The sequence below is a fragment of the Xenopus laevis genome, chromosome 7S (genome assembly GCF_017654675.1).
Source record: "Xenopus laevis strain J_2021 chromosome 7S, Xenopus_laevis_v10.1, whole genome shotgun sequence".
In the NCBI taxonomy this organism is placed as follows: domain Eukaryota; kingdom Metazoa; phylum Chordata; class Amphibia; order Anura; family Pipidae; genus Xenopus; species Xenopus laevis.
In genome coordinates, this window is record NC_054384.1 from 91,334,355 (window position 1) to 91,406,443 (window position 72,089).

A 72,089-nucleotide genomic window follows, 5' to 3' on the forward strand; every position below is an offset into this window, starting at 1 on the left:
CCTGTCAATGCAAACATCTTTATGGCGGTTTCAGCTCACAGAAGTGGTTGCATGAGCAATAACTCATAAAAACCATCAGTTGTTTGCTTTCATTGTTCATTGTTGTTGGATGAAAAATAGTCACTGATTTGTTGCTAGGAGCCACTGCCCAAGTGCAAATTTGCTGTGTGTTTAGTAATGCCATAGGCATTGTGTTCTTAAATACAATTCCATTTTTTTCATTTTATTGATTTTTTTCCCGCAGAGGACATTTTTGGAAAAATGTATTGATAAATAAGGGTAAATTTTTTTAAAAAAATGCGGATTTGGTCAGACTATTTACCAAAAATTAGGGATGCACCAAATCCACTATTTTGTATTCGGCTGAACCCCCGAATCCTTTGCCTGAATACCGTATTGAATCCTAAATTGAATATACAAATTAGGGGTGGGAAGGGGCAAACATTTTTTACTTCCTTGTTTTGTGGCAAAAAGTCACACAATTTCCCTCCTTCCTGCCCAGAATTTGCATATGGAAATTAGGATTCGGTTCAGCCGGGCCGAAACCTGCTAAAAAAGGCCAAATTCCGAACCGAATCCTGGATTCGGTGCATTCCTAATGAAAATGATCAGAAATTTTCGGAATTTGCTAAATAATCCCCTCCGTCTGAGCTGCACAAAATCAGGTCTGCTAAGTAGGCCCTCCTTTCTTTTGCCACAAGACATTACGAGAGATAAGTCTGAAATGGATTGTGTGCGCTATGTACTAACACTATGTACCATATTACTATATATGGCTGAAATGACAATAAAAATCCACTTGTGTGTTCTCATTAAATGCTAATATACATTTTTATGATTTCTAAAGGTTATAATTAACAGACATTTTGTTGGTTACCTTTTCTGCAAAGTTGGTGGTAAAACTTGAAGACACCACACTTGACAGCATATTTATTTAAATGTGTGTTATGTTAGTAGTTTTTCCTACTTTGAATAAATGCAAATTTAATTTGAATGTTTGCATATTTATTAAAAATTCTTTGAAATACATTGTGAAAATTTTTTTGAATACCTAAAATTTTTACTTTGTATATAATTTTCGATGTATCGAAAAATGTGAAAAAACTCACAAACAAAAAAACAGCTTTAAATTTGCTACGGACTTCTTCCATTGACTTCTACATAAATTCAGCAGCTTTTAGATGCTGAAGTTTTACATTCGAGCTTTACAAATTTTTGGCACTTAAAAAATATTGTTTATATAATGAATGATATCTTAGGATGAATTACTAAATACTGTCTATTTATTATAGTGAAAAAGGAAATTGAATTATTTTATTAAAATGGAGTCTTTGGCCGATGGCCATCACGTAATTCTGAGCTTTCTGGATAACAAGTTTCCGGAAAAAGGTGTATATATTATCAGCATGTATCTAGGTACTTGTTTTAAATCCTTACTTGCCTGCAGCTCAACCTCTCTGCCTTTCCACTGCTCCCTCTCAATTTCTTGTTCTATTACTGTAGTAGAAACCAGTGGATTCTTTTGTCAAGAGGAAAGGGAGTCCGCTATCAAAATGGGCTTTAATGAAGCTTAGCACTATTTAGGAAGGGGCCCCCCTTTCAGCCTGGCTAGCTGCAGAATCACAGATTGTGAGGGAGCAGATACAAAGAGCAGCTTGATATCCATGTCTCTCGAGAGGTTCTGTGAATATACAATGAGAATTCCCAGGTTCTGCTGGTTGAGATTGCTGCTGTTGCCCTCTGCATCATTTCCCTGCCGGAGCATTGTGGTACCGAGGCTGATCCGGCAGCTTCCTTAGTTAAAGGGCAATGCACCCTGCAAAGATGTGCCTGCTGTAGAGCTGCCTGTCAGATGATGGTTCCCTGAGCCCACATGGAGGAGTTACACGGAACATAACTTCCCATCCGGTGCTGAATTGCTGAAGGAGACACAGAACAAAATGAGTGGGGGGGGGAGAAGCCATTTTAATTGCATTATCTCATCTGATCGCTGGGCTTAGTTTCCCACTTCCTAGGCTTCTGCTCTGATCTTATATGGAAATACACTGGATTCATCGACAACATCACTGGCTCCTTGGGTGAGTTCCTGTGTGGCAGCAGAGAAATAACTGTCAGCCTAATAGTAATGCCATTACTACGGCCTCGTTGGATGATTTTAGGCTGCTTCAGAAATAAATGCCATCCCAGAGATAAAGCACCTCACCATATGCAGTTTATTATTATAAAATGTCCCGGTCTTCCCCTTATACGAAGAAGTGGCATGAAATAATTGTTCATCAGCATTATTTTTGTCCTCTTAAACTCCTGCTAACTTTATGAAATGCAGTTATTGGTGGCAGACAGCTGTCTCTTAGGGGGATTATAATAGGGGCATTTGTATGGGGCCACATTAATTTTGGGACCAGTTTTGGGCAGAGCTGAAGATACTCCTTTCCCCATAACTTCAGCCAAGGGTGTAACATTACAGAAAGCAGGCCCAGAGGTGTAGAGAGCCTGATGGGAATTCTGACTGATACTCCCATTTCAATATTGTATTTGTGTGTGAAACAGATGTTAGTATTGGCCATGAGGATTGCTCATTATTAAATAATAGAAAGGACATGTCTAATAAAAGCACTACTTGTTGTTCATGTGCTTCTTTTGTATTTATAAGCACTGATTCTGATTCCAATCGTCTCTACATTTCTTTATTTACCTTAACTGATTTTACTTGCTCCAAAATCAGCACAATGTTGAATTAATGCGTCTTGCTGCTACAGAATGATCACAGTATCTTGGTATCTAAAGCTGCTTATTCTATGCTTTTTATTCCTTGTAGTTTTTATCTGTTCCAAGGAAAATCACAGGTGAATCTCTGCTGATACACTGATACCAAGAATTTACCCAATGGCAGTTAACAATCATCAGAGACGAAGTAAGTAATGCCAGAAAATGCAAAGATCAAGAGTTCCAGTCTAAGAACCGAATGGCAGTCACTGGGGCTAATTTACCATTTTACCAATTAGCCCTCAAAAAACAAAAACAGACTACTACTGCAGATAGAATAATATCTCTCTCTCTCTCTCTATATATATGGTAACTGTATAGTAAATCCATCCAGTGTCAGTGAATGTGCCTCACTGTGTATTTAGCATGCTCAGGAAATCTCTGTTACACCATACCCATATGAAACCATTTGTATGAATAGGGTTACAGGCGGCTGCATTTCTCATAGATTACTGACTTTCATTACAGGCAAAAATGGAGATGACTCTTATGATATCTCAATCCCTTTTGAAGAGAGTCTGCGCAGAGAATGTCATTCCTTATACAGTCTCAGGTCCCAGCAGAATAACTCAGAAGGTAAGCACCATCTAGCCGTGTCCTACTGTCTGTGCCATGTACAGAGCTGCTGTAATATCCAAAATGGCTCATGATAGCAACCTTGTCAGTATTATGGAGGTCCCTATAATTTCCTCAGGTAAAGGTGGCCAGACAGACCGAGTCGGCAGCTTATTGGCAACAATGCCAAACGAGCGGATCTCTCCGTGTATTGCCACCTTAAAGGAGAAGGAAAGGTTAAACTTAAGTTAAACAGAAGCCAAGGCTTCTGAATTTGTTTTTATGGTACAGCCTGTGTCAGGTTCATCACAAACCTTCTCTGGGGGAATTGCTTGAGGCTATGAGCAATGTCTGATTTGTTGAAAGAGCTAATCAATCTGCAGCTTTTCCATTAAACACCAAAAAATTAACGTTTCAGGGCGGGGGGAACACCCTCCCTTCAGAAGAGAGGGTGTTCCCCCTGCCCAGAAACGTTGATTTTTTGGTGGTATAATAAAAGGGGTTCATTCCCCCAGACTGCATAATCTGGAGTGTGTGTGGATCAGTTTCTAAACGTATGTGTTGAGTTTTGGTCATTTTAAAGGAAAGTCTTCTTCCACTTGGGGGTGCCAAATGTTAGGCACCCCCAAGTGATTGTATATACTTAACTGAAACCCAGGGCCGGTGCTCCTATCAGGAGAAAACTGCACCGGCCCGGGGTTCTTCCAGCAAGCACCACGGAGCGATCCTCTTCCGGCTTCTTCTTCAGAATCCTGGTCGAATCCCGAACCAAATCCTGGATTCGGTGCATCCCTAATGAATGCTAACAACTTGTCAAGCCTTCTTCTGGCCTTTTCATTTTGCACCATAAGGGATGCCTGCGTTGCTCCCCAATTTTTCTTTCAATTTAACGTGGCTCATGGGTAAAAAAGGTTGGGGACCCCTGGCATAGAAAGTCCTTGTTATAAATCAGTGGGAACATGTAACACAAATTTATGAGTTAAGAAGTCATTTCCTGCAGATTAATAGGTATCACTTGTTGAACTCTTTTTAACCTTGAGTAGGCCATCAGCATTTTGGCTGATTTTGGCTTCTGTTTTCATTCTGGTATTATGGGGGTCTAAAATATTGGCATCCCCAGTATATTGCCCTTTCCTTGTCCCTTTCCACATCAAACAAGAATATTTTACACTGAACATTTAAATACTTTGATTTGGCCTTGAGATATCCTTATGCTAGAAGAAACAAGATGATTTAATGTTGTCATAGAAACAACTTACAGCAATCTGACCTCAAATGCCCCGGCTCTGCCGATGCTGTGTATGTACGTGATGTATAACCACAAAAACAAAAAGAACATTTTTAAAGGTCAGCTTCTTGAATTACAGTTTTGAGCATTTATATTTGATATGATATGAGGTTATTTCCACACAATTTTTGTGACATAAAGGTGTACAACTCAGATGCCAAGCACGCTGCAATGGAATACAAGCAAGGGGGGGGGGGAATGAAAGTTTCTAATACAGGTAAGGGTAAGGGAAACCTCTAAATTATATGATGGTCAAGTTTAAGATAATAATTTTGATTTTTAAAAATGATTTCTCTGTAATAATAGGTAATTAAGATGCATGAATCCATATTGGTAACAAAACATTCCTATTGGGTTCATTTGGAGCCTTATTTATCAAAGAGTATTTTAATCAAAAAAGTCCAACCAAACTAGAATCCACGATTGGACCTTATTTATTATTAAAAAAAAAATCACAATTTCATCGGGGACAAATACGAAAAATTAAGCAAAAAGATTTTTTTTCCCAAATCATCTGAATTTTTCAGATTTTTGCAGGAAAAGTCCAAAATAGTCGGATTTTCAGGCTAATTCCAGCGTAGACCACAGAAATTGACCTATGTACAACTTCAGTAGGTCTAAGATGCCGGATTTTCAGATTCAGACTTTTTCAATCCTCAGGGTATAACAAATCTTGAAAAATTCTAGATTTTTTTCCCACAAAAAATTTGGATTCTATATTAAAAAAAAACAAACAAAATTTTTTCAGATTTTGGCATGCAGACTTTAATAAATAATCCCCTCAATTTTTAAATTATTTTTAGCAGACTTATCCCAAAAAAACACAGGTCCCACTCTTTCAAAGGTACAGATATTGTAATCAGTTAAAATTACTTTCACATGACTGGAGGCAGCTGGGAAACTGACAATATGTCTAGCCCCATGTCCGATTTCAAAATTAAATATAAAAAAAAATCTGTTTGCTCTTTTGAAAAACAGATTTCAGTGCAGAATTCTGCTGGAGCAGCACTATTAACTGATGTGTTTTGAAAAAAATCATTCTCCTACTCAATTTCACTGAATGTGTCTCAGTGGGACCTGGATTTTACTATTGAGAGCTCTTTCCTCCTAGCATTTGAATTTATCATTTTCATGATAGTCCGTTATTCACCAAATGGTGGCCCTTAGCAAGTTTATAAATGATAAGCTGAAAATACCCAATTATCCTGGCAAATTTGATCTTGTAAATATTGGTCACTAGTGCTTCACAACAGATTTTGATTTACAACAAAAGTGAAAACTTTTTTTAAACTATAAATAAAAATGTGTAGTTTATAATATAATTTTAAAAAATGAAAGAAATAAAGTGAATAATTTTTTGCTCAGTTGAATTAAATTTGCTATAATCAGCATGGAGAATTTACAAGGGTCTGTTTTCAAAGGTGTATGGTGGCGAGATGAGAAACGCTCCTCAGGTGGCGGCAGCCCGCAAGCTACCAGAGCCGGTAAAAAAGAAACTCCTTGTAACTTTAGGAGCTGAAATTTCAGATTTTTAAATCAGAATTTCAGCTTGGCTAGTGCTAGTACACCTGCTCCGGTGCTCAAAATGGTATACAAGAGGGGGCGGCATCAGAAAGGCCACCTCAGGGTGGCAAGGAGCCTCAGAACATCCCTGCCTGACCTTGTGGTAAGAGGAAGGAGTATAGCACTTTTAATGCACCTAGCACTGTAGCACCTCCAAATAATATTGACATGGTCATTGTTCTGATTACAGAGATATCAGAGCCGCCCAACCCCTCTATTATACTAATGAACAGCATGAACACTCAGCTTCACATGGCTCTGGAGAGGAATTCGTGGCTGCAGAAAAGAATTGAAGACCTAGAGGAAGAGAGAGACTTTCTCCGATGTCAGCTGAACAAGTTTATTTCCTTTGCCAAATTAGATTCTGGTAATAAGCCTACCCAGTACTACAAAACTGGGTGCATTTTTTTCCCCTTACATTTCACTGCTGTTTTTCTCGGACCTATACATATAACACTGCCCCTACAGCTTGCAATCTAAAGGCTCTGGTCAGTCAGAGTATCTGTAATTCCTTTTGATTTTAGCAGCTTCTTCCTTTGAATATGTAGCACCATATGGAGAACTGCCAGATGAGAGAAATAGTTGCTTCCCATGTAAGATTACTTTAGGAATGTTCTCTTGATTTATGTATACACTGATATGTTTTTTTAGTAGTATAAATCATATAGACACACATGCCTTTCTTCATTTTCCATCTCTTCTAGATAGAACTGCTTACATTATTAGCTTATACTTTCTCATTTATACTGGCCACAGTGCTCTTGAGCCAGAAATTGTTTATTGGAAATTGCTCCCTTAAGCTGTTGCTGTGTTTCCCAACAGGATCATTTAGTATATTGCTGGCATATCTTGACTGCCATCAACTGAGATTGTTGAGTAATATGACAGGAGATAGGATCCATTCATGCAACAAGACATTGAAGCTATTGAAATGCAAGAAAATATATTAAAGTCTCTTCTGTTAATTATTTGATGGAACTGCAGCCTTTCATGATTTTTTACAGAGGACCAATCCAGAGCAAAACAAACCAATTGGAGATCTGATGGTAAAGAGTGTTGTATTGAGGATCTAACTGATAATGAAAGTATGTTGTCTGTAAGTACCTATTCTGAAGAAGTTGACACTTTGGCAAACACCAAGAGGCGAAAGCAAAAGGGAAATTGTAATCAGAAGGGGTTCTGCAAGCCAAAAGTCAGGGAGAGACAGAGAGGTGAGTTGTATAATCATTTAAACATCGTAGTGCTTAACCCACTGTTGTTTATGAGTCCCTGCAATATTAACTGCATGTCAGCCAAAAAGGCACCATTCTAGGCATTTTCCTTAAAGGAAAACTATACCCCCAAAATGAACACTTAAGCAACAGATAGTTTACATCATATTAAGTGGCATATTAAAGAATCTTACCAAACTGGTCTATATATTTAAGTAAATCTTGCCCCTTTACATCTCTTGCCTTGAGCCACCATTTTGTGATGGTCTGTGTGCTGCCTCAGAGATCACCTGACCAGAAATACTGCAGCTCTAACTGTAACAGGAAGAAGTGTGGAAGCAAAAGACAGAACTCTGTCTGTTAATTGGCTCAGGTGACCTAACAAGTCTGGTTTGTTGGTATGTTTGTGTGCACAGTGAATCGTACGATTCCAGGGGGCGGCCCTTATTTTTAAAAATGGCAGTTTTCTATTTATGATTACCCGATGGCATATACTACTAGAAAACTATATTATTATGAAAATGGTTTATTTACATGAAGCAGGGTTTTACATATGCATACATATACAGCTGTTTTATGCAATATCTTTTTATAGAGACCTACAGTGTTTGGGGGGTATAGTTTTCCTTTAATATAACTTTAAATCCGGGACCCCAGCACTGCAAGGCAGCAATGCTATCCCCCAGCGTTCAATGGCTGGCAGTGGGTCAAACCAATAATGCACTGCATGTCAACCAGGGGTATGAAAAACTATGTTTATATTTCCTTGTAAACAACCAGCAAGATCAGTTTGTATAATTCAAGACCTCTTATAAAATCATCATTAAAGCTTAGGTCAGACACAGTGTTTCTGACTTTTACCGCCATGAGAGGAGTACAGCCAAGGGCCCATAGCAGAGGCTGACCCAGAATAATGCAAAAGGGTAGATACACGGGAATGGGTGGGGTTTAAGTGGATTATAAACAAGGTTTTGTTGTAATTGGGCTTGGCCATGTGAATATTCTTGCGCTGGGGATTTTTTTGTTGTGGCTCCTAGTGTGACCAAAGAACTTTTATTTGGGGGCCCAAAGGAAAGGGCCTGTCTAATTAGTAGTATGGGGACCCTATGATTACTGCTGGCAGCCCTGTCTGTCTATGGAAAGGGATTTTAAAGGAAAACTATACCCCCCAAACAATGTAGGTCTCTATTAAAAGATACTGCATAAAACAGCTCATATGTAAAACCCTGCTTCATGTAAATGAACCATTATCATAATAATATACTTTTTTAGTAGTATGTGCCATTGGGTAATCATAAATAGAAAATTGCCATTTTAAAAAATAAGGGCCGCCCCCTGAGATCGTAAGATTCACTGTGTACACATACAAACCACATGTAAGGTCACATGAGCCAATTAACAGACAGAGTTCTGCCTTTTGCTTCCTCACTTCTTCCTGTTACAGTTAGAGTTGAAGTATTTCTGGTCAGGTGATCTCTGAGGCAGCACAGAGAGAGTCACGAAATGGTGGTTCAAGGCAAGAGATGTAAAAGGGCAATATTTATATAAATATATATTCCAGTTTGGCAAGATTCTTTAATATGTCCTTCAATTTGATATAAACTATCTGTTGCTTAAGTATTCATTTTGGGGGTATAGTTTTCCTTTAAAGGGATACTGTCACGGCAAAACATGTTTTTTTTTCAAAATGTATCAGTTAATAGTACTGCTCCAGTAGAATTCTCGCTGAAATCCGTTTCAGACTAATTTTTTATATTTAATTTTGAAATTTGCCATGGGGCAAATAATGTCCATTTCCCAGGTGGCTTCAGTCATGTGACTTGTGCTCTGATAAACTTATTCTGATAAAATTATTTGCAATGTAAACAGTGTAATTTAGAAATAAAAAGTAAACCATAAAAATCATGACAGAATCCTGCCATAAAATGTGATTTCTCAGTAATGAATGTTTATGCATATAAACTTCAAGTTTAATATAATAGCCATTTCACTGACATTTGGTGAAAGGACATATAAAGAAAATACAGATCCAGTCACTTGCTATTCTTTAAAGCAGCAAATATATTCCTTTCAAATGTCCGAGGTTTTCAAAGCCATAATTGTGTATTCCAAATAAAATGATTTACCCTACTTACTGTATTTAACCCTCTTCTATCTCACCACAGTGAAAGATGCTGATGGTGTCCTTTGCCGATACAAGAAAATCCTTTCCACTTTTCAAAAGTTAAAGAGCATGAGCAGGGCCTTTGAGCACCATTGCGTAGATCGCAACACTGTAGCCCTCACTACTCCTATAGCCGAGCTCTTGATTGTTGCGCCAGAGAAAATAGCTGAGGTTGGAGAATTTGACCCATCCAAAGAGAGACTGTTGGAATATTCTAGACGCTGCTTCTTGGCCTTGGATGAGGAGACCCTTGAGAAGGTCCAAGCACTCAAGAAAAATAAACTTCTTTTGCCCATCACCTATCGTTTCAAGCAATGATATCCAAGCGTTGACACCACATTACAAATGAAAGACTTAATTTTTCATGTCCTGATCATAGCTTTTATTAGCTTAATGCTCGATTATCTTAATGCTCGACAACTAACTGATTAAAAGTATATTAATGTGAGAATATTGCTATAAAATGAATGTGATAAATAATCAGATCGTTGTGGAGATGCACAACTATACATGTTTCTATCACTAACAGGACAGGTAGTACCACCTTTCATGTATATATATGTTTTTAAACAGGGTGGTTATGGTTCTTCATGGAATGGAACAACGTTATGTTGGATTTTTTTTTTATCAAAGACTTAATCTATTGCTTTAGGACCATGGCATTTGGACATTATTGGTTCACTGTGGGAAAACTGGACTTTTTGCACATTTAGCAATTACCTATTCTATTGTGATTGGACTAACGAGATAATTGGTGGGAGATGGAGCACTGTGTGGTACTAAGGATATGAATTGTGTTTTGACCATTTGAGTTTTACACTTGACAAAGGGTCCGTATGATCTGAAACATGTCGTTTGTACAATAAAACACTAAGCAGCACCGTTCTGCAGTTTGTGGCTTCCTTCATCCGTTACATTTGACCCAACTGTAGATGTATAGGTGTATGGGGGAGACTTGCAAGATATGTGCTGGTGTCTGCCCCAATATTGTTGTAACAGAGATGTCAGAGATGTTTGTTTGTTGTGGTCTCTACAAAAACACATCTTTGCCCAGTTTGGGCCAGGTGTTTGATAACATTTGATAAAATTGTTGGGCCAATATTCAGATCAGAGTAGGGCCTAGGCATACTCCCCAGGGCATGATTTCTATTCTAGGGCAGCCAGTGTTTGCTTGTATATGGCTAGCTTTACCTTACTAAACATTAAGGCTAATTATTCAGGGATATGTATAAGACACTAAAAAAATATTTTTTTGGAAAAATAAAAAAGACGGCGCTTGTCAACCCTGCTGCGCAACTCTTCGTTTTAAATTCTCCTTTAAAAGAAATACTTTTGTTTCTTTTGTCTCAAATGTATCTATTGCGTTTTCTTTCAGTTGACAGGTTGTGTTAAATTTTGACCACAAGATGGCATTGTACTTGTGAATACATTTTTATTAAGGATGAACAGAATCCAGGAATTGGCCATGTCCCAGCACTTTTGCAGAATTGGAAAATAAATGGTTTGGGGTTCAGCTTTAGGGCTGTTTAGGTCAGGATTTGGGGTGAACTATTATTTGCTGTCTTGTTTTTGTCTTATATTATCCTATATTCCTGGGAGACAAACCTTGATTTCTAATGTGATAAAGCTAGCTGTATGCAGACAAACACTCGTTGCCTCTCTAGAACTCTAGGATTGACTATCCTGTTTGGTGAGCCTGCCTAGGCCCTACTCTGATCTGATTATCAGTCTGATTCTAGCCTATATTTATATAGGCTAGACATTCCAGTAACCATAGCAGTATGAGTGACATGGCAATGTTTTCATATGTAAACTGTTAAAGGAGAATTCAACCCTAAACTTCAAAAAACCCTACCCTACATACACCCCCCTACCTCCTCCCCCAGCCTCAGTCTTACTCCGGGCAAATGCCCCTAACGTTTTACTTACCCCTCGGTGCAGATGCAGGCATTGGAGTTCACGGGCGCCATCTGCTTCTCTTTGAAATGAGACCGGCATGTCGGCGCATACGCAGTTGGAGCAATTTTCTGCTTTACGATAACTGCGCAATGTGCTGAAACTCACGAAAAAGCCCGAAGCGCTGGTCTCATTTCGAAGATTACCTAATCGGCTGAAGATGTCACTTGTGAACTCCGATGCCTGAAACTGCACTGAGGGGTAGATTTGCCCGGGGTAACACTTAGGCTGGGGGAGGAGGGTATATGTAGGGGAGTTTTTTTAAGTTTAGGGTTGAATTCTCCTTTAAGTGGGCCCTGATCAAAATTGAAGTGATGATATGGAAGATAACGATGGTGACCACAAGCTATGTAGAAAGATAAGCATTTCAATCTGAAATATAAAAAGTAAGCACCAATTATATAGTGAAAAATGTAGACCCTATTGTAAAATAGGGGTTGCATATAAAAGCAAGAGGCCGAAAGGCCAAGCACAGTGGTGTAACAAAGTCTTGGTGCGCCCCATCCAGTTGCCTCCCATGTGGTTGATTGTGTCTGAAAAGGTGAGTGACAGAAATTGCATCACTAAGCACTGATTATAACTGACTACATCACTAAGCACTGTATACTGTATATATATATAGTGATTTTAGCCTCACAGGTTCTTTGACAGGTATGGTGGATAAAAAGCCTGCGAGCTTGAACACTGCTTGTGTACCCAGATGCTTTAAAAAAGGCTAATCGCTTTAACTAATAGCTGTCCTTTTGGAAGACATTGTAGAAACCCCTTGACAGCTCTGCCAAAGCCACAAACATGTCTGCTATCAGCAATCATGGGGCCATGTAAAATCAACCCCAGACATGTGAGTGGAAAGAACTGTGAATGCCACAACTGAAAGTACAAACCAAAGACTGCCACTTACCATACATATCCACTAAAAAAAGAAAGAGAGACAGAGAGCGAAACAAACCACAAAAAAACCTCAGAAACAAAAGTAGTTAATAAATTCAACTTTTCTAAAAAAAAAAAAAACATGGAATTTAGGGGTTTTTTTTCATCCACATGCTAAACAATTCTCATGAAATAAAACAATATAGTATTTTCCCATTTCTGGTAGGTGATTTAATGAATTGCTACAGTTTCAGTATCATCATTATTTTTCAGAAGCATACAGTTTAATCTCAGATATGAAATCTAGGAGGATGACTGAGAAGCCTCCATGAGAAGTGAGGCAGATATATTCTGGTCCTATGCTGCCCCTAGGCCCTGGACCACTTTGTGCCCATTGGCCCAATGACGGTGGAAGTGACATCACTACAAATTAGGGATGCACCAAATCCACTATTTTGGATTTGTCTGAACCCCCGAATCCTTTGCGAAAGATTCTGCTGAATACCGAACCGAATCCTAATTTGCATATGCAAATTAAGTGTGGGAAGGGGAAAAAAATGTTTGACCTTGTTTTGTGACAGTCATGCGATTTTCCCTCCCCGCCCCTAATTTGCATGTGCAGAAGGATTCGGACGAATCCTGCTAGAAAAGGCCGAATCCCGAACCGAATCCTGGATTCGGTGCATCCCTACTACAAATGCTTGCAACATTACTTTTTCTGGGCCCTGGAAAAGATACCTCCCTACCCCCCAACCACCAGATATATTCTGGAGAACCAATTGCTGATTAGTGATTCATTTATTCAAAACCAGTGCACGACATGTTTCGGGCCCAGTGGCGCTTCCTCAGGTGCTTGGTGGAAGGGCCACTGGGCCCGAAACATGTCGTGCACTGGTTTTGAATAAATGAATCACTAATCAGCAATTGGTTCTCCAGAGTCTATTCTTTATATTGTGAAAGTCACTAGGTCTGGCGGTGCCTAACTCTGAAGTTGAACCAAACTAAACAACGAAAGGACTACATCATCCAATAATTCACACCAGATATATTCCCATGAAATTGTATTTACCATATAGGCATCTGGGGGCTGTCCCCTTAAATCTGTTAACCTAGGCACAGGCCCTTGAGTGCCTATATGCTAAATATGGCACTGCCTGTAATACTTAGAACAGCCCTCCCACCCAGGGTCCCCAAATTATTATATTATTATGCTTGATGCCAAAGTTATAGGTAATAGGTAAAAAAAATAATACAATAGGAAGACTTTTTTTTTTATATATCACTTGTGAAAATATTCATTGGGGGTTTTAAAATTTTATTTTATTTATCTATATATATATCCTGGGTTTATTGTCATTATTTTTAAATGCTCGGGACTTGGGGTTTTCCGGAGCTTTCCATAATTTGGGTCTTCATGCCTTAAGTATACTAGAAATTAATTTAAACATTAAATAAACCCAATAGGCTGGTTTTGCTTCCAATAAGGATTAATTATAGCTTAGTTGGGATCAAGTATAAGCTACTGTTTTATTATTACAGAGAAAAAGGAAATCATTTTTAAAAATGTGGATTATTTGGATAAAATGGAGCCTATGGGAGACAGCCATTCCGTAATTCGGAGCTTTCTGGATATCAGGTTTCCGGATAAGGGATCCTATACCTATATATATATATATATATATATTTATATATATATATATATATATATATATATATATATATATATATATATATATATAGAAGGGCTGTGGCACACACTTACTGAAGCAACGACCCAGGTGCTAGTCAGAAAAAATAAAAATAAATATATATATATATATCAAATGGAGTCCGCACTCTCAGGACTTAAAATAAACTTTTTTTTTATTTAATAAAAGCTACAAGCTGACGTTTTGAAAACGAAATTTTGAGATTGTAGCTTTTATTAAATAAAAAAAACTTCATTTTAACTCCTGAGAGTGCGGACTCCATTTGATGTGTATATATATATATATATATATATATATATATAGTGAATAAAGTACCCCCTCTTGTAAAATATAAGGATATTTTAAGTTACTGAGGAGTTTCATGACCATATAAAAACTCGAGGCCGAGTGTTTTTATACAGGTCATGGAACTCCGAGGTAACTTCTAATATCCTCATATTTTACAACTGGGGTACTTTATTTATTATAATACACAAATTTCAGTGAGTCATGTGACAGAAATTACATCAGAACTCATCGTTTATAACTGATGACATCAGAACTCACCGTTTATAAGGGTATAATTTACAGGATATTCATGGCTTTTGTGTATTATATATATAGATAGATAGATATATATCTATATATAGATATATATCTATATATAGATATATATCTATATATAGATATATATCTATATATAGATATATATATATATATATATATATATCACTGCCCAAATACCAACCTCTAATTACAAGTGCCTATAACGATGTTCTACTATGCAGATAGCTCCCACACATTCCCAGTAATAATATTTATTTAAATAAGGGACATTTTGGGCTGATCAGACTCACCTAGCAGTACAAAGTACTATATATACTACACACAGGGAACTCCCTAAAGGACTTGCAGGTTTTCTTCTCGCCAAATGCCGCCTGACCCCGTTCTTCTAGTAGAAAAACCCAACAAACAAACCCGCACCCCAAATCTAGCGGCATGCCCTGCTTTCCCTTTGATAGGCTCACGCTCCGATCTATCAGAAAATCCCCGCCCCCCGGTGGCCGCGCCCCTGAGACAATTTACCAATCAGATAATTCACTTTATTTATTTGCAACAAAAGAAGAAGAAAAAAAAACCCGGGTGGGCGAGCCTAGTTGCCATGGTGCCGCCAGGCGCCGGGAGATGGCGTGTGGGCCGCGTGAAGCCGTAGCAAGATGGCTGCGCTGGAGGTGGCGGAGAGGTCAGAGGGTGTATCTATAAGTGTCAGCTCTTTTGGTTTCTTGAATAACTTTCTTTGCTATACTTCATTTTCACTTATAGGTTTCTTAATTGGCAGCTGTGGCAAGTCTAACGTTGTTTGACTGTGAAATCCGGCTTGGGTTGTAGATAAGAGATTCAGTGTCATGTCCTGACGTGTATATATCCCTAGATATCAGCTGTCTGGATCTGAACTCATTGTGTTTGTGTGTGAGCCAGTTGGCAAAGCTGTATATTATTTTATTCCTCTATGGGGCACGTAGTGTTACTTTCCTATTAAACTTGCCTAGTCCAGATCCCTATATACTTTTTTGTACCTTATTGGTATTTTGTTTTTTTCTTTTAATGTTATTTGAGTGTGTTTCTTTATTCAGTTATCCTCACACCCCCTCCCTGTCCCTGCTTTAAGTTGTCCTTGAGAGCTCCCACCCAGGGTCATTCATTCTGTGACATTCACAGGAGAATTAGGAATAACTTGAATACATTTGTGCCTTCCTTCATTTTGACTAGCAATGTTTTTATAGAATGTCAATAAATACCAAGTCTATAATGGGCTGTCTTTTTAATTGTGATGAGGAACGGGAGCAAAATCGATTTGTAGTGGGCCCATTGTTTGCACAAAGTTTTTCTAATATAGTGTGGCTCTTATAAGTTGTGTTGTAGTACTGCAGTTGTACTAAAAGCAATAACTTAAAGGACAAGGAAAGTTAAATTAAGAAGTAGCTAGAAATGTTGTACATTATGTTTTGTGCTTCTGTACCAGCCCAAGGCAACCACGCCACTTTAGCAGTAAAGATCTGTGTCTCCAAAGATGCCCCAGTAGCTCCCCATCTTCCTTTCTGCTGATTCACTGCACATGCTCTGTGCTGCGGTCACTTACTGAGCTTAGGGACCCACTCACAATATACAGTACTACATGGCAGCACAGAAACCAGCACAATTAGCATCAGAATTTAATAATCAGCCCTGTAGCATCAGCTTATATTGCAGACAAACCTCATTTTCTGCTTGATAATTAGTGACGACCCCTAAGCTCAGCTTCTCAATAGCTGCTCAGAGCCCACTGAGCATGTGAGAGTCACAGACACTTTCCAAGATGGTGACCCCCTGTGACAAGTTTGAAGTCCTGGATCATTGCTGCTATTGACAAGCTGAAACTTTAGGCTGGTGCAATAAGTTCTATATGTAAAATATGGCATTTGTAGCTCTATTTATTTTTAGGGTTTAGTTCTCCTTTAAGGGCAGCCGGTTTTGCACTCTATAAATAGTTTTATTGACACTGGCTCACTGTACTGTTTCTTACTTTTGATCTGAGGTCAGTTTGCTCCTATTTGGACCCCAATGAATATAATGTACGTGTACACCCCCAATCAGCCATTACTTCCAGTATCCTTTGAGGAGTGAAGGTTGCCTGGAAATGCTTGTAGTTGATTGGAGGCAGATGAAGAGCTGCAGGGTAACTGTTTTAATTTAAAGGGGAACTATTGCGAAAATTTAAACTTAATATAAGGTTCAGTATAATGAAATAAGAAACTTTCTAAATACAATCAATTAAAAATTCTGTACTGTTTCTGAAATAATCAAGTTCATTGTCACTGGTCCTCTCTCAGCATCTGTTTTTCTTCATTCTTTTTTCATGCAGCAGTTGGGTGTCATAATCATTGACAGTTACAGTATATATATATATATATATATATATATATATATATATATATATATATATATATATATATACACATACATCATAATAGGGTGGCTCCTTTTGCCTAGGAGATGTATTAGAGCTATTACAATCACCAGAAATCTGTCTCTCTACATGCAGAATTTGTGTCAAAGGCAGTTATTTTATTTGTACTGTAATCAGTTATTTGAGTGGGCTCTAATACATCACTAATACATCTGCTAGGAAAGGAAGCCCCCCATAAGATATATTGGATCTTATTGTCAATGAATATTTGACACCCAACTCCTGCATGAAGACAGAATGAAGAGAAACAGATGCTAAAAGAGCGACAGTGAACATAAACTTAATTATTTAAGAAACAATGCAGAAAATTTAATTGATTGTATTTAGAAAGTTTCTTATGTCGGTATTCTGAAGCTTATATTAAATTTTTATTTTCGCGATAGTTCCCCTTTAAATAAAGCCAAACATGGTATTACCTGATCTTTTCTGTCTATAGCATGGATTACTATACCTATTGGGCTGGGGGGAAGCTCTCCTAGAGTATATATTTTAAAATACTGTATATACAAGTGCTGCCAACTTTTTCATTGTATTTTAATGTTACTACATCTAAAAAAAAGGTTTGTTCACCTTTACGCTTACTTGTACGTACGATGTAGGGAGTGATATTCGGATCTGATTTGCAGATGGTCGTGTTTCTTATTTGTGTTTTTTTTCATTACTTAGCTTTTTGCTCAGCAGCTCTCCAGTTTGGAATTGTAGCAGCTGTCTGGTTGCCTGTGCCCAAATTATTTTAGCAGCCAGGCAGAGGTTTGAATGAGAAACTGGAATGTGAATAGGAATGGGACTAAATAGAAAGATCAGTAAGATCAGTAACAATAAAGTTGTAGCTCATAGAGCAGTTCTTGTTTTTGGCTGCTGGAGTTTGTGACCCCCATTTGATAGCTGTAGAAAAGGAAAACACATAATTAAAAATCTATAAAAAATGAAGACAAATCAAAACGTTGCTAAGAATTGCCCATTACTATAACATACTAAAAGTTAACTTAAAGGTGAACCACCCCTTTTTAAATTGAATGCACTATGTTTAGTGCTTCTAGCTGGATTTTCCAAGAACTTTCTCATGTTATCAGATAAGATTATTGTAATGGACTGATTATCTCATCCACAACATGTTTTGGACTGGTTCATATTAAAATGATGATGTCATAAGCAAAGTATTTGAAGTTCATGGGCATGCAAATCTATTGTGGGCTTCTGATTCTATAAACCAGTGCCAGATCAAGTTTATTTTGCTGGAGGCCGTAATGGTTACGAGAGAAGTATGTTGTCTGAAATAAATTATATAAATGTAATTTTAGTTAAATGGTTAAATTAGAAGCTCTTGTGAGCAGGAACCTGTGATAACATTTTTGTTTTGTAACCTGTGTCAGATTATATTAAGACCCCTGTTTGTTTTAAATGAGCATAAAGTGTTGTGTAACTAGCTGGCACTATATAAAATGATAATTATGATGATTAAGTGCATAGCTTTCTGTGTGGGACACGAGGCAGCGATTGAATGATAGTTTCCTGTGTACGACCCATGGAAAGTTCTATCTGCTTTATGTAAGTAGCTCACATATTTTACAATAAAACTGAAACTTGTATTATCTTCGTAAAGGACCAGTAACGGCAAAAAAAAAATTCTAAATAAAATTCGTTAGTATGCTACGAAAAAGAGACGCCAACACATATTAAACTTTAAAATTAAGTCTTTATTAAAAAATAACTTACCGAAACTCTGCTTGCGCTCCTCTTCAGAAAAGGCGATCGGCCATCCATCGTGCTGCGCTCCATTTCTCCTCCCTGCCTTCCTTACAGGAAATAGCCAGGGAGGAGAAATCAAGTGCTGCACAATGGATCGTCACCATTTCTGAAGAGGTGCGCAAGCGGAGTTGCTGTAAATTATTTCTTAATAAAGACTTCGCGATTTTAACGTTTAATATGTGTTGGTGAATTTTTATTAGAAATTTTTTTTGCTGGTCCTTTAAAGTGTCAGAAGTTGGTGAGGCGAAGAAGCTTACTTCTAGACCAGCACTTGCAATCCATACAACCTGCTAAATAACCTGCATTTTTAAGGGTAAGGTCACACTGGGCAATTTGGGGAGATTTAGTTGCTTGGCGACTAATCACCTCATCTTTGCGGGGACCAATCTCCCAAAATGCCTTGCCTCTGTTTTGCGCCGGTTAAAATGAAAAATCGCCCGCAGCATGGCACAAGCGTCTCTTTGTATTCCAAAGTCACCCGAAGTTTCCTCGCGAGACACGAATCGACGCATGTGCCATTGCTCAGTCGATTTTTCATTTTAGCCGGCGCAAGACAGAGGTAAGGCATTTGGGGAGATTGGTCGCCACAAAGAGTTGGTGATTAGTCGCCAGGCGACTGAATCTCCCCAAATCGCCCATGTGACATTACCCTAACCTGAAGCAGTGCTATCTAATGTTTTTATACAGTTAGCCAAATATGTACCATATTGGAAGTTAAAGAAGCAGTTACTTAAAAGTGATAGTCATATCAGAAACTTGGTGGGTTCTTTGTCCATATGTGAACTAAATTTTTCAAATAAATATTTCTATGATAAAAAAAAAAAAAAAAAAAAAAAAAAGCTGCTGCTCTGCCAGGTTATAAGGGAATGATGGGAAACTGAGTAGTATGGGATGGTAACAGGCTGATAATTGCATGAACAGCAGTATAAGGTCGCTCAGCAGTGTTTCACTTGACTTTAAACTGAGGTGCTGAAACGGCGAATCCACAAAAGGAAAGCTCTTCAACTGTTCAGTAGCAGATTGACTTCATTGTTCCAATACATTCCATAGTTCCTGACCCACTTTAGGATCAACTCAAAGCCAAGGCTTGACCCCTTCCAGCATTTTCTGACAAAGCAATATTTATTGTTACATCATGGTTCCTGATGTAGCAAAGCAACCCCGAGATACACACATCAGCACAATCCATGTTGTTGTTGCCTGTGAAATTGATGGCAGTTTAGTTCTCCTCATCAGGAATGTTTGTGCTGTGGAAACATCAGAGTGACCTATCCTTGTATTAGTTACTCTCTGACATCAATAAGTGACAAATATGAGGATGTAGTTCACTAAATCTTTAAAGCTTTTATGTCTGTGTGTGTGTGTGTGTGTATATATTTTTGTGTGTGTGTGTATATATATATATATATATATATATATATATATATATATATATATATATATATATATATATATATATATACTGTATATAATTGTTTTTTTTTATTATTATTTATTTATTTTATTTTTTTGGCTCAAAAGAAGCTAGCACACAGAAAAAAACTTAACGTTTCGGCTAGGTCCCTAGCCTTTCTCAAAGTGAATGAACAACCATTTTAAAGCATCAAAGGCTGGAAAATGGTATGGGTGACATCATAGATTGTCATGGATGTGGGTGGGGCAATACACAAACGTAAAAAGAACAATAAAGTGCGTGAAATATACAAAAAACAGTTTGCAAAGACAAAAGGTGACAGAAAACAACATCGCATGTACAGAAACTGAGGAGTAGTCAGTAAAGCTGCAATAATGCACAATGTTGCCAAAACAATCATGGTGACATGTAACTGACTACTTCTCAGTTTCTGTACATGCGATGTTGTTTTCTGTCACCTTTTGTCTTTGCAAACTGTTTTTTGTATATTTCACGCACTTTATTGTTCTTTTTACGTTTGTGTATTGCCCCACCCACATGCTTTAAAATGGTTGTGTGGTTTGTTTCATTCACTTTGAGAAAGGCTAGGGACCTAGCCGAAACGTTAGTTTTTTTTTTTCTGTTAAAATAAAAACCTTTTTTTCTCCATAAGTCCTGTGTGTGCTAGCTTCTTTTGAGCCATTGTAAATGCGTAGCTCTGCACCCAGGCACCTTATACCAGTATAATGTGCCGGCATTTCTACCGTTGGCGTCCGCACTCGCTATACTTCAGTGTTCCACTTCCGGGTGCTGTGTCAATGTTGTATCATAGAAGAAAAGCTGTTGCGGCACGCACTCCGGTTCAATAAAATTTAACTTTAATTTATCTTGAGTGATACATAATAAAAGTATCAACGTTTCGGTCCATGGTCTGGGACCTTTGTCAAGATGCATTAACTCATTTAAAAACAGATAATGAAAATGTCAATTATAAAGGTTTAACAAATCCCGCCTTGTTGCTGACATCACACACAATTATGTTGTGGGGGCTAATTAAACAAAACCAAAAAAGGCAAAGTTAAACTAAGAAGCAAAAATGATGAGAAAAGTATAAAAAGTAACTACAAATGATTAAAAGCATATTATCTTTTAGCCAAAAAGCAGCTATATGTGCAGTACTCATTCAGACCTTTAGGAGAGAGGGTATCTAGTGTTTTTATCCAAAAGGTTTCGCGTTGAAGGAGAAGACGAGATCTGTCTCCACCCCTTCTGGGCATAGGTATATGGTCAATCGCAATAAATTTCAGTGTTGGGACTCTATGGCCCACCTCTAAAAAATGTTTGGCCACCGGTTTAGTGGTTTTTTTATCTCTAAAGGCTGTTTTGATTGCTGATCTGTGAGCATCAATACGAAGTCGCAACATTAAATCTGTTTTGCCCACATATGAAAGCCCGCAAGGGCAAGTGATAAGGTAAATCACATGCGTTGTAGTGCATGTTATGTGATGGCGAATCTTATATCTATGGCCAGTTAAGGGGTGTACAAAACTCGTACCTGGTGTCATAGATCTGCATGACAAACAGGATGGGCACTTAAAACACCCTGGTTTATTGGAGGATAGCCAAGTAGTTGCTGTTTGGCTCTCACTATAACAGTGAACCGGGTCACTGGATACTAAGAGGTCACGGAGACTTAGTCCACGTCGAAAACCCATCATAGGTGGATCAGGGCCAATTTGTCATCTGCTTTAATGATATGCCAATTGGTTCTAAAAGCTTGATTGAGAGAGGAGGACATGTTAGTAAAGCATGTTGACATTATAAGCGGACTTATTTTTGGAATATAGTCATCTGATTTTTGTTCAGAAATTTTAAGTCTCGCTTTCTGTAGTGCCTCATCTAGTAATTTAGTGTCATATATATATATATATTTGGCCACTACCTAAATGGTTCCTTTACATTTTTAAAGTTGGTTTCTATTTTCTAATTATTTTCTGTGTGAGGCTAAATCTCTTTTTTTTTTATTTTTGAAGATTCTATATTAATTTCAATACAAATATCAGGGATTTAGAATTATGAATAATTCTAGCATTCAGGGTAGAACTTTTTGTATTTTATTCATTCATTTATGTAGCAGCACAAATGGATGCAGTGCTTTGCAAGGCAGAAATCCAAACAGGGATGCAGTTATTATAAAATACAGTGAGAATAAATACTACAATGCTAGGAGTTCAATACACAGTTGCAATGCTCCAAAGAGCTTAGTCTATTAAGAAGAGTGTACGGTCCTGGGGAGGGGAACAAGTGCACAGGTCAAAGGCGTGTGGCTGGAGAGGAAACAGAGTGATTTTTAAGGAGCTTTAAAGGAGAACCAAACCCCAACTAATGAAATCCCCTACCTTCTATAGTCCCCCTTCGGCAATTTCTGTGGCTTTGGCTCATGTTCAGTTGTTGGGGACCGGACCACTGCTACAACTGCACATGTGCCAATACGGCACTTACTGAAGATTCCTGAAGCGGTGAAGATGGCCCCCATGAGCTCCACTGCTCTGACTCTACTTTGAGGGGTAATTAAAGACTTAGGGGCATTTACAGTTATTAACACCAGTGCTGAGGGGGGACTATGGAGGGTAGGGGTTTTCATTATTTGGGGGGTTTGGTTCCCCTTTAAGAATAGAGTTAGAGGCACATTTTCGAATTCATGTGAGTTTTTAAAAACTCCCATAAACTCCAGCAGCCTCCATTAATAATATACAAAGTGCTTCACAGTCACACATTTGGCTTCTTTGCTCTTTAAATTAACAAAGTTCTAGTTCTTTTGGCACATAAACTTCACAACCTGTTTGGTTAATTTTTTCCCGTTTCTTTTTGTTCCCACTTTTCAGGCTTCATTTACCTCAAATGGACTGCTATGTAATTCATGAGGTTTACGACGGTGACTTTTCCCAAGAACAATTTGAAGCAGAGCTGGATGCGGCCCTGGAGCACCAGTATCGTTATATTGTCATTGAGCCTGCAAGGCTGGGAGATGAAACTGCCCGGTGGATTTCAGTGGGTAACTTCCTGCACCGAACATCCATCGTAACAGGAGCTGTCTGTCTATTGTCACCTCTTGGTCTACCTCCTAACTCTGCTTATTACTTAGGGCTGCCAGCTGGAGCAATAAGTGTGGCATGTGCTGCTCTTTATGGTGTCTCTTGGCAATCTGACCCATGCTGCCATTATCAGGTGGATTACAGCGGGCGTGAGCTTGCACTTTTGCCACCTGGGACCTTGAGGACTTCTTCTCCAGTTGTTCTGGTTCGGACGGAGAATACTCAGCGGAAGCGACTGCATAATGTTATTGCACTGACTGCCCTTGCATATTGTGTCCAGAAGCTTTATGAGTTGTGCACAGACTGAATCTTCTAAAAGTCCTTACAATTAGCTTATTTGCCAAAAAAAAAACATCTAACACTGCTCAAAGTATAAAGCATTGTTGCAATGTTCATAATTTCTTTGCTGCACTGGGAGAAAACAAGGTTACAGTCTGGAAAAGAAACACCTTTGCAGGATACAAATGCACGATGCTTGTTGGAAGACCTAAGGATTGAAGTTATAAAGTTACTTGTGTATATGATAACCTTAGGGATTATTTTAATAATACGTCATTCTGCCATGTTACAGTTTGTCCTTGATCTTCCACCTGCTCAAAGATTGTGGGAGTTGTAGTTTAACAACTGTGAGTACTGGAGTTAAAAACCCATGGTTTAGATCTGCAGCAAGACTTCAGTTGCCAATGGAAAGACTTCTGAAGTCACAAGATGAGGTGAGGCTAGCAGATAGCAATTAGTGTCCATATAAAACAGTTGTTTAAAGGGAAAGTAAAGCATAGTGTAAATATATGTTTGCTCTACTGACATAAGGCTACATTGATGCTTTCCATATCCTACAGTCCCGTGCCTTCCCCGCTGGATTTCAATAACATGATTCTCCTTTTGTGTATGTGACACTTGGTGCAGATCTGGACTGGGAGTCAAAATAGGCCCTGGCATTCCAAGTACACAGAGGCCCAAATAGTCCTCCACCAGCCAACTTAATAGTGATTGTGTATGAGACCTTACAGCAGCCCCTCTGGCATTTGCCAGAACCCACAGATTGCCAGTCCGGGCCTGCACTTGTGCACCAATACCCTGTACCTCAGGGTAGTTCCCCTGTGTTTGTGTTTTGCCCCTGGTGATTATGTTAATCAGGGACAATAGTAAGTGCCATATGGTTGCAAATCATTGAAAGGATGGGGGGAGGCATTGTTGCAAGGCTATATTTACTGATATTTAATATCAGATTTACTTGTCCTGTAAAGTGAATGCCAGAAATGGCGTTAATACTGCCTGTGCCTCACGGCATTAACTTTAGGGGCATTTACTATAGTCCACCTGCTCCTGTGCATATAGGGAGGATTTTGGCCAAAAACACTTGTGTGCTTTGCAGGCCTATATCTGTCCTGTGTGCACAGGGATAGGCCGTTGTTAGTGAAGTCAATGGCAAAAAACAACAGCGGGAAAAAAACATGTCTGGCATTACCCTAACGGTGGTGGCATGCGGGGAGATTAGTCGCCAAGTGACAAATCTTCTCTACTGCGGGCAACTAATCTCCCTGGCAAGAATGCGAATCGCTGGCGGGATGGCATACGTGTCGCTTTGTTTCCTGAAGGCAACTTTGGAAAACTGAAGCGATACATATGCCATCCCGCCAATGATTCGCATTCTTGTCGGGGAGATTAGTCACCTGCAGTAGATTTGGCGACTAATCTTCAGGTGTGCCACCACACATTAGTCAAACATTAGGCTCTTTTTTTTTTTTTTCCATTACTTCTAGCCTTTTAGGGCAATGGCACACTGGTAGATAAGTGCGTGCAATAAATCTTCACTAATGTAGTTCATAGTGATGCACCGAAACCACTATTTTGGATTTGGCCAAACCCCTGAATCCTTCACGAAAGATTCGGCCGAATACCGAACCGAACCTGCATATGAAAATTAGGGGTGGGAAGGGGAAAACTTTTTTTTCTTCCTTGTTTTGTGACAAAGCGTCACGCAATTTCCCTCCCTGCCCCAAATTTGTATATGCAAATTTGGATTCAGTTTGGCTAGGCAGAAGGATTCGGCGAATCCGAATCCTGCTGAAAAAGGCAGAATCCTGAACCGAATCCTGAATTCGGTACATCCCTAATAGTTCATGCCCTCATTTGCTTTTCCTGCTGTAGCTCAGTAATAGGTTGGAGTGAGCAGTTTGAAAGTATTTAATAAAATTATCAGGTGCACATATGCTTTTTTTTTTATACTGCTACAGAACAGAAGACAGTGTGTATTGCACATAGTTCTTTTCAGTATCTAGAACATTTAGGGGCAGATTTATTAATGGACGAATAGTAAATTCGAATTTTCAAATAGTTTTATGGTGTAAACATTTACACATTAGAATTTTAATCCCCCAATTCGAATGTAAATTCGAATGTGAGATTTATCACACCACCACCATATAAAAACGGTATTCGCCAACTAACATCTGCCCAGTTCATTTACAAGTCAATGCCTGAGGTCCATTGAACAATTTGAATATGTTAATTGCAATCAAGTTTTTTTCGGAGGGAAGACTTGATTCAAATGCGATTCGAATTTTTGGGTTGGGACTATTCGAGCGAATATTAGACATTTTACCCCCCGTTCGAGTTGAGTATATTTGAATTTATTAGAGAAAAAAAAAACGAAAATTCTAAATTCAAACTTTGATCTGCCCATAAATATATGGTCTTGGTGTCAACATGATCATTTGAATTAGGTGGTTTCTTGTATGCAATGAGCTAGAATTCTATATAGAAGTGCCATAAGGTGCCAGTATACAAAAAAAAAAAAATTCTACCCTCTTAAAGTAACACTACTATTCTTACCTCTTGTTACAAGACTCCTACAATCCTATGTTTAAAGGGATATTCTGGGGCTGGGTTATTAGTTCCACATTTGCTGTTTTAGAGCTACTTTTTACTGTGAAAAAAACTGCTCTCATCCTGAAGGTGTTGCAATAAGCAAACATAGGGGCAAATTCACTAAGAATCGAAGTTGCGCCAGGCACAACTTCGCCGCACTTCGCCAGGCGAATTTTCGCCAGCGCCCCGCAAATTCACTAAAATGCGAAGTTGCGCACAGGGGGTAGCGAAAGGTTGCGGAGTTGCGCTAGCGTTGTTTCGCTATATAAAGCGAAGTTGTGCTAGCGAAGGCTAATTTGCATACGGCGCGAAATTCAAATTTCAATGGAGGAACACGTATCTGCACTACAAATGCCTAGAAAACCTTCAAATCTGCAAATAAAATTTTTATTTTGCCCTACACATGTGCCCACTGTCTAGGTAAGTTGCCATGAGTCAGGAAAAGTAGGGGGGAGGAAGGGGAGCCCCAAAAAAATTTCGATCTTTTTCAGCCTATCAGCCATCATGTAGAAAACACGCCAGCGTTTTTTGGAAACAATCCCTATCTACTCTATTGCGCTTCGCCAGGTCTGAGGTGGCGAAGGAAGTCTAGCGTAAAAGGTAGCGTTCGCTATACTGCGCAAGTTAGTGAATTTGCGTAGTTTCGTCGCTAGCGAAGATTCGCCTGGCGTAAGGTTGCGAAGTAACACTAGCGAAACTACGCCAGCATTCGTTAGTGAATTTGCGCAGTAGCGAAAATGCCAAACGCTAGCGAATGAACGCTAGCGTTCGGCGCTTCGCGCCTTAGTGAATTTGCCCCATAGACAGAGAGTGCATTTTGTATCCAGAAAGCTAAGCTAATCTTTAAATGTTATTTATTCTAATTTACATTTTTTTTTCTCTTCTTGTTGAAGGGGAATACCACTTTAGTATTCTCATACATTTGGATGTGGTTTTTAATTTTAGCGCTTTACTGGATTTTGTAGTGTAGTTAGCAGGTAGTAGCTGCCAGAATGTAATGTAGAAAAGGATCTGAATTGTAAAATAAACAAAAAAATTTTTTTAAGAAATTCCCATTATAATCATTAGTTTTGTGTTGCCAGGGATGATACCAACAACTAAATATTATAAGGGATATTATCATATATGCAAAAGTATATATGTGCTTTCCTTACTTGGGAGGGGATTCTAAGTAGCAGGAAAAAAACACTAACAGGCCCAGAACTGCACTCCTTTGTGACCCTGCATAGAGTGCCTGCTCCGGAGGCTGTTGTCTATGCAGCTTGCACTCCAGATTTAAAGAAAAATAGGCAGGAGTTAACTACAAGACTCTACTCAATCTTGCAGCCCTTGGCACCCCCTAACATGCATGTCAATCACTTGTAGGTTAAGGAACGTCCCAGGGCATGAATCTGAATACAGTGCTATTGAATGCAGACAGCAGTATATTCAAAGCACAGCTGTGTGTACTCTGTTCTAGGAGAGCAAAGAGCTGCACCTTTGAGGGACAGTGCAGAAAAAAAAATTAAATACTACATACAAATAAAAGGTTATATCCATCAATGACTGAAGACGTCTATCCCCTAACCCTGCTGTGGTTAATGGCACTGCAATTTTAAGGGGTGATTTATCAATGTTTGAATTTGAATTTTTGCACAAAAATGCACAAATTCAAAATTAAATTTTCAAAAAGTTCAATGTTTGGTATTTTTAAGCACAAAAAAACTTGATTTTCAAGGCTTTTTGTAAGCTCAGAAATTCAAATTTTTCTAGTTTTTTTTTTTTCACGATTGTATTCAATCGAAGTTTTTATATTCGGCTTTTTTTATAAACAAGTAGGGCGTCATTTATCAACACTAGGCAAATTTGCCAATGGCAGCCAATCAGATAGTTGCATTCATTGTTCTACTTGCAGCTGGCTTTAAAAAGCTAATCACTTATTGGTTGCTATGGATAATTGCCCATGGGCAAATGCCCAGTGTTGATAAATGAGCCCCAAAGTTTTTTTTTAAAATTGTAAGTTTATTCGGAGTAGAAAAAGAAGATAGCCTTCTTGCTTTTAGTGTTATCCAGCATTTTTTGGATGTCGGCATTTATTAATAGGGATGGGCGAATTTTTTGCCTTGTTTCTCCGCAGAAATGACGCTCATAGACTTGTATGGCGTCGTGCGTCAAAAAAAAATTAGCTGCACAACAAATTTTTTTTTGACGCCCATAGACTTTAATGGGCGTCGGCGACATTTCGCCAGCGGCAATTTTTTTAACGAAACGGGTCAAATTTTTCTTGGTATCAAAATTCACACATCCAAATTAATCCCCCTATTCGAATGTGAGATTTATCAAACCTCCACCATGGAAACAGTCCTAATTCGAATATTCACCTAAAACCTGCCGAGTTCATGTACAAGTCATTGGCAGAGGTCAATGTTGTTAATAGCCTTCCTGACATTCAAGTTTTTTTCTGGGGGAAAACGTGAATCAAATACATAATTAAATTGCCTGATCATTCCTATTTGATCGAATATTAGACTTCAAATTTTTTCTTAATCTCCCATTCGAGTTGTGAGTATATTTGAATTTATTAGAGTAAAAAAAAAAATTCACATGAATTCGAAATTCGACCTTTGATAAATCTGCCCATAAGATTTTGTAAACTGCATAATTCCCTATACACTATTATTCTAAATTGAATGCAGCAGTACAGTGATTGATTTTTGGTTGCATATTTATAATCACATTTGCAGTTGCAAAAGCCAGTTCTATACAATATATAACAGGTGTAATGAATTTTTTTTTTTTTTTTTTTTTTTTTAAAGCTAGTACAATGTCTATAAAAGGGGTGGTTCACCATTGTTAACTGTAAGTATGTTATAGAATGGCTCATTTTAAGCAACTTTTCAATTGGTCTTTTATAGTTTCATAGTTTTTTTTAATAGTTTTTTAAAACTATTTTCTGCCTTTTCCCAACTTTCAAAAGGTGGTCACTGATCCGATCTAAAAAAACAAATGCTCTGTAAGGCTGCAAATTTGTTATTTCTACTTCTTAATACAAATTTTTATATCAAAGTCCTCTCCTATTCATATTCCAGTCTTTTATTCAGATCTGTGCATAGTTTCTACGGTAAGTTGGATCCTAGCAACCAGATTGCTGAAATTGCAAACTAGTGAACTGCTGAATAAAAAGCTAAATAACTCAAAAAACATAAATAATAAAAAAATGAAAACAAATTACAAATTGTCTTTAGAATATTACGCTCTACATCATACTAACAGTTAACTCAAAGGTGAACAATCCCTTTAAAGATGAGTAATGACAAAAAATAAATGTTTTATGCTTTTTATAATAATTGTTTGTGTTTGCTACAGTCTATATGAATTACATATTGTAGCCATGGTGGCAGGCATTCAAATTGAAATTGGGCTAAAGGGCACATGATTGCATTTGGGATGCACCGAATCCAGGATTCGGTTCGGGATTCTGCCTTTTTTAGTAGGATTCGGATTTGCCCGAATCCTTCTGCCTGGCCTAACCGAATCCAAATCGTAATTAGCATATGCAAATTAGGGACGGGAAGGGAAATTGTGTGACCTTTTGTCACAAAATAAGGAAGTAAAAAAGGTTTTCCCTTTCCCACCCCTGATTTGGCTCGGTATTCAGCCGAATCTTTCGCGAAGGATTCGGGGGTTCGGCCGAATCCAAAATAGTGTAGAATGGATAAGCTGTGTAATAATAAATGGGCTTAGGTCAAATGCCATTCATGAAATTCTCTCATTAAATATACCACTTGCTGCCAAGTAATCGTTTATTTGTAAGTGCTGCTTGAATTTGTTAATCCTTTAAATGAAAAGCTAGGTCCAAGTGGTGGTACCTTGATTTATATTCTTATACAGTTTTGTGCCTTTTAAAATTTCTACAGTGCCAAATCTAAGGACAATGTAATTTAATGCTGTCCTGTATCAATCAGCAGAGTGAGTTTGCAACCACTGAAGACATTGCTGTTTTAAGGCCTCATGTACATGGGAGTTTTACTTGATGTTTCATAAGCTGCAGAAAACTGAAAGGCTTCTATAGATTTTTTTTTTTTCCAGCCAACTTGAAAACAAGCATCAACAAAGGACCAGTAATTGCTGTGAAACATTTCCCATCTATCGCCAGAAACAGAGCTTTTAAAACAGTATGGTAAAATTCTCTCTCAAAAAAGGTGGAAATGTTCAAGCATGACATTGTGACTGCAAAGTTGCTGTCTCTTTTCTTTGCATTTTTATTCGCTTTCAGCGAAAGTATTGATTTAGAATGTATTATGCACCTTGTTATTATTGCGTATTGTAGCAGAACACTTCACTGTATTAAAGATGGTCCATAAAAAGCACAGGGACCCAATTTTGTTAAAGGGATACACTGTCATGGGAAAAAAACATTTTTTCAAAATGAATCAGTTAATAGTGCTGCTCCAGCAGAATTCTGCACTGAAATCCATTCATCAAAAGAGCAAACAGATTTTTTTTATATTCAATTTTGAAATCTGACATGGGGCTAGACATATTGTCAATTTCCCAGCTGCCCCAAGTCATGTGACTTGTGCTCTGATAAACTTCAGTCACGCTTTACTGCTGTACTGCAAGTTGGAGTGATATCACCCCCTTCCCTTTCCTCCCCCCCAGCAGCCAAACAAAATAACAATGGGAAGGTAACCAGATAGCAGCTCCCTAACACAAGATAACAGCTGCCTGGTAGATCTAAAAACAACACTCAATAGTAAAAACCCATGTCCTACTGAGACTCATTCAGTTACATTGAGAAGGAAAAACAGCAGCCTGCCAGAAAGCATTTCTCTCCTAAAGTGCAGGCACAAGTCACATGACTAGGGGCAGCTGGGAAATTGACAATGTCTAGCCCCGTGTCAGATTTCAAATAAAAAAATCTGTTTGCTCTTTTGAGAAATGGATTTCAGTGCCGAATTCTGCTGGAGTAGCACTATTAACTGATGCGTTTTGAAAAAAACATGTTTTCCGATGACAGGATCCCTTTACAGGTAAAGGGGTTGTTCACCTTCAAACATTTTTTTTTTAGTTCACTTGGCTTCAGCTATAAAGGTAGACACACATAATATCGTACAAAATGAATTTTCGTACTATATTCGGTGCATGTATGGTGGGAAAAGAGCCGGCCAATATCGACTTGAATATCGGTCGGTTCGTTGATCGGGCTGGATGGAAAATTTTTATTGGGTGCCTTTGAACGCACCCAAACATCGGCCATTGTTAGTGCTGAATCGTCAGATACAGGTAGAATTCTATTGTTTCTTCCCGTATATCTACCTGCATATCTGACGATTCAGCTCTATATGTGTGTATTGTATTCATAATTGTTACATCTATGGCCACCTTAAGCGATAAAAACTTTTTCCAATTACTTTCTGTTTTGTATCTGTGACAGTTTTGCTAATATTGAAGTGTAAACTTTGATTTTTAACCTTTAAAAGAAACTCTGGGGAGCCGTAGACTTTGTAACTGTAGTTAATAATTGCTAATATTCCACAGATACTGCTGAGAAATGAATTGACTGACTGTATCAACTAAATATAGCAAATTGTAACCATTCAGAATGCTCCTGGATCACTGAGCTGCCAGACTGAAACACTAGAGACAGGAACTTTAGATTTACATTTTGGGAAAAAAAAGAGGAGATGGAAGGCAATTTAAAAGTTTTTATTTCTGGTGAACAATCTGAATAAAAGTATTTGGAAGTTGAATAACCCCTTAAAGTATCACTGCTCTTTAGAATCTCACATTCAATTGGCACATGTGATTATCTGTTAGTCACCTGTACTGTCACTTACTTAACCTCTGTAGCAAATACCTTGAAGTAAGTAGTGACAAACCAAATGCTGCACATTCAAAACTCTATGAATGTGCAACATCATACTTACCCTCAAAGAAGTGCCGACAATGAGGCTGAAGATAATAGGCAATCTAAGGCAAATCATTATCACCAGCCATTCTTGTTAGCAAAGAATTTGTCCATTTATAAAGAATTTAGATCGGATTTTAACTTTTATTGCGGCTGAAAATGTAAGTGGTATTTTTCCCCATTATCACTTGTAGAGCTTCTACGTGGCGTATTTATTTTGGTTTGCATAGACTACTGGATGGTTATGGTATTAACATGCACATGTTTGATGTCTACATAACTGTACTCTTGTTTTTATGCAGTGCACATTTTACCTCTGATGTCTATGGAGCTGCTTTATTTCTCTGTTTCAGGAAAAAAATCTTCATTGAGTTGTGCATTCCATTCAACTCAACTGGTGTTATGAAGATATTAGGAAAAAAAACTAAGACAAAGCAATAAATTATACATTTTACTGCATTGCCTATTTGCATAAATGTGATGGCACTATATAAAAGATAATTATTTAATATTATCACACGCCTTTGATGTCTAGCTATACACTTTGTCATTAAATGATGTTTGCCAATAATAAGAGATTAGTGTCTAGTACCCTCGTGCATACTGTGTGCAGTTGCTCAAACTTCAGACAGAAGGGTGGATTGGCTCTGTATTCGAAACAGCAGTGTATGTTTGATTGTGCACATTGAGTCTTCAGCCCACATCCCAAGCTGTGTGCACAGCATAATGTGATTGCTTTTTTATCTTATATAGTTAAACAAGCTTAGGGTGGTGGCAAATGGGGGCCTGTGCTCCTCTCAGGGAGAACTGCAGTAACGGTAGAACTACACAAGCGCTTTTATAGGATGGTGTCAGATCGACAAAATGCATCCTACAAGTCTGATGTTGTCATGTGGGTTAAAATACAATAGGACCGATACAAAAATCGGATGCGTAAACTACATGTAAAATCTTCCATCCAACATGACACGACTGTTGGATGTGAATGCTGCGTCTTCATCCAACAAGATAAAAACGGATGGTGTCTGAAAGACTTTTTTCCTCATTGAAATATACTGACTGTCTGGTGTAAACGCATGAACTAAAGACTCCATCCGACTTCTCTGATCCGACTTTACATTCTAGCCTAGGGGCATCAGATTTTGTAGCATCCTACAAAAGCTTGTGCTGTTGAGTAGCATAGCGTGCTGTTGCATGGAAGATCAGTTAAAATCTGACCCGCAAAATCGGATAAAAAAATGCTTGTGTAGTTCTAACCTTAGGGTAGGACTCCACAGACGATTTCCGTGCGATCCGACGTGCTGCAAAAAAATGCAGGCGCCATGTCGGATGAGACAGAAATAAGGTAGCTAATCGCATTGTCGGATGTTGTTGCAGCGTTGATCCGCTGTGTCTGTATCCGACAGTCATGACGGATCAATGCTGCGACTTGAGCCGACATTTCCAGCTCTTACCTTATTTCTGTTGCATCCGACATGACGCCTGTGTTTTTACGCAGCGCGTCGGATCACGCGGAAATCGTCTGTGGAGTCCTACCCTTACACGTTTGCTTTGCCAACAGCTGCTTCCCATTCATTAAACGATTTTTAAGTCTGCTGTAGCAGCTTCTTTCCATTTCAAATATATAGTTGCAAAGATGTTGGGATCATTTTATCTCAGCCAAGAGTAATCAAAATCCTGGCCAATACATACTTCATAGAAGTAAATCACAGGGTCCCATATGACAAAAATTTCTGGTCCCTCTGAACCCAGCCCACCACCACATCACAGTAAAAAAGCCACACAAACCTGGGTGCTAAAAACCCATTGGTGGCCAAGGTCCCCCGTACGAATTAAAAAAAAAATATTGGTGGTCAGGGGGCCCCCCATAAAAGTTAAAAACTTCAATGGTGGCCAGCCCCCCTATAAGTTAAAAACCGATTTTTTAATTTTACAAATTAAAAAAAAACAAAACATTGGTGATCAGGGGTCCCATAGAAAATAAAAAAAAAACCATTGGTGGCCATGCCCCCACCCCCCCTTACAAGTCAAAAGAAACATTGGTGGTCAGGTGCCCCATAGAATATTTAAAAGAAAATTGGTGGCCAGGAGTCTATAGGGAATTAAAAGAATACATTGGTGGCAAGGGATTTAATAAATTTAAAAAAAAACATTGGTGTTTGGTGGAACTTACCTTAGGTGGTTGTTCTTCCTTGTCTGCGGCGATTGCAGCGTCTCCAGTTTTCTTCAGCTCCTTTTGTGGCTTTGGGTCTTCTGCACCTCGGGACTTTGGGTTCAGCTTGCATGCTGATGGAAAGCAAATTAAAAAAGTCTTTGTTTATGGTGAACAATCTGAAAATAACTGAACTGAAAAAAGTGTTCAGAAGGTGACAAAAGTACTCTTTTGCAAACTGTAATCTGGCCATGGTTTTAAGGCTAATTAGTGGTTTGCATCTTGCAGTGTAGACTCTAGTGATGTAGGATTCAAGAACACAAAAGCAACATTAGAAAGTTTAAAAAAGACAAACAAACTGATAGTTTCTAGACATTTTATTGAATCCAAACACAAGTCTATGCAAATACGATGGTGTGTCCTTGATGAAGCTGCCCCAGATAGTCGTGGTGATAACAGACTCAAAAGATTCCTACAAATAGAAGATAAATAATTTAAGAAATTAGATACACTAAATCCAGATGGCCTAAACCAGGGCGGTCCAACCTTTTGGCTTCCCTGGGCCACAGAAAAATTGTCTGGGGCCACACATGAAATACACAAACACTTTTGATTTGTAAAAGTAAAGAAAATACACAGAAAAGAACTACAATACCAGTTGAATAACCAGATGGAGCTATACACTGTAATATGGGACAACTGGATATTAAATAGACTTATTATTATATTATTATGCTGTTTCCTTGGGAACTGAGCGTTTCAAGCTGGGCCACATGCAGCCCTCGAACCGCAGGTTGGACACCCCTGGCCTAAACGATGCTTGGAGTTTGAAACCGTATCTGTAATATTAACTATTTACATTTATTCTATTCTACTTTGCAGATATTGAAGTTGTATTTATGAATATATTGAAGCTACAATTTGCAAATATTTGAAGGAGAACTCTACCCCCCTACCCTACATAGACCCCCTTCCTCCCTCCCCCCAGCCTAGCTGCTACCCCAGGCAAATGCCCCTAACTCGTTACTTACCCCTCGGTGCAGATTCTGTCCAGCGGAGTTCCCTGCAGCCATCTTCTTCTCTTTAGTAATCAAGTGCTGTATCAGCGCATGGAGCATTTTCCTAGTTCGCGAAACCTGCGAATGCACTGAAAGTGCAAAAAATTGCTGAAACGCCGTTCTCATTCCAAAGATTACCAAAGAGCCGGAAGATGGCTGCCATGATCTCCGCTGGACAGAATCTGCACCGAGGGGTATTTTTATGCAGTACCATTATATCCTGAGCAGTTTTTATACATTTGTTTTAAATAAGTATGGACTTGATTTGCACCTAGAGGCACTTTTTGCACTTTGGTATTCACTTAGGGCTTTTACATGGGTGGTTTTACCTGCGCTCCCCTACGTTGCACTTTCTTCCGTTCAGCCGCAGGAGTAGACAAACTCAATTATTGTCAAGGGGGCTGTACTCACACAGACGCATGTAAGCACCAAACGCAGGTTGGGACGCAGCATGTTGCATTTCACCTGTTTGGTGCTTACATGCGTCTGTATGAGTACAGCCCCCTTCACAATAATTGACTGTGTCTACTCCTGTGCTCCCCTGCGGCTGAACGGAAGTGCAACACAGGGGAGCGCAGGTAAAAATGGCCGTGTGTAAGAGCCCTAAGATGGACACTGGGAATCAAATTTTACTACACCTACGACACCTGAGGCTATTCAGCCTTGACAATTTACATATCACATATCACTTACATATAAAGGAGAAACAAACCCTTAATAATAAAAAAAAACCCTACCCCTACATAGACACCAGGCCCGGACTGGCAATCTGTGAGTTCTGGCAAATGCCAGAGGGGCTGCTATAAGGTGCCATAGAAAGTCAGTATTTAATGGGCTGGTGGGGGCTGTTTGGACCTCTGTGTACCTGAAATGCCAGGGCCTATTTTAATTCTCAGTCATGACCTGATAGACACCCCCCCCGGACAAATGCCCCTAATTCTTTAGTTACCCCTCCGTGCAGATTCTGCCCAGCGGAGTTCACGGGCGCCATCTTCAGTAATCTTTAGAATGAGACCTGCAATTTTTGGCGCATGCGCAGTTGCCGTAAAACAGAAAATTGCCCCAACTGCGCATGCGTCGCTACGCTGGTCTCATTCTGAAGAAGATGGCTGCCGTGAACTCCACTGGACAGAATCTGCACGGAGGGGTAAGTAAAGAGTGAGGGGCATTTGCCTGGTTTATGTAGGGTTTTTTTTATTACTAAGGGTTTGTTTCTCCTTTAAGAGGTGGAGCGGTGTATGTTAAAATGGTATCTTGGATCTGTTTTTTAACACTTAAGAAAGGGCACTAAAGGCCCGGAAATGTGTGGTGTTCGTCAGTTGGCAATAAACACTAAATCTGCATTGGAGAGCTCTAGTCTTTTCTGGTTAAAATGCTACGGACGGGTCCAAATGACCCAAGAAACCAGGCTGAATAAGAGACTGGAAAATGAACAGAAAGAAGAGTAGCAATAACAATACATTTGTATCCTTGCAGAGTATTTGTTGTTTAGATGAGGTCATTAACCCCCTCCCCCTATTCAGAACTGGAAGTGACCTTGTAGTTTTCATTGGAACTAAGTTGTTGATTGCGGAGTATTCCACACCGCATTACCCTCTTGCCTAACCTACAAATTCAACATTACGTTCTGATTCTCTACATCTCGCCCAGGCAGCTTCTAGTTATAATAGACCGCATGCTCAGCTGGCGCCATAATTACTGCTGTACTCGTTTTGTTTCCAGGTCAAAGGTTGCCCCCCCCTCAGTTACGAAAATTGTCGAAGCGTCCGGAAGTCTCCCGATTTTAGTCGGAAAAAGAAATAGCCCTATTACAATCATTCTTCGGAGGAAGCCGACGCATTGTAAACTCCGCCCAATCCTTCCCGGAAGCAGCCGAACGCTTAAGAAAGCCCTGCCCCTCTACTTCCGGAAGGCGCCAAGCTAGTTGTTAAGCGTGGTGCGGCTGCGTTGTCTTCTTCTTTCTCCGCCTCCTTCCTCTTAGAACAAGAGCGCGAGAAGAGACGGCTGGCTGGCGCTTGAACACGGCCTGCCGCCGCCATCACACTAAAGCGCAACCATGATGTCCGAATTCGACGAGTTCGAGCGGCAACTGAATGAAAATAAGCAAGGTAAGGTGTAACCGTGGAACCGCTGGTGTATTGTCCGGCGTGGTGGGAGATGAGGGAAATGTGCGCGGTTGAGGCCTAGATGGGGCGGAGTTTTTCTTTACGTAGTTCCTTGGGATAGGCCTGAAGCGGGTGCTGCGCTCGCTGCGTGTTTGCTCTTTATGCTGTGAGGTGGGATGTCGCTTCCATAACTCTTTCCTCATATATATATTTTATTTCATCTGGGCCTCAACATGGCCTCCTCTTTTATACCGCAATCAAGCGGCGCCCATTAGGGAGAATCTGTTCGGCCCAGAGACCTTTGCTTGATTTTATTTCTGCCGTCTCTCCGTGAAAACCGAAATATCCCCCAAAATACAACACCCCGGCTCCCATGAAACACTGGCTGGGATATAGACTTGGCCATAACAAAGGATTCGCGTAATTCATAGATTTTTTTTTTTGTCTTTCACTTCAAGCCGCTTTTAAAGGGGAAGGTTCAACTTTAAGTTAACATTTAGTATGTTATAAATGGGCCGATTCTAAGCAACATTTCAATTGGTCTTTTCATTATTTGTTTTAAGTTAATTTTTTTGCCTTATTCTTCTGACTCTTTCCAGCTTTCAAATGGTCACTGGCCCCCATCTAAAAAGTAAATGCTCTTTAACACTACAAATGTATTAATTAGCTCATTTTTAGGGATGCGCTGAATCCACTATTTGGGATTCGGCCGAATCCCGAAATCCTAGGTAAAAGATTCACCTGAATACCGAATCCTAATTTGCATATGCAAATTAGATACAGGTAAGGGAACAAGTGGAAAAAATGCTTCTTTTGTGACTAAGTCACGTGATTTCCCCTCCGCCTCTGATTTGCTTATGCAAATGAGAACTCTGTTTGGCCAGGCACAAGGATTGGGCCAAATCCCACTGAAAAAGGCTGAATTCGGTGCATCCCTACTAATTTTTGTTACTTTTTTTTCTATTCAGATCCTCTCCTATTCATATTCTAGATTCTTATTCAATTGTGTGTGGTTAATAGGGTGATTTGGACCCTAGCAACCAGATTGCTAAATTACAAACTGAAGAGCTGCTGAATAAAAAGCTGAATTACTCAAAACCCACAAATAAAAAAATGAAAACCAATTGCAATTTCTCTTAGAATATCCCTCTACATCATACTAACAGTTAATTTAAAGGTGACCAACCCCTTTAAGGGGTTCAAGACCAAGTTTAGCCACAAAGGATTATATTGAGGTATCAGGCATTCGGACACTGGGTCTATACAGATTATTTAGTACAGTAAATAAATACTTGTCCTTAAACCTCAACTATTGACCCAAAGGGTTGAATATATAATTCTCTTGTCTAGAAAGTAGGTATTCTCCCAAAATCTCGCCATAATTGCCTTCAGTTTGTGCATCCAGCCTTTGCACAAGATCCCAGTGTGTAATCAAGCCCACAGTTGACTATTTTATTAGTGAGGGTTGCCAGGTCTATTTTTCAAAAGCAGCCCAAGACTACCCAAGAGGCACCTCAAAAGCAGCCCAAAAATAGCACAATATGTGCAGTGAAAAAGTCTAAAAATGAAATGTATATATGTAAATTTCATTTTCACTGTTCAGCAAAATGAGACATTCACCCGTCACCAGGGGAATAATTACAAAGGTGGGGGGGGGTTATTGGGGCCCCATAAGACCCTTATTCATATACAGTTTCAATAAATATTAAAACCGCTCAACCTCTAAACATTTTGGTAGGCCGCAAATTTTTGCCCTGAAATTGAGGAAAGTCGCCAGAGAATGCTTAAGAGTGATGGGAGACTCCAGTTCAGAGCCCAAAATCTGGTAACTCCCGACTAATACACAAGTCAGTCCCATTGCATGCTGGATATTGTAGTCTTGCATTAAAGTTGGCAAATTGTTAAACTACATTACCCATCATGCATTGGGAAATTCGGGCTCGGCACATTAGGGCAAGAAAAAACACAAGCTGGTTTCCAAAGTACAAACAGCCAAAGTTCCAAAAAAGTAGCCTAAATCTGTACCTTGGCTAGTTTTTACTTTCAAAATCCACCTGAACATTAAATTAGCAGCCCAATTTGGCTGGAAAACTGCAAACCTGGCAGCCCTGATTAGAGCTTGGATGTTGGGCAGCCTCGATTAGCAACAAAATGTTGTCAATTTAAGGATCGTTTCCTCTGATATCTTGTGCAAACACAATATTGAGGTACGACTTGGCCCAAAATATTTGAATAGGGTAACACTTTAGGTCTACCGAAAGGGCTGTTGCATTTATTTGTGCAGACCATGCCCAAACAGTCCGTGCTCAATATTGTTTTTGAAGCCTATAAAGTAACCTCAGTATGTATGGGCTATTAAAGGGATTATGTCCTTTTTATTTCTAAATTACACTGTTTACACTGCAAATAATTCACTACAATATAAAATATTTCTCAACCAGCAAGTTTTTTTTAGTTGTACTTGTGTTTTATTGTGTGTAGGCGCCATCTCTGGTAACTTTGCCTGGTCATGTGCTTTCAGAAAGAGCCAGCACTTTAGGATGGAACTGCTTTCTGCTAGGCTGTTTCTCCTACTCATTGTAATTTGTTGCAGTGGGACCTGGATTTTACTACTGAGTGTTCTTAGATCTACCAGGCAGCTGTTATCTTGTGCTAGGGAGCTGCTATCTGGTTACATTCCCATTGTTCTCTTGTTAGGCTGCTGGGGGGGGTGATATTGCTCCAACTTGCAGTAAACAGTGACTGAAGTTTATCAGAGCACAAGTACATGACCGTGGACAGCTGGGAAACTGGCCATATCCCCATGTCAGATTTCAAAAGTAATGTAAAAAAATCTCTTTTCTTTTAAGAAACGAATTTCAGTGCAGAATTCTGCTGGAGCAGCACTATTAACTAAAATTTTCCTATGACAGTATCCCTTTAAGCATATTGCCGGTAGTATATTCTAAAACAAGGATCCCCCTCCCACTTTTTTTTTTTTTGTAACCTGTGATGCACATTCTAATGTAATTAAAAGTTAGGGAGCATCACAACAATGCACAATTCCTGGGGGTGCCAATTGTGCCCTGTGATTGACTAACTGCAGCTCCTATCTGGAATCTGTTTGGCAGTACACCTGGTTTTATTGCAACCAAAACTTGCCTCCAAGCCAAGAATTCAAAAGTAAGCACCTGTGTATTATTGGCTGCTGGGATCAACATCCAAGGGGATGGTAAGCAGCATCTCCCTCATGAGCCACTTGTTGGACCACTCTTATCAAATGTTAGGCATGCCAGGTTCTCTGCACCCTTCATTATATTAAACTCTGCCTATTTATGACCTTTCAAGTAGAAAAGACAGGCTGACATGCAGGGATTTAAAATGAAGGGCCTTTGCTGGCTAATGCCAACTTTTAATAAAGCCTTCCAGATTTTAAGGCTAGTATTTTGCGTTTATTCAGAAGACTTCATTATTTTTCTTTGTCTTTGCTAATATACTAAAGAAAAAAAAATTCATTTATGTATATTAGCAAAGACAAAGGAAAACAATGAAGTGTTCTGAATAACAAAATACTAGTTTTTTTCCAGCATACAATCTATTTTGATATTAATGTGCATTTGTCATGGATCCATAAACAGCAGTAAAATGGTTGCACACTGCAGGTTAGCCCAGGTATAGGCTTTTGAACCAATGCCATTATGCATCTAGCATAACACATGCAAAAAGAAAGTCCCTCACATTACATACTACAGAAAAAAACACTTCATTTAGGCATGTTTTGTGAGGGACTTGTACAACTGCAGCATCCCCTTAGTCACTTAGACATCCTTCTCCTCCTCTAACCCACTCTGCCCCCTTCCTCAGGAATTTAATTTGACTGTGGACTTATGAGCATGCTCAGTTCTTCTCAGCTCAGATTACTAAACACACCCTCCAGTCTAACAGTCAATGAAGAGATAGTATTGCTGTTACCATAGAAACTCTGCTCTAGCTGTCTGATCCAATTTTTTTTTCTCTTGAACCCAGCTTAACCATTACAATGCTAACCCCCAGCAGGACAATTTATCAAAGTGTATTGTCTGCGTAACCCTGCATTCTGCATTGCATGAGCTTTACAGCATACATGTCCTGTTTGACACATCATCAGTAACATTGACATGTGCAGAGGGAAAATGACTGCCGGGTGAAAACTATTGTTTAAGGAAAATGTGATGGCGCTGGCCAATGGAGGGGGTATATGCACTACACATGATGTGGCCAGGTGGGGAAGATATATCCAACTTGTATGCATGGTAGGAAAATGTAGGCTTTAAATGTCCTTTAAAGATCAGAGGCAAATAATTGGTTAAATGTACTACTTATTTTAGAACGGCGAGCTTGTAATTTGTAAAATAATATGGTAACCATTTTTGCCTTCTAACAATTTTCTGGTATCTTTAGAAAGGGACAAGGAAAATCGGCATAGAAAACGCAGTCGTAGCCGCTCTAAAAGCAAAGAACGGAAGCGTCGAAGCCGTAGCAAAGAAAGACGAGCTAGAGAGCAGCGAAGTGGATCCAGGGATCGTAGGCGACGCAGGTAAACTAGTGGAGATCTTTCAAACTATTGTGAAAGGTTGCTTACCCATGCAATATTTATATATACCCCTTTTTTTCTTGCTCAGTCGCTCACCAAGACATGAGAAGAAAAAGAAGATCCGTAAATACTGGGACATTCCACCTCCTGGTTTTGAGCATATCACGCCTCTGCAGTATAAAGCCATGCAAGGTAATTTGTTTTAAACTTTCAGTTAATTATCTAATGTTTTTTTTTAGCATTTCAGAACTTATTGGTCATACTCCATTATTCGTATTGAAATGAGTATTCTTTACACCATTCTTTCAGATAAAAAGAAAATCTAATAGAGCTCTTTGCTTAAAAAGCAGTATGTACAAACTGCCATTCCCATATTTTGGAGCTCTCTGGATAACAGATCTTGTGCATTTATATTTTTCATGTGAATTCTGAAAGAATGTTTGTGCAGTGTCTTATCATTTGTCTATATTTCTGTGTTTGGAGGTTAAACTAAACGGTGTGCATTTTCTTAGATATAAATATTTGTGTGATTTGAACCCAAGTGCCTTATGGGAAGAATGTTTAGATCGTGGAGTGATTACTCCAGGTTATTAAAGGGGAAATGCATCAAGGGAGAAAAATGTAAGTCTGTGTAACATGCAGTGAAATTGTGGGCTCCAAATCACAAGTTACATTGTGAAACTACAGAAAGTCCAGAGACGATGTAAATGCATAAGGTTAGTGCAATATTTAGCTTTTCAGACAGGTTGTCCAGCTTGTATTTGTGTTGCACAAGAGTCCTACGCGGGTCCATTTTTTTGGAGCCCGCATTCTGACCCGCTACCCGACCTGCAAGTACCTTATCCGCAACCCCGACCCACTGACCATGAAGAATCAGGAAGTGCTGCCGTAAACCGGAAGTGACCTCATTGGAAGTAGGCGTAATTAGAAAAAAAGGCGTAAAACAGGAAGTGCTGTCGTAAACTGGAAGTGGCATCATGGGAAGTAGACGTGATCGGAAAAAGAGTAAAAATCTCTATTGCGACCCGCAGAACCGCCGACCTGCATCTATACCCGAAACTTCAACACGCAGGTTTTTGTGGGTAACCGCGGGTACCCGACCCGCTGCAGGACTCTAGCACAAGACTTGAGACTGACCTATTGTGATTGGAAGAGAGGATGACGTGCAGCTGTTTCGCTTTTATTTAAGCCTGAAGAAGTATCTGCTAAAAAAAAAACCATTGTACTGTACAAGACAAATACTTTATAAAACATTTCATCATTTGAATAGGTGCCATTAAACTTTCAGTTTAGCTATTCCTTTTCTTTGTGGCAGTTTATCACACAATTATAGGGATCCTTTAACTGTTGTCTACCAGCCAAAACATTTTTTTTTACCTTATATCAAAAAGCAGAACAAGTGATTTTACAGTGAGTACAAAAACCATTGACATTCATATATTTCAATTCACTGGCAATTATTGTTGGTCTAATTAGATGTCAGATGTGTTAGATGTCTTACTTACTGGGTTTTCATTCAGTTAGTACTAAACTGTAATCACTGATCAGTAAAACTGTATTGCTAACCATTGTTTTTTGTGACTTGTACATACTCAGTCCATATTTATTTTTTATTTTTTTACCAGCTGCGGGTCAGATTCCAGCTACTGCTCTCCTTCCAACAATGACACCAGATGGTTTGGCAGTTACTCCTACTCCTGTGCCTGTTGTGGGCAGTCAGATGACAAGACAGGCCCGTCGACTCTATGTTGGAAATATTCCATTTGGAATCACAGAGGTATTTGCTCTTTTATTTCCTTGCTATTGTAAAATATATTTTTCCTGGTGTTTAGGTTGAGCGATGGTGGCAGCAAAAACTTTACACTTACCACTTGAAGGTATTCTTTACTTGTTAACTCTAAGCCTTTCTTTGCTTGGAACGTTTTACTGATTACCTTTTCATTTGTAATTGCTCTCACTATCCATATTGGATATGGAATAAACCATTATACTGCTTACAAACCCCTTCAGCAGCTGCCTACATTTTTGGCTCTCAGGCAAGTGCTCCTTAAGTCCCTGACAGTTAAGGATCTCACTTGTTTGACATTTCTCTGTTCTTCAGAGTAGTTGTTGGACTTTTATTAAAGGTCCATTATCAAGGGTGGATATATTTTCGTAAAGATTGTCTCAGATGGCCCTCTATTAAGTCCATCCTAGCAAATGTGTAGATACAGAAGCTGTATTTGAATTATTACATATAGAATACATTGCTCTCTCTTTATACCACAACCCTTGACACTTTATTCCTAGTTCTCATGACAAATGTGTTAAATTGTTTTGTGAAAAATCGTCTGCCATCCTTAATGGCTGGTGCTTTATTAGTGGAGCACTGTAAATTGTTTACAGTAGATTAGCTCTCTACAGCAGCCAAAAACCCTCAGCAGTTGCATCTCATTTTCAAATATGCCTGAATAAAAAGTGTCATGTAAGAGTACAGATTTCTGCACTCTGGATGTTGGCTGCTTTTGACATGTCGATTTGAATTTTCTTCAAACAAAAATATATTCAAACTTAAAGGCACAATTCAGTGTAGAAATAAAAACAGTGACGGATAAAAAGAAAATGGATGTCACACATGTGACTAGAACCCATTTCCTGCTTTTTCAGCTCTTACTCTTGGTCAGCAACTTTAAGGGGGGCACATGAGAATTTTGGCAGGAGGGACAATTTCTTGGAGCTGTATTGACTTCTGGACAGTGAGTGGTGTGAGAAATTTGGTTAAGGGGTTGCTAAACCTAAAGGCAGCCATACACTGGCTAATCATGTACAGTATCGGACTGCAATCTTCCAACTACCATGGTGCATAGAAAATTATTGGGATTATCCAGGCCGCATACAGTTACCTAAAACTGTGTAAAACAATTAGATTTTTTTAGTACAGGTATGGCACCTGTTATCCAGAATGCTCGGTACCTGGAGTTTCCCGGATAAGGGATTGTTCCATAATTTGGATATTCACACCAAGTCTACTATAAAATCATGCAAACATTAAATATATCCTAAAGGGCTGGTTTTGCCTCCAATAAGGATTAATTATATCTTAGTTTGCATCAAGTACAAAGTATTTTATTACTTAAAAAAAGGAAATTACTTTTTTTTTAAATGTGGATTATTTGAATTAAATGGAGTCTATGGTAGACCGCTTTATATATGTGTCGGTCTTAAATATCATTTTTGGTTTCTATTTGTTTATCTTGAGAAGCATTTACCTTTGCAACATTTCAAAAACGAAAGATCTATAATTTTAAGCAATCCAGGCACTGTCGTGCTGTTGCCGAGCAATGTTATTTGTCTTAACTTTGTAAGTTGCAACATTGCTGTATATTGCAGAAAGTTACCGCCCTAAATAGAATTTTTGGAAGACATGGCTATGGAGGCACCTTAGGGCAGACTGAGTTTTCTTTACTCAATGATTTCATTAAAAAGATTTGTAGTCCTTGGCCACTAAATCACATGCAAGCATCTGTGATGATGCAATCCTCCACAAACCAGTTTTGTCTGTTCTACTTGGCCACTTATTACCTATATAGTTAGTCTGTTGCACACTTTTTTTTTTTATGCTTGCTTCTTTAAAAAAAATCATACACTGGATTCTTCTTGAACTGTTCAGCTCAGATTTGTGAACACATCTATCCCCTTTCTTGGATCAGTCAGGTGGAAACATTCTAATGGTCTTGTTAGTTGTTTTCATTCAATCAAGCTTATTTGTATTGTGTACATTTTCCTTTGTATGTCAGCTTTGTTAGTGGTCAAACCTAATTCTCCTCTATTTAGACAGTAATAATATGTCCTTGGCAGTTGGGGACTTACTGAAAAAACAGCCTGAGAGCCAATGTCAGAGACAATTGTAATATTACTATATTACAAATCAACTGACCTCTACAGAGCAGAGTTAAATGGTCTTATTCTAGTTTACACAGATAAGGTATAAAAATCAGATTCTCGCTCATTTTTCCTGATTTTTTTTATCCGGATTTTTTTTGCACGAAACCCAGCACACATCAAAAAATCATTGGGACTTCTCCCATTGACTTGTATGCAACCTCGACAGGTCTGAGATGCCGGATTTTCAGATTCTGACTTTTCCATCCTTGGGGTTTGATGAATTCTGAACAGTTTGACTTTTTTTTAAGTCTGGTTTTATTTAAAAAAATATTTTTGCATTGGGTTTTGTAAATAACACCCTAGAATTTATAAGTGCTCTTTTGGTGTTCTGGAGAAAAACTAACAGGTGGGTTTGTTTTTAACTTGGTGTCCCTTCTCCACAGTACTTAAAAGATTTTTGTTTTACATTTGATAATGTTTTGTATTGCTTAACCCTATGTTTTGGAAAAAATAAAATAGGTATACTTTTTTCTTTTTTTATTTGGTAATGGTACTATTACTCAAAGGGAGAATGTAATATGGCCTTGCACTTGTCTAAAACTTTTTTTCCCAAATTTTCCTGCAGTTAGCATGGTTTCTGCAGAAATGGCTACTTTTTGTTGAGTTACAACAATATAAACAACTTTGATTTTAAAAGAAACACTTTCTATTTGAAAAACAAGATCAAAGAGTTGTTTCCATTTCTTTTTAAAGTGAAAATTGTGGGGCTGAAATCCCTTCGTAGCAAAATAAGTTTGCTACCATCGTGCAAGGCAAGTAGGACATTCTAGATCTTAAACCTGCTCTTTGTTGCTATTAACAGGGATATCAGACCACTTATGTCTTCTTTTTACCTTGCAGGAGGCAATGATGGACTTCTTTAATGCCCAGATGCGCCTTGGTGGATTGACTCAAGCACCTGGAAATCCTGTACTGGCTGTTCAAATCAATCAAGACAAAAACTTTGCCTTTTTGGAGGTTAGTAGCAACTTAACGTTGACTGGCATTCTGCCTAATGGGAATGTGTATTTGATTGCAAATACAATAGAACTCCAGTATGCCATGAAAATAACATGGATGCAAAGATAAAAGCTCAGTGTGGCATTTGTGGTGAATGCTCACTGGGTATATTCACATTATAAAGCAAAACTATGATTGATCGCTATTGGAAGAGCTTGACTCGAAACATGTTGTGACACAAAGCACCTATAACTTGTCTAGCCCCATGTCAGATTTCAAAATTTAATATAAAAAAATCTATTTGCTCTTTTAAGAAATGGATTTCAGTGCAGAATTCTGCTGGAGCAGCACTTTTAACTGATATGTTTTGGAAAAAAAACCATGACAGTAACCCTTAAACCACTAACCTGATTGTTTTTCCCAAATTGAACTTTCCTGTATTTGCTAGATTGCTTATTTTTTTTTTTCTTTTTGTAGTTTCGTTCTGTTGATGAAACAACACAGGCAATGGCTTTTGATGGGATAATTTTTCAAGGCCAGTCTCTTAAAATTAGACGCCCTCATGATTACCAGCCTTTACCAGGCATGTCTGAAAACCCATCCGTTTATGTACCAGGTAAGCTTTGCCTAATGTTCCTTGTACAAGTGTAGGGAGATTTCCCTTCCTCCACTGTATGTATTTTATATTTAGTGTGTTCTTTCCTTCCTTCTTAGGTTTCATGGGTTTTTTTTTTGTTTTTTTTAAAGCGGTTAGGATCCTGATGCAACTGTAGTGTTTTTCTTAATATGTAAAATTACATTTTACTTGGCAGAGCACAGTACACACTTTATTACAGAGCCTGCAGTTTCAGCCAGGACTTCAGAGCAAAAGAAAAGTCATAAATGGAAAATGTTTTTTTTCCAAATATCAATCTTTCTTAACAGGGGTGGTTTCCACAGTTGTCCCTGACTCTGCACACAAGCTTTTCATTGGAGGTTTACCCAACTATCTGAATGATGACCAGGTAACCATGGAGTCATTAAGCCTATGGGTTGGTAATTTCAGGCTTACTTATTTGTTATTTTTCATACCGGGGATTGTTTGATTTGGCTTTCCCATCCATCTGAACTGAGGTCTGTAATGTTGACCACTTCCCTGATGTGTTCCATTGCATCCAGCCTTCCCGTAAGCAATGCCAGCAGGAAGGCAAAAAGGTTGAATGGTCACACTCCACAAAAGTACTGGTCCCCTAATCAGTGTGGAGCCACATTAGCAAATGGCTCAGGGAGCTGTGCCCTTTCTACTAGCACTGCACTTGTTAGGGGATTAGTGGGTGTTAGGGGGCTCACAGTGCAGCATATTTGCACTTCACCATCTAAAATATTTTGGGTGGGCTTGTGAACTAACTTTTACTTTTCAGCTTTCAGCACTTAACTAATCTTTCCTTGCATAAAAGAAACTAATGGTGTTGGTTTACTGACAAATATAACTACACAGTAGAATTTTTCAACAATGTTACTGCTGCTATTTTGTACATGTCAAATTGATAAGTCTGTAGTTCCATAGGTGTAATAACAGACTTTAGACGTAATGCAGACTTAACTAACGTATGCCTTCTTTCTAAATTCTGTAAATACTCTGTTTTGTTGAAGCATTTTCTTTTCTCCTGTTTCTTGGTAAATGACCCTCTGGATTGTTTTCATTTACAGGTTAAAGAACTGCTTACATCTTTTGGGCCTTTAAAAGCATTTAATTTGGTAAAAGACAGTGCCACAGGCCTATCAAAAGGTTATGCCTTTTGTGAATATGTGGATATTAATGTCACGGATCAGGTAAGAAATCTAATAAATAAATCTTTTTTTTATTGCAAATCTAGCATAAGTAAATCTGTAATGAAAAATTGGCAATGTGATTTGATTTGTATGCGGTAGATTGAGGGTGCATCCTAACAACTTGTCATGCGATCTTAAGTGATACTGACCGTAGAAAAACTTCTTCAAAATATTAATGTACCGTATATACTCGTGTATAAGCAGAGTTTTTCAGCACTTAAAATGTGCTGAAAAAGTCTACCTCGGCTTATATGCAAGTCACTGGGTGCGCACAGGGGGTTCAAGACTAAGGGACCCGGCGCTAGGACCCTGTGGCAGTGTAGTAGGCGGAAGTGACGTGCAGAGCTTGACGAACATGCGATGTTATGCCGGCTGTTAATCTTTGCTTGCCGCAAAGGAAACAAGATCCAGCAGTGCAGAGAGGGAGAAAGCAGCCTGTCAGCCTGTCAGCAACTGTGAGAAAAAGGGGAAGGTGGAGAGAAGCGGCTTTCAGAGATCGAGCTGTGAGTGAAATGATTCAGAGAGGAGGGGGAGAGAGAAAGACGGCTGTGACCGTAGGGGTGGGAGAGGTGGAGAGAACGGACTTTCAGAAGTCGGGCTGTGAGAGGAGAGGTGGACAGAAAATTGGCTTTGATAGAAACGGAGGCAAGAAACAGGGGAAAGAAAACGGATGCAAAACTAACTTTTGTCTTACAGTTTAAAGGCACTGTGACTGGTGCAGAGAGAGGAAGGGAAAGATATGGAAGCAAATGGTTAGAGGAAAGAGTTAAAAAGAGCCCTGTGTGGATACTGTCTCTCCCCATTGAAATGTAGGAACTTCCCTTTTTAAGTTCAGCATTTATTATTTAGTGTGCCTATAATGTACCCCCTGTTATAAAATATAAGGATGTTATATCCCAGAGGTTCATGACTATAGAAAAGCCTGGGAAGCCAGCGCTTATGTGCTCTTACATGCACAGGGACTAGGTTTGCCCGATGCTGCTTGCGCTTCTGCGCTAGGTGACATTTTACCAGTAGCTGCTGCATTTCTCACCCTAGGCTTATACGCGAGTCAATAAGTTTTTGTAGGTAAAATTAGGTACCTCGGCTTATACACGGGTCGGCTTATACACCAGAAATTAAACCTTTTAACATCGTAATTGTTCCATGCTATATAAAATTGCTATAAAAATATTTGCCCAATGCTTTTACATTCACTTTGTTCCCCTGTGTTCCTCTATCGGGGACAGTCAGGTTGTAATTACTTAGAAAAGCAGATCAGTGAAAAACGATCAACATGACCTATAGGTAACAGTGTATAGTATATACACTGTTACCTATAGGTCATGTTACCTATAGGTCATGTTGATCGTTTTTCACTGATCTGCTTTTCTAAGTAATTACAACCTGACTGTCCCCGATAGAGGAACACAGGGGAACAAAGTGAATGTAAAAGCATTGGGCAAATATTTTTATAGCAATTTTATATAGCATGGAACAATTACGATGTTAAAAGGTCAGTATCTCTTAACAAATTCCCTTTAGTTGGTATATTTTTAGACGGTTTACAATAGTGATGTGTGGGCTGGGCAGATAACTGCTAGTCTGTCGGGTTCGGGCTAACCTCGCAACTCCAGTGGTGGGTTCCGGGTTGAGCTCTCCCCGCCCGACACCTTACACTGCTGTACTTCCAGCTTGCTTTTTTTATAGACGCGGTGCGCCTTATAGTCCCGTCCCTTTTTGTGACTTCATCGGCAGGGTGGAACTAAAAAAGGACCTCCATAAGTTGCGGGCTCATTGAGGAAAGGTTAGGGTCGAGTAAAACCCAAGCCGCACATAGTTCAGTCCACCATAAAATCTTTTAATGTAGCATTTTACCTTTAAATTTTTAGTGTGCGCTAGACCAGCTAATTTCCCGGGGCAGACGCATGCGCAGCAGAATGAAATAGCCAACTTTTCAATTAAAGTTCATGTTTTCTTGCTACTGCCCATGTGCAGCCATGTGAATAAAGAAGCCAGAAGCTGATTGCTCTATGGTGGTTGCTGTCAGTGCAGTTTTCTGCTGATAGGAGCACAGGCCCAGGGTTTCAGTAAATACAAACACTTGGGGTGCCTAACTTTTGCCAGTCTCAAGTTTAACACGCCTTTCCTTCTTCTTTTAGTTTATAATACCATCTGCTTCCTAACAATGTTAACTTTTAACTGGTCTATCACATTTGGTAAAATCTGCCCGCTTGACCATGTTTTATTTCTTCAGGCAATTGCTGGACTGAATGGAATGCAACTGGGTGACAAAAAGCTTTTGGTACAGAGGGCTAGTGTCGGAGCTAAGAATGCAACACTGGTAAGAATACTGTTCATTCCCACGCAATTTTTTTACCTATATTTCTAATACTATATAAACTGCCCAGTGATTACTCTGTCTGTAGGCACACAGTAAATAATTTTTCTCCTGTCTAGTAACGGGCACAGCTCATTGCTTTTCTAATGTTCTGGCTTTTTTTTTTTTCTATTGCAGAGCACAATAAATCAGACTCCAGTGACCCTCCAAGTCCCTGGACTTATGAGTTCTCAGGTGCAGATGGGTGGTCATCCAACAGAGGTGTTGTGCCTGATGAATATGGTGGTGCCGGAAGAACTGATAGATGATGATGAATATGAAGAGATAGTGGAGGATGTTAGGGATGAGTGTGGCAAATACGGCGCTGTGAAATCAATTGAAATTCCACGCCCAGTGGATGGAGTTGAAGTGCCAGGATGCGGCAAGGTAAGTGCTTTAAAGGCTAAAACATTAAAATAGTGAATGTAAAATTGATAAGAAATCTTGTAATGTACCTTCATTTTTTTTATTCCAGGAAATGAAGGTATACATGTTAATATGGTCATTTTCCAACCCGTCTGCCTACCAAGTAGTCTAAGTTGTCAGGAGAAGCCTCTGATGTTCTATTGGTTAGGAAAGATTTATAACTTTTTATACTAAGCAGAAGAACATCGGAGCAGCCTTTCTTTCTCCTGACGACTTCCTTGACTACTTGGTTGTCAGATGTGCTGGAAAATAACCAGCACGTGGAGCTGTTGTAACAATTCATTCATATTAAAGGGTAACTCCGGCTTCCAAACCCAAATTTGATGAGGCCCAAATAAAAGACCCCTAATATATCCATCAACGTTACCGGTTTCTTTAAAAAGTATGAATAAATGCTATTTTCTGTACTGAAATCCAGCTGTTTAACAGTTCTACTTTCTGCATCATTTGAAATCCTGGCAGGGAATGAGGGACTAAACACTGATGTTACAAATTGTAATAACTTCTCCACAGCTTACAGACAGCATGCAGGAACTACATAACCCACAATGCATTGCACTGTGATGTTCTGTTCCTTATTGAAATCATGTGTGCAGGGAATTGTGGGGTTTGGAGGATGCAGGCTGAGGGCAGATGGCTGTTGATACAAAGTAACAGTAGTCAGTCAGCTCAGCAAAGTAGTCACAGATCAGCAGAAGAGATGGGGGATATGCTTAGGGAATTGTCAAACTTATTGTAAAGTTGCTTGAAATTGTTTATTTTTCAAAAAGCTTAAGTTGTGTTTTTGTGGAGTTCCCCTTTAACAGTACATGTATACATCAATATCTTGGCATTAATAAATAATTAATGTACATTGCTAAATTTTAGAATAAAACCCTCAATCAATTTTACATTCGCTTATTTTAAAGGTTATGATTTCTTCTAACCACTTCCTTTGCTTTACCATGTGGGTTTCCTTGGTCGTTACCAATATTGACTTGTCATATGTATTTAATTTGGCATGTTTTTAAAAAAAACTAATGTCTAATTATGCAAATTTTTGTTTCAGATCTTTGTAGAATTTACATCCGTCTTTGATTGCCAGAAAGCCATGCAAGGACTCACTGGACGCAAATTTGCTAACAGAGTGGTGGTTACAAAATACTGTGATCCTGATGGTTACCACCGTCGTGATTTCTGGTAGAATTAAGTGACATGCCGGGCTGGAAAGAGATGAGCTAAGATTCAGAGGCTGGGGGAATAGCAGAAGGACCTTCATTTTATTATTTTTTCTTTCTTTTGCAGGAGGCTTTTTTTTTTTTTCTTTTTCTGATTGTCTATTTTTATGGCCAAATGTTACTTTACCCTCCCTGAAACATCATGACCACCTCACTAATCCTTTTAAGGAATTAAATTTGAGATCTATTCTTTGACCATCACCTCCCCACACACAATGTAAAATAAACCTGGCCCCTCCCCCGCCCCACCCCCTTATCCCCTCCCCCAGGACCTTGAACTATTTCAGTGGTGGTTATACTGTAGTAAAAATGTTGTCTTTTCTTCATTTCTTTCTGTGACCGTTTCACATTTGCGAAGACATTGCTCATGAAACATTTTGTTGTATTTTACTTTTTATTCTTAGTGTATGGATTTTTTCAAGCCATCTCAATTAAAGAATGTTTTCATCTTTCCCGGGGGTCTTTTTACCTGCTTTGACAAATATTACATTGAGACGAGATGTTTCCACAAGTGTTTTTATGTTTCTAACTCCTAGAGAGTGACAAAGTGGTAGCGTATGATGTGTAGTGTGTCCCAAACCTACTCATCCAGTCTTGCCGATTATAAACCTAGAATGTGTGATTTTCTAAAGCAAGCCAGAGATAGCTCGGCCTGTCTTCAATTGTCTTGTATATGTATTGTCACCAAAATGATGAAGTAAAGGTTTTTGCTAGCAATTTAACTTGTTTTATTTATGTTAAAGCTTCCTCCTATTCACCTTCTATACTGCTGCTTCAGCAATGGATTTTCTGTGTTTACATATGATGTTTAAATCCTGCTCTGGTGAAATCTGGCCGTATACACTGATTTTTAGTTAAAATATGGCAGCCTTCCAGTCCCAACCAGTATCTGTCTACAGTAGAACCCCCATTTTTCCAGAAAAAAGTTTAATCCTGGAAAGTATAAAATCAGGGAAGTATAATATATCTATGAAGGGATTCATCCCCTGATTTAAAAATAAAAAGTGAAGTACTAAACCAGTTGTAATCTGCATAGCTAAGTGCTGATATAACTGGTCAAATTCCTAAAAGCTGTTATTATGATAGGGCTGATGCTATGCCTGTTCACACAAGCAGATTCTGTAATTGTCTGCATGCTACTCTCCTGTTGCAGCCACTTCATTTCAGACTTGCTAGCGACTGCCCAAAGGGACCAGCCTCCTTCAATGCAGCTTCAAAATAAGACTCAGACATTATTTGCAGATTGTAAAACAGTAAGTAGCTAAAGTTTAAAAACCTTTAAATGTTGGAGCCTGTTATCCAGAATGCTTGGGGCCTAGGTTTTTTTGGATAAGGAATATTTGGAATCATTTAGATCTTCATACCTTATGTCTGCTAATCCTGTAAACATTAAGTAAATCCAATAGGCTGGTTTGCCTCCAATAAGGATTCATGATATGTTAGTTTAGATGAAGTACAGGATACTTTTTATTACAGAGTAAAAGGAAATCATTTATGAATGTGTAAATAAAATAGAATCTGGGGAGCGGTTTGGATAATGGGCTGCTGCTGTGCACCAGACAAACCTACATAGAAGGGAGCACTTCAGGAATAATTTCTTATTTAGCCTTGGTTGCAACAGAGAAGGTAATGATGGCAGTTTATTAGAAGGGCTCTGAACCTCAAACCTCTACATTGCCAGTCCTACGTGTGGATTTCAGATAGTGCCCTCCCCCCTTCTAGTTATTGGCCACAAGGTTTTGTGCAGAAAGACCAAACATAAATCAGTGGTACTGATTAAGATCATGAAGAATGGGAGAAGCAGCAAAATGTGGTCTACAAGAAAAAAAATGAGTACAAAAGGCAAAGCGGAGAAGGGAACCATGGAAAGAATGAGAATTCATTTCAGGCAGGAAAGTGGTGATTGATCATTTTGCTGGAGCAGTACAATGGGGTTTTTATCTGCCAATTAGATGTTTCCCGTTTAAACTATAGTCATTGTCCCTCCATGTGAGCATATATCCACTCTTGTGGGTTATCTAAAGGTGACCATACACAGGGAGATCCGCTCATTGAGGTGAGCGATATTGGGCTGATCCGATCTCTGGCCCTATGATCAGAATGGAGGCAATATGGACGGTCGGTTGGATTGAGGGACTGCATCAACAAACCGATGTGGCCGTGGTCCAACAGGGTTTTGGTTTTTTCCCCTGCCCTGAATGACATCGGGCTGACTTTTAGCCAGATATCGATCTGGGACGCCTGTCTGATGTCCCCATACACGGGCCAATAAGCTTTTATAAGCTCGTGTATGGGGGCCTTAAAGTGGACCTGTCACCCAGACGCACAAATCTGTATAATAAAAGTCCTTTTCAAATTAAACATGAAATCCAATTTCTATTTTTTATTAAAGCATTCATAGCTGTTGTAAGCTCAGTTAAAAATATCAGCTGTCAATCAAATATTGTCTGCCCCTCCTCTATTCCATGGACATAGAGGCGGGGCAGACTATTACTTTTACTTTCCATTCAGCACTTCCTAGATGTCACTGCTCTCCACACATTCCCCCTGTTCTCTTTATCATTTAATTGTGTAGCCAGGGCATGGGGATGGACATCAGGTCCCCCATTCTGGTGCACAAACAAGAATCTGAGTTGCAAGGCTTTCCTTAAAAACAGTGTCCACAAAATGGCTGCTGCCTGCTTGCTATAATTATGAATTCCCAGACTGAAGGAAACCAGAACAAAATAATTTATATAGTGTAATTATAGTTCATTTTGCTTGACTAATGTGATAAAATAGGATTTTGAATAATTTTTTTGGGTGACTGGCCCCTTTAAGTCAGATTGTGCCAGTCATGAAGTACAGTTTGTGACCTGTGGCATATGTAAGTTAAATAAAACTGATTTAACAGTAAGTGTTTCTATTTAATCACTGGAGGTGGGGGTTTTTTTTATCAGTTTTTATTCAGTTTTACAAAATACACAGGATATACAATGGCAGTCATCAACACTACATATATCTTTAGCCATTTGAAATTACCATAGATATCTGTTAATATTTCATTCTTGCAACATAATCAAACTTGCTGGAGGTGGATTTAAATATCCCCTGTACCCACAGTATCCCCTATGTGATATATTGTACAGAGACTCAGGGAATCTCAGCAGGGATTTTTTTGTGGTGTTCCTCCTGCAGCACTCTATAGCATTGCTCAACAAGTGTAATTCATAGCAGGCTATGGCCTATAGAAAGCTCTAAACTTGAGAATTCTAATTGCCATTATTGGAGTTGGACAAATCAACACAGTAGCACAAGAGTAGAAATGATTGGCCAATAACACAAAAGGGAAATAATGAGTGTTTTCCTTGCAACTGATTTGGTTACACCCAGGTCAAAATATGGGAGTTCTATATACTTTAGAAGAACATAAATTACAATACCTCAAGACTGAGCGCTTTGTTTTTCTGAAGTCGCCCGACGTTTCCTTGTGGGGCGACTTAAGAAAACGAAGCACTCTTGAGTGTCATCCTGCTGGTGATTGACAAACTAGCTGGCAGGGAGGCAGAGCAGTCGCCTGAAGAAGTGGCAATTTGTTGCCGGGCGACTAAATCTCCCTGAATCTTCTCGTCTGTCTCTGGGGATTTTTGCTTGATGATAGTGAATGCAAATAAACCGTTCTGATCCTTCAAGTTGGTGTTGGACACATCCATTCCAGCTGGCATTCTCCTCTCCTGACCTGCTTGACCCATTTGTGCCTCTGCAGCTTGGAATCTGAATTATTCCTGGTCTTTATTGCCTAAGACTTTATTTGTTCTCTTCTGCTCGGCCAATATGCGATGACCTTACAGAAGAAAGTGTTCCACTATACGGACAAAGAATAATTTTTAAATTCCAAGCCGCAGGCGCACCCACGCTGCCTTCAATCTGCCTTTCTAAGTACTAGTCTGTTGTCTGTATCCATTATAATAGAATATAAATGAAAATAGCAGTGTCAGCAGTAGGAATCGACAAAATGGTGGAATACATTTTGGGGAGCTTTGGTCAACCCTGGTTCCAATGCCTATGGCCCAATCAATGGAACTATGTGGAGTTTGGCAGCAGCATGATTCAACACTATTGAACAAACCTCATTCTCTCCAGTCAGACTCTGGCCTCAGCTGATCTACAAAGTCAATAAACTTATGTAAAGCATATTAATTTTTTGACGTTCCTGCACTTGAGTGTGCAGATACATAACCACCTGTACTGGAGATTGAGCTGTTTATTATGTAGTTCAGAGGAAACAGACAGTACGTCTCCCTTAAAGGGCATGTAAAGGCAAAAAAATAAAATCCCATTTTTAATTTCTTTAATGAACAAGAAACCTATCTCCAATATAGATAAATTTAAAAATATGTACCGTTGTTATAAGAAACCTGACTGTATGCAGTGAAATTCTCCCTTCATTTACTGCTGTGGATAGGAATTGTCAGACAGTCCCTAACTGCTGAGCAGGGAAACAATCATACTTATGAACAGCAGGGGGAGCCCCCGCCTTACTTCCCAGCCATGCAGAACTCAAGCAGCTTTGTTTATGACTATCCCTAAGCAGCCCAGACCACACTGAGCATGTGCACAGTCTTAGTCTTGCAAAGATATATAACAAAGTTACAAGATGGTGAGTCCCTGTAGCCAACTTTGAAAGCATAAATTATGTTTGATTAGGCTTGTGGTGCAGTAAGTTCATGTTTATATTTAGTATACAAAATACAGCATTTCTAGCCTTATTTTATTTTAGACTTTACATGCCCTTTAAAGGGATTGTTCACCTTTGAGTTAACTTTTAGTATGATGTAGAGACTGATATTTTCATTTTTTATTATTTGTGGTTTTTGAGTTATTTAGCTTTCTATTCAGCAGCTCTTCAGTTGGCATTTTAAGCAATCTGGTAGCTAGGGTCCAAATTTCCCTAGAAACCATGCATTGATTTGAATAAGAAACTGGAATAGGCGAGGACCTTACTAGAAAGATGAGCAATAAAAAGTAGCAATTAACAATAAATTTGTAGCCTTACAGATCATTTGCTTTTTTGATGGGGTCAGCGACGCCCATTTGTCAAGTGATTGTGATTCAATTAACAGGTTGTTACTTTTTAATTGGATTCTTTTCTGGCAGTGGCCCAATGGACTAAAAGAGAACACAATAACCAATTAGCTGTTGGAGTTATAATGTCTCTATATAAATATGTCAGAGAACTATACAATAAAAGTGAACTTTGGGGTAATCTCAAGAAATTTTAAACTCCGCAATTACCCATTTACCAGCGTATACAAGAAAATGGGAAAGGGAGTTGAATACAACAATAGATGAAAAAAACATGGATGCAGATTTGGGAAAATATAGCCAAGAGCTCTATTAATATTTTGGCACAAGAAACTTTGTATTAAGTGGTAAGTGGATAGTATATGGTCCCCGCTAAACGACATCGATATAACTGCAGGACGCTTTGCTTCAAAAATTGTGGTGAAAAGGGGACAATGTTACATATTTGGTGGCAATGCAGAGAGGCAGTGAGATTTTGGTCCAGAATATTCACATTAATTGATACAATCAAAGGGATTAAAATCCGCAAGGATCCCTCTCAGATGTTTATTCTGGTTTCGTTAGCTGGGTATATATTGTGGGTTTACCAAATAATGCCTATTCTAATTGCATTTGGAAAGGTTTTCCAGCCATCTGTTCATCATACAAGGTTATCTCATGCCAGAAAGTTTGCAATATTGAACATGACCAAAGGTTAGATATTAAGGGGCAGATTTACATAGGGTCGAATATCAAGGGTTAATTAACCCTCGATATTTGACTGTCAAATGTAAATCCTTCAACTTTGAATATCGAAGTCGAAGGATTTACCGCAAATAGTTTGATCGAACGAAAAATCCTTCGAATCGTTCGATTGGAAGGATTTTAATCCATCGACCGAACGATTTTCTTCGACCTAAATATTGTTAGAAAGCCTATGGGGACCTTCCCCATAGGCTAACATGGCACCTCGGTAGGTTGTAGGGGGTCGAAGTTTTTTTTTTAAAGAGACAGACTATCGAATAGCCGAATGATTTTTAGTTCGAATCGTTCGATTCGAAGGTCAAAGTAGCCAATTCGATGGTCGAAGTAGCCAAAAAAACCATACGAAATTCGAAGGTTTTTTTATTCTATTCCTTCACTCGAGCAAAGTAAATGGGTCCCTTTGGGGAGCAGCATCTAAGGCATTTGTCGGAGGAGAGATTTCCCATTGTGTATCTTCTGATTGGAGAATTTGTAAGGCCATCTCTTGGTTTCTACTAGCTGGGAGTAGGTTCATGATATTTGTATGTTGTTTTAGGATGTCTGTTTTCATTGTGTTTGGGATCGCAGTGGTCCATGCAAGGCTGGGCCTCTCTTCATATTCCATTTGTATAAAGGTGGCCATACACTAAGGGGCAGATCTATCAAAGGTCAAGTGAAAATTCAAATTTCGAGCTCATTTTTGTGTACTTCGACTAGGGAATTGTCCAAATTCAATTTGATTTTGTAAAAAATTAGAATTTTGAAATTTATCATGTACTGTCTCTTTAAAAATTCGACTTCGCCCAATCGCCATCTAAAACCTGCCAAATTGCTGTTTTAGCATATGGGGGACCTCCTAGAACCCATTTGGAGTCAATTGTTGCTGCATAAATTAGAGGGGCATGACTATAACTGCCAAATCTAAAAAGAGATTGCATCAGAAAACGTTAAGGGCTAGTCCACACGAGGAGATTCGGGGAGATTTTGTCGCCTGGCGACTAATCGCCTCGTCTTTTGCGCGACTATCTCCCCGAACTGCCTCAGCGTCTTTCCCCATAGGCTGCAACACAAAGTCGCCTGTGCTAATGCAAACGCGGCAATGCGTTTTCAATAGTCGCCCAAAGTTGCCTCAGTGAGGCAACTTCGGGCGATTATAGAAAACGCATTGCCACGTGTGCATTAGCGCAGTCGACTTTGCGTTGTAGCCTATGGGGAAAAACGCAGAGGCAGTTCGGGGAGATAGTCGTGAAAAAGACGAGGCGATTAGTCGCCAGGCGACTAATCTCCCCGAATCTCCTCGTGTGGCCTTACCCTAACCGACGTCTTTGACTCAAAAAGTTCTTTTACAGGAGAATCTAAGGCGGCAGATGCATGCCCTAATCACAATCAGATAGCGGGCCCCTGGACAGTCCGGTAAGTTTGCATTCAGACACAACACAAGACTCACTGCACATTAGCGACACTTTCTTGCTGCAAAAACGTTAAGACTTTACTGCATAAAGATCTGTCAGAAATGTCAGCCACTATCACCTCGCAGCTCACACATGAAATAATCGACCTGGGGCGCCACACTGATGAAGTTGAGCACAAGATGGATGAAGCAATTATCCGTATTAACGAACATGACACCTCAATAAAACATCTTTTAGTTCAACATGAGGATATTATGGAACGCCTGGAAGATGCAGATAACAGGTCCCGGTGAAATAACATTTGCATTAGGGGGCTTACTGGAAATGTTAAAGACTTGCATAGTGAAATCCCCAAGCTATTGGCAACTTTGGTCCCAGATATACTACAGATCGTCTAGAGTTGGAAAGAGCTCTGGGACCCAGGAGAGAAAACGGGCCAGCCCAAGACATTTTTCTCATATTTTACTATTATGCCACCAAAGAGGAGGTCATGGCAGCAGAACTATAACTACCATTCATTTAAAACTTTCTCCAACTTAGCAGTATTTACTATACAGCGAAGGAGAGCGATACGTCCCGTTGGCCTGTAGGGTGGATTTTTCTGCATAAAAAATGCCTGATCCAATTAACCTGATTTAATATTGACTGTCAAAACTAGTGATTCTATACTCTAGAACCAGCAGCTGACAATTAGCATTATAGGGGTTTATTTACTTTACTAAAGGAGGGTGGCATGACAGCTTCCATCCATAAGTTGGAATGCAGTGATTTAATGAGGCACTGGCATAACATCGCTAGCAAAGGACCTAGCGCTACTTCGCACTCTAACACCAGGTGAATTTTCGCTCTGGCAAATGGACATAACTACGCAAATTCAACATGCAGATTTTACTGAACGTTACCTCTTGCGCCAGACTTGCCTTCGCCACCTCAGACCAGGCGAAGTGCAATAGAATTTAATAGGAGTTCCTCAAAAAAAAGTTGAAAATTTTCCCAAAAAAACGCTGGTGTCTTTTCCTTTTTCAGGGTGATAGGCTGAAAAATAGCGTAAATTTTTTTTGGGTTCCCCCCTTCTTTCCCCCTACATTGCCTAACATATGGCACATAAACTATACAGTGTGCACATGTGTAGGGCAATATAACAAGGCTATTTTATTTTATTAAGGTTCCCTGGGCTTGTGTAGTGTAATGTAGTTACTGTAACATATACGTGCATTGTAACTTTAACTTCACGCAGTATACTAATTAGGCATCGCTAGCGTAACTTCGAACTGCTTATCATATTATCACTAGCGCAACTTCGCAAGCGTTCGGAACCCTTGACGCAACTCCGGATTTTCGTGAATTAGCGTTGCCCTGGCGAATCTACACCTGGCGAAGTGTTGTGATGTCAGCGAAGCCGTCGCTGGTGCAATTCCGGAGGTAAGTAAATTTGCCCCAATGTAGGAATGTCCTGTAATTACTGTTCTCTGTATCTTGAATAATTTGTTTACTGATTTTTAATAATAAATAAGGTCAAATTGTAGATTCTAGTTTGGTCCTACTTTTTTTTAATTAAAATAATCAGAAAGTTTTGGATTTAATAACCCCCTATATATGGTGTATCTTTCAGAAGTACACATTAAATTAAAGGGCACACTACCAATAATATGGTTTCTATGTTATTCAGAAACGGAACTAGAGGGGGGCGGGCCCTGGCGCAGGACGCGCAGCCGGGCCCCCGCCTCCTCCATACACCCGGAACTGGCCCGGGAATATGCACCGCAAAGCGGTGCGCGGACTGCCGGGGGGCCCTGAGGGGGTGCTGGCCAGCTTGCACCCCCTGCTCCCCCGGTAGTTCCGCCCCTGATGTTATTCCCAGCAGGTCCCGGTGTGTTTTGTGAGTAGTAGTGCTGCTCCTTGGCTAACAATCTTACAGTCAGCAGCTTAATGAGAAGTTGTTGAGCTCCGCTGAAAAAACAATTTTAGGTCGGTCTAATCTTTACATTTTAAATTTAGGAGACGACTGACATGGCAAGAAAAGTGTTGGCAGAAAAGAAACATTTAACTGCATGAAGCAGTCAGATTAAATACTGTAGCTTTCAAAGTTGCAGTTGTCTCATTCAGCCAGCAGAGGTTAGAATATGCACATAAAATACAGCCATTAGAATTTCCCCCATCACTGGAAAAAACACAGACATCTCTATATATCAACATTGCCAATATAGGCATGACATGCACAGCTAGAGCAGAGGGAGAATATTTTGCACTGCACATAAGGCTGCAATAAAATGGGATTTTATCTTCTCTCTAGGCCACAGATCTAAATGATGACAACCAATAGAAAAAAGGAGACGAGTTGGAAAATGCTGTACGATTCAAAGGATCATGTCAATATATATATGGAGACAATATAGCACTGATATATAATAATATCAGTATAACACTCTCTTAAATGTAACATGGTATAGACAGAATACAGGGCCAATATTAGGGGTCCAAGACGGGCAGCATTAATATCAATCCATATTTGAACAGAACACGCATCTCCAGGGTTGATTCAGACATGACGCAAGTTTAGAAAGTCACCTTAGGCGGCAATAGCCCTCAATTTATCAGGGGATGCAAAAAGCTGCTCCTGGTAACTTTAAGAGAAGATTCCAATTTTAAAACCAGAATTTAAGCCCTTCTAGTTCAGTGAGCCCAATTACATCTCTGTACTAGCGATGTGCCCCCCCCCCTTGACTCGTGCAGAAGCTCTGAATGTTAGTACGATCTGCAAAAACACAGTGCATGTGGTTGTGCTCATGTGCACGTGCGTGGTGGTCGGAGGGAGGCCCCGAATGGTAGCCCCCGGGCCCCCCAGTCCGACCCTGAATGCACCTGTGAACAGGTTGCAGTGCAAGCTATTTCTCTATGGGAAATGGCCTTCCCATAACTCTGAGCTTTCTGGATACTGGTTTGGAATGCTTCACTTCTAGCACATAGGGTTAATAATGGCATTTACTTGGTGCAAGTCAGACATTGTTACTGACACAAATCATTAAGGAAGGGCCCCCAACCTTGAGTCACATTCAAATGTAAACAGAGTTGGGGAGTAACACAAGCATGAAAATGTCCCAGGGGGTGCCAAATAAAGGATATGATTGGCTATTTGGTAACCCTATGTTGACTGGAAGCCTACAGAGGCTCTGTTTGGCCAGAAATCTTTTTATACAACCAAAAATTGCCTAAAAAAAAAATAAGCACCTGCTTTGAGGCCACTGGGAACAACATCCAAGGGGTTTAGGAGCAACATGTTACTCATGAGTCACTGGTGGGGATCATTACATTAAGGAGTGAAGTTAGAGATGGCTGCAGTCCGATAAAATAAAATTAAAAAGTATTTATCAATGGGTGAAAGTGAAAGTTTGCCCTTTGAAAAATATGCCTTTCAAAATCCCATAGAAATGAATGGAGAGAGGTGGTATTTCACTCCAGTGTCGGACTGGCCCGGCGGGACACCGGGAAAAAACCCGGTGGGCCCCGAACCTCGTGGGCCCCCGCCGGGCCCCCGCCGGGCCAGACCCCGTACATATAGAAATTTTCGGGAAAAAAAAGTTTTCGCCGATGCGCATCGCCGCTCGCGCATGCGCACAAGAAACGCCGCTCGCGCATGCGCAAGAGAAGCGCCGATCGCGCATGCGCATGGCGGCGTTCCAGCGGCCGAATTCGGTGCGGCGCAGAATTCGGTGCGGCGCCCCGGGGGGCCCTGGACCAGCAGTCCCGGTGGGCCCCGGGCCCCCCAGTCCGACCCTGTTTCACTCTAGCGGACTGCAGCCATCTCTAACTTCACTCTTTCATAAATATACCCCATTGGCTCTCACTAGCCATAGGTTTCTATAAGAGTGTATTGGTGCAAGTACCTTTTCTAAATAGTATGACTGTGATCAATTTTTACAACCAAACTAGTACTTTGCACTTATCAGCCATATAATACTTTGTATTAAATAACATATTACCAGGGCAGGATTTATATAATGGCTGCCCCTAGGCCCTCTGTCGTTCGCTGCCCCGTCCCCTCCCTTTTATTTGTAGGAATGCACCGAATCCAGGATTCGGTTCAGGATTCTGCCTTTTCAGCAGGATTCAGCCGAATCCTTCTGCCCGGCCGAACCAAATCCGAATCCTAGTTTGCATATGCAAATTAGGGGCAGGGAGGGAAATTGTGTGATTTTTTGACAAAAAACAAGGAAGTAAAAAATGTTTTCCCTTCCCACACCTAATTTGCATATGCAAAATCTTTCACAAAGGATTCGAGGGTTCGGCCGAATCCAAAATAGTGGATTCGGTGCATCCCTATTTATTAGCTCAAATTTTCATCATCGGGAGAAATGTGGATTTTGCACAGGAAATGTAAAAAATAGGGATGCATCGAATCCACTATTTTGGATACGGCCAAACCCCCGAATCCTTTGCGAAAGATTCGGCCGAATACCGAACCGAACCCTAATTTGCATATGCAAATTAGGTTTGGGAAGGGGAAAACATTTTTTACTTCCTTGTTTTGTGACAAAAAGTCACGCAATTTCCCTCCCCGCCCCTAATTTACATATGCAAATTAGGATTTGGATTCGGTTCGGCCAGGCACAAGGATTCGGCCGAATCCGAATCCTGCTGAAAAAGGCCGAATCCTGGCCGAATCCTGAACCGAATCCTGGAATCCTGGGCATCCCTAGTAAAAAATCACATCTCCTGCGCATCCCCAGTGTGGGTGTGGTTGGACAGCATGTGCCCCTAATATCCTGCCGCCCTAGGCCCGGGCCTTGGTGGCCTCGTCACAAATCCGGGCCTGGCTATTAAGGTAAAATCTGCACACCTGCCCCAGCGGCGGCTGCAGCCATGAGTGGGAGAGCAGGGGGGCTGGCGTTGTTGGGAGTTCGGGCCCCTCCAAAGTTTTTCATGCTTGGCTGCTAAAGCTAGTTGTGCCACAGTAAAATAATTGAACAACCTAAAAAAAAAAAAATGATGTTGCTGAGAATAGGTAAGTCTATATATAATAAGCTAATGTAAAGATTAACTTTCCCTTTAAGTAGGTAGGTTTGGGCAGATTCTTTCTCTTTTTTTTTAAATATAAAGCTCTACAGCCTTGTGGAAGTGTTTATGTGCACAAGTATTTTAATTAATGCATACATTTTAAAACCATATGCAGACTTTTACAAACTATATGTGCAGAACAGTAGAGTCCTGCAGCGGGTCGCGTACCTGCAGGATACCGGCAAAAAAAAAAAAACGGATACGTGTATAGATGCGGGTCTGCAGGTTGTGGGTTGCGTTGCTGGTCTCATTTATATTTCTTATCTTATGTTATATTGTCTATATTTTACTCCTTTTAAAATTTTACAAAACTTTTTTCTGTCTCTGCTCACTTTGGATGATGTGCCTTCCGGTGTACGGCAACAGCACTTCCTGTTTTAATGGTGGCCAGTGGGTTGCGGATCGGGTTTCGGAGAAGGTAGTTGCGGGCCAGGGGTTGGGTAGTGGATCCAAGTGGGTAAATATGCAGGTTGCGGTTCAGGTCGCAGGCTGCGGATTGTGGGTTTGGGTCAGGACCGGGTCGCAAAAATTGGTTCTGCGCAGGACTCTACAGAGTTAGAATAAGCCCAAAATTATATTACAATGTTATTACACAATATGCAATTTGTTGTGGGTGCTGGCCTCCAAGGTTGTGTGTATTCAGCTTAGATGGAATACTGATCTAACTCGTTGGTTGGTAAAATGAATAAAATGAAGTGTAATAGTGATATGTTTTATATGTAATTCTGAAAGACAGTTTAATATCTCCAAATTACCACCCAGCCCCGAGCGTCAGAAGAGACAAAATGTAATGTACACATATTCCAAATTGAAAAAGCAGGGGATAACAGCTTTAAACAAGACCAGTACTAAACTTAAATATAGGATATAAGTAGCTGCTATTTGCCAACCATACATGTGCTGTGCAATTGTGTTACAGGCTGTAGTTTTTTTTTATCCAAAGTAATTACTGAAAGTCTGCACCAATTAATTCAGATGCTTTACTTGCATTCTCTATCTTCCAGTTCATTTGCTTCTGTGTAATGTAGTTCTGTCTTCTTATTTATTCTGCACAGGTGGCACAGATGGATGAGCAAGGACCCTGTACAGAATTCATTATGTTTATTATACCGGGTAGAAGAGAAACGCTATACACGCTTCCTGTGAATAATGAAGATGGCAGATAATACAAAAGTATTCGATATTCGATGATGAACATGGAAAAAAAGGCTGAACACATTATCATACCAGAACTCCTGAATACAGCCGCCCAAACAGAACATGAGATTATAAACACCCGTATAATGGTTTCACGTAACAAAATCTTCCCTTTCAGTGGGTCGTCTACCCTTGTTTTCCCTTACGTCCCCTACGGCAGCACCATGAGATTTATTTTGCTTTCCCTTACATGTAGGACAAGTGAGAAAAAAAGAGTTAATTCTCCCCACCCATAAATACCAGCTACTCAAAACCCCCTCTAGTGTTTTTTTGCCCTACCTTCGTAGGCAGGTGAGTGTATTATCCGCGTAAAGGTGGATGCCATATTAACGTTCTTTCTGGTTTTTTCCTAGATTAAAGATGCCAGGTCCCTAGGGGACTTGAAGACCGCAGACTGCATTACCCAAGAGGTCTTTCAGTCGGAGGTGCGAGTGGCCTCTTAGGTTTTGCCGTCGCCGCAATAGACTGTGCAGCCGAGGGTTGCCCATAAACAAAATGGCGACGATAACCTATGACACGCAACTTAGAGTTGACGTGATTGGTTAAGAGATGTTTACACTGATGATGCAGATCAGGTGTGCTGAAGTTCGCACCAGAGGATCTTTAAAGCTAATCACGCTGTGTTCAGACGCTCCCCTTGTATAGGAGTGTGATCAGCCTGCTGCTTAGACGTTGCTGCCTGGGTTGCAGCCTCCTTATTCAGCACTAAGGTACAAGGTACTCTGTGGGCATGCTTTTTACCTAAGATTCCTTTATAATCTATGTGTAAATTTTCATGTTTTTTCAGATGTCTACCCTAGAGCCACCACCTGTCAAAAGACACAGGAAGTCAAAGCATCTGCAGTGTAGAGCATGTGACATACTTCTCCCAGATGACTATGGGAAAAGGTTTTGTAAGGACTGTCTGTCCTATCTGGCTCACAAGGATGTTGAAGCACTTCCTGAAGCTTCTTCTTCGTGGATTAAGGAGTTTATAAAATCAACTATGAAGGATATGTTTAACCAGTTGCAACCTGGCCCAGTCCCTATTGCGGATGATATTGTGAATTCTCCTACAATAGTTAATCCTATATCTTTAGACGGATCAACTCAGGATTCATCCTCGGATGAGGAAGAAATCTTAGCCTTGTTTCCGGTGGAAAGCACTGCGAAATTGATCAGGAGAGTAAGGTTAACGATGGAATCTCTGGAAAGCGAGGATTCGCAGGCAACCACTTCTCAGGTAGCTAAGAAATCTAAAGATTTTCCGGTTCACCCAGTCATGAAAGATTTAATGACTAGAGAGTGGAAAAATCCTGAAAAGCCTCCGTCTATAACAAAAAGACAAAAGCTTTTGTTTCCCATTCAGGAAGAGGAGATACAGTCCTGGGGGACTCCTCCGAAAGTAGATGTAGCCATTGCCAGACTGTCTAATAAAACACTCATTCCTGTGGAAGATGGTTCAGGATTAAAGGATCCTATGGATCGCAAGATGGAGTCCTTACTTAAAAGAGTTTATAATACGGGTACAGCTATTTGTAAGCCAGCCTTGGCTGCCTCGGCAGTGGCTAGATCAACCAGGCATTGGCTCAAACAATTCACGGAGGATATCAACAACAACATATCCCGTGTGGAGCTTCTGGAATCCCTGGAAAAGGTCAATATGGCAGTTGAGTTCTTGTGTGACTCATCCATTGAAAGTATTAAGCTAGCTGCGAAAACTATGGCTTTATCTACAGCATCCAGAAGAGCTTTATGGCTAAGAACCTGGTCAGCTGATTCAGTATCCAAAAACAGCTTATGTGCCATGGCATTTGAACCAGGTCGTCTCTTTGGATCAGAGCTGGATAAACTTTTGGAATCTTTGTCAGGCTCTAAGAATAAGCGTCTTCCTCAGGAAAACCAATCAAATAGGAGCAAAAATTCCTTTTTCCGGAATAGAAGAACATCACCTAAAAGAGATAACTACTTTCAAAGAGACAGAAGAAGGAACGATACAAATTCCTTTCGGCCCAATAGAGCATTCAATTCTTCCAGAGGGGAGAGAGGATTTGGGAAAACCTTCCCACCAAAGAAAAGGCCATCCTTCTGACGCCAGAAGTTTACTGCCGGTAGGGGGCAGATTAATTTTTTTCTTTCCAGAATGGAAAGAAACCATTGCAGACGCATGGATACTCCAATTAATTGCAGAAGGCTACAGAATAGAATTTCTGAGTCTACCTCCTCAGAGGTTTATTCTTACTCCCTTAAATTCTTGAAACAAACAGCTGGCTCTCGAGCAGGCCATCACAGAATTTGTTTCAGCCAGAGTTCTCGAACCAGTGCCTCCACTGGAGATTCATCGAGGAACCTATTCAAAGGTCTTTTTAGTCCCCAAGCCAAATGGGACTTTCAGAACGATTGTAGACTTAAGACAAGTAAATCAGTTCATCCACAAGAAGACTTTTCGTATGGAAACCATCAAGTCGGTGAAAAACATACTAGACAGAGGCGACTATATGGCTTCTTTGGATCTCAAAGATGCTTATCTGCATATTCCAATTTTTCATGCTCACAAGAAATTTCTTCGGATTGCTGTGTTCATCAAAGGAGTTCTGCACCATTATCAGTTCAGAGTTCTTCCTTTTGGGATAACAACGGCACCTCGGGTGTTCACCAAGGTTGTGACCTCGATAGCAGCGGTTCTAAGAGAAGAAGGGATAACTCTTATACCTTATCTAGACGACTGGCTGATTACAGCAGTGTCAGCAGCGCTGTTAAAGAAACATTTAAACAGAACCATCGAGCTGCTTCAGTATCTAGGATGGATAATAAATTGGGACAAATCAACCCTAGAACCATCCAGAGCAATAAAATTTTTGGGACTCATCATCAAATCTGCGGAAATGAAGTTATATCTTCCCCAGGACAAGATTTACAGTTTGAGGGAAGCTGTTCAAGAGATAATCAGAAACCCTCTTTCGACAATCAGAGGCTTATTGAGAGTCCTAGGTCTCATGACGGCATCAATAGAGGCTGTCGCTTGGGCGAAGTTACACATGAGACCTTTACAAACAGAGATACTTATGAGTTGGAATCGGAAAGTTTCCTCCATAGATATGAAGATATGTCTCAGCGCAGAGACACGATCCAGGTTGGAATGGTGGCTTCAGGAGAATCACCTAGTACAGGGTCTATCTTTTCAACAGCCGGAATGGATAGTGCTAACTACGGATGCCTCTCAATGGGGATGGGGAGCCCATCTGAGCCATCTAACGGCACAGGGCATTTGGGATCCAATGGAAAGCTCCATGTCCTCAAATTTCAGGGAATTGAGAGCGGTCTACAAAGCCATTATGAGTTTCCAAAGACAACTAAAAGGCAAAAGCATAAAGATTCTTTCAGACAATTCCACCACAGTGGCTTACTTGAACAAGCAGGGGGGGACCAGAGTTCCCTTGTTGAATCAGGAGCTATTCAAGATCTTGAATTGGACAGAGAGACACAGTCCTCGTCTGATGGCGGTGCATATAAAAGGAAAGGAGAATTTCATAGCGGATCATCTCAGCCGGAAAAAGATTGCTCCAGGGGAATGGTCCCTAGATCAACACATATTCTGGAGAATTACAGATCGATGGGGAATGCCAGAGATAGATCTCATGGCCAACAGGAAGAATCGCAAAACACAGAGGTTTTGCTCCTTAAACAGACTAGATCGTCCGGATTATATAGACGCCATGTCAATCAGGTGGAAATTCCAACTAGTTTACATCTTTCCCCTAATACCTATGATTCCCAAGGTTTTACAGAAGATCAGATTGGAGAGAGTGCAGACAATTCTCTTAACCCCATTTTGGCCTCGGAGGAGTTGGTTCTCTCTGTTAATGAGAATGTCCAGAGGACAGTATTGGATTCTCCCGCACTTTCCGAAGCTATTGACCCAGGGGCCTCTGGCATATCAGCATCTTGCGAGATTGAAGATGACAGCTTGGAGACTGACAGGTCCATTTTAGAGTCGGAGGGACTCTCTAAAGAAGTAGTAGACATACTGATTCAATCCAGAAAAGCTTCTACTATCAAGTCCTATTCTAGAGTCTGGAAAAGATTCAGAGACTGGTGCAAGAGGAAACAGATTTCGGAGACTCAACCTTCTGTGCCGGTGTTGTTAAAATTTCTTCAAGAAGGTTTTTATAAAGGGTTATCGGTAAATACTATCAAAGCGCAGATCTCGGCTTTATCTGCTCTCCAAAATAGATCTTTGTCCACTCTACCGCTTCTTAAAAGATTTGTCAAGGCTATTTCAAAGATCAGGCCTAGACTCATTCAATCCTCTCCTACTTGGGACCTACCTCGGGTGTTGAAGAAATTATGTGAAGCACCTTATGAACCTCTGGAAAATATCTCCATTAAGTGTCTATCTTTCAAGACTTTATTTTTAGTAGCCATTACTTCAGCTAGAAGAGTTGGGGAAATCCAGGCTTTATCAATAAAGGAGCCTTACTTGACATTCCTTCCAGACCTTGTTGTCTTGAGAACCCTTCCTAATTTCAGACCTAAGGTTGTCAATACATATAATATCAATCAGGAGATTGTTCTACCAAACGTTCAGGAAGCCCAAGGCCACAGCTCTCAACTGGTCCTTTTGGATGTAGGCAGAATTCTGAAAGCCTACCTAAGGAGTACAGAAGAATTTAGATTATCTGAAAGTCTATTCATCAGTTTTTGCGGAAGAAATAAGGGGCTAAAGAGCTCGAAACCGTCATTAGCACGTTGGATTAGAGAGACTATCCAGACGGCTTACATTAAGGATAATCTCAATCCTCCATTTCCTGTCAAGGCACACTCTACTAGGAAAATTTCTGCTTCATGGGCAGAGGCAGCCAATGTATCCTTGGATCAGATTTGTAGAGCGGCAACCTGGAGTAATCCAAATACTTTCATCCAGCACTACAGGGTAGACATCTCGGCTTCACAGGAAGCTTCCTATGGCAGTAGCATACTACAGAAGGCGATATGAAGATACCCTCCCTTGTTACTCGTTAACTCTCATGGTGCTGCTGTAGGGGACGTAAGGGAATAGGTAAATTTATACTTACCGTAATTTACTTTTCCCTTAGTCCCTTAGGCAGCAATAAATTACCCGCCCTAATAAAATACTTAAGCATCGGTCTGTGTGTCTTATTAAAAAAAAAAAAAAAAACACTAGAGGGGGTTTTGAGTAGCTGGTATTTATGGGTGGGGAGAATTAACTCTTTTTTTCTCACTTGTCCTACATGTAAGGGAAAGCAAAATAAATCACATGGTGCTGCCTAAGGGACTAAGGGAAAAGTAAATTACGGTAAGTATAAATTTACCTATTTATTGTGTTTTTAATTTATACTGTCAGAAGTTGTAGAACCTGAAATATGAGACATGTAAAATGGACACATAAAACTCAAATAGTTACAAATAAACAGACATTGTTTACTTTATCTTATTTCATGAAAATCCCCTACCTATTCTACGAAGGCATCTACTAAACAGACAGGTTCGGACTGGGGGACCCAGGGCCCCCTCGGCACATTTGTGCGCATGTACCATGCACCAAATAAGCTCATAATTTTTTGGCCGCAACGGCCCAACAAAGGGAGGTCGCGGCATTAACAAACTAATCTGGGTGTGGATCTGAGCCGGCAGGGCCCCCAAGAGCCGGAGGCCCACCTGTTTTTTTCCCGGTGTCCCGCGGGTCCAGTCCGACCATGTAAACATAAGTGAAATAATAGAATATTGAAAAAAACATACTGGGGGTCATTTATAAAGTTTGTGCAGCGTATATTTATTCGCAAATGATTGTATTGCCCATGTTTTTTCCTGAATGCTAAAATATTGCACTGCTGTGCCCGTCTCTCCAGTTTTTGCGAATTCACGTTGAGAATAAATTTTCGCAAATGAGACGGGTGTTTGCAAGAGTACACCCACAGTGCTAGATTGTTGTGCGCGAAAGTTGTGGTGTAATTCAAACACAGAGCGTCCACATAATATTCGCAATTTGCGACTTTTGCCATATTTAAAAAGCTCTTTTTTTTTTTTT

General features: G+C 39.7%; 3 protein-coding genes and 1 long non-coding RNA gene across 7 annotated transcripts; 3 read left to right on the forward strand and 1 right to left on the reverse strand.

Moving 5' to 3' along the window:
• The first annotated feature begins 1,345 nt into the window (after positions 1-1,345).
• Positions 1,346-10,427, forward strand: ccdc106.S (coiled-coil domain containing 106 S homeolog). Its single transcript, XM_041571531.1, has 6 exons — positions 1,346-2,078; positions 2,819-2,914; positions 3,235-3,342; positions 6,363-6,539; positions 7,177-7,383; positions 9,549-10,427. The coding sequence occupies exons 2-6, from the start codon at positions 2,887-2,889 to the stop codon at positions 9,863-9,865; spliced, it is 837 nt and encodes a 278-aa protein (XP_041427465.1). The 5' UTR covers positions 1,346-2,078; positions 2,819-2,886; the 3' UTR covers positions 9,866-10,427.
• Positions 10,428-15,190: 4,763 nt separating this feature from the next.
• On the forward strand, positions 15,191-26,071 carry XB5913757.S (provisional ortholog of transmembrane protein 11 S homeolog). 3 transcript variants are annotated; one of them, XM_018228060.2, is made up of 2 exons: positions 15,191-15,304; positions 23,096-26,071. In XM_018228060.2, the coding sequence occupies exons 1-2, from the start codon at positions 15,279-15,281 to the stop codon at positions 23,610-23,612; spliced, it is 543 nt and encodes a 180-aa protein (XP_018083549.1). In that variant the 5' UTR covers positions 15,191-15,278; the 3' UTR covers positions 23,613-26,071. The 3 variants fall into 3 exon arrangements, with proteins under 3 accessions (XP_018083549.1, XP_041427467.1, XP_041427466.1); XM_041571533.1 differs by having other exon boundaries at positions 15,249-15,326; XM_041571532.1 differs by lacking the exon at positions 15,191-15,304 and adding an exon at positions 20,535-22,777.
• A 5,763-nt stretch (positions 26,072-31,834) lies between these two features.
• Positions 31,835-37,025, reverse strand: LOC121396527. The gene is made up of 3 exons (XR_005963079.1): positions 36,901-37,025; positions 34,240-34,690; positions 31,835-32,490 (listed from the first exon to the last, which is right to left on the reverse strand). It is a non-coding gene; the product is annotated as an uncharacterized LOC121396527 (long non-coding RNA).
• Positions 37,026-37,116: 91 nt separating this feature from the next.
• On the forward strand, positions 37,117-53,062 carry u2af2.S (U2 small nuclear RNA auxiliary factor 2 S homeolog). 2 transcript variants are annotated; one of them, XM_018226809.2, is made up of 11 exons: positions 37,117-37,384; positions 41,801-41,936; positions 42,022-42,125; positions 43,559-43,710; positions 46,698-46,814; positions 47,274-47,412; positions 47,721-47,827; positions 48,486-48,608; positions 50,845-50,931; positions 51,106-51,354; positions 52,442-53,062. In XM_018226809.2, exons 1-11 carry the CDS (start codon positions 37,333-37,335, stop codon positions 52,574-52,576), a joined length of 1,401 nt encoding a protein of 466 aa, XP_018082298.1. In that variant the 5' UTR covers positions 37,117-37,332; the 3' UTR covers positions 52,577-53,062.
• The last annotated feature ends 19,027 nt before the right edge of the window (positions 53,063-72,089 follow it).

Coding starts and splice junctions, on each gene's coding strand:
- ccdc106.S (XM_041571531.1), top strand. CDS start 2,887: ATGGCAGTTAACAATCATCAGAGACGAA. Junction 2,915..3,234: donor TAACAATCATCAGAGACGAA/GTAAGTAATGCC, acceptor CTTTCATTACAG/GCAAAAATGGAGATGACTCT. Junction 3,343..6,362: donor CCAGCAGAATAACTCAGAAG/GTAAGCACCATC, acceptor TTCTGATTACAG/AGATATCAGAGCCGCCCAAC.
- XB5913757.S (XM_018228060.2), top strand. CDS start 15,279: ATGGCTGCGCTGGAGGTGGCGGAGAG. Junction 15,305..23,095: donor GCGCTGGAGGTGGCGGAGAG/GTCAGAGGGTGT, acceptor CCCACTTTTCAG/GCTTCATTTACCTCAAATGG.
- u2af2.S (XM_018226809.2), top strand. CDS start 37,333: ATGATGTCCGAATTCGACGAGTTCGAGCGGCAACTGAATGAAAATAAG. Junction 46,815..47,273: donor AAAACTTTGCCTTTTTGGAG/GTTAGTAGCAAC, acceptor TTCTTTTTGTAG/TTTCGTTCTGTTGATGAAAC. Junction 47,828..48,485: donor TGGAGTCATTAAGCCTATGG/GTTGGTAATTTC, acceptor TTTCATTTACAG/GTTAAAGAACTGCTTACATC.